The sequence below is a fragment of the Heterocephalus glaber genome, unplaced genomic scaffold (assembly GCF_053883595.1).
Source record: "Heterocephalus glaber isolate CG9 unplaced genomic scaffold, H.glaber_assembly_v1.0 deba00001593, whole genome shotgun sequence".
Classification (NCBI taxonomy): domain Eukaryota; kingdom Metazoa; phylum Chordata; class Mammalia; order Rodentia; family Bathyergidae; genus Heterocephalus; species Heterocephalus glaber.
The window spans coordinates 6,391,650-6,463,738 of record NW_028258368.1 but is presented as its reverse complement, the minus strand read 5'-3'; the positions used below and the strand labels follow the sequence as shown (position 1 = coordinate 6,463,738).

At 37.3% G+C, this 72,089-nt stretch overlaps 1 protein-coding gene and 2 pseudogenes across 4 annotated transcripts; 1 reads left to right on the top strand and 2 right to left on the bottom strand.

The window, feature by feature from the left end:
* Positions 1–17,759: 17,759 nt before the first annotated feature.
* On the bottom strand, positions 17,760–64,859 carry Ppil4 (peptidylprolyl isomerase like 4). 3 transcript variants are annotated; one of them, XM_087193578.1, is made up of 14 exons: positions 64,678–64,859; positions 59,878–59,945; positions 59,726–59,790; positions 59,386–59,503; positions 58,325–58,467; positions 57,485–57,581; positions 56,597–56,713; positions 49,861–49,985; positions 48,690–48,756; positions 32,184–32,295; positions 30,212–30,308; positions 24,033–24,180; positions 18,386–18,621; positions 17,760–18,108 (listed from the first exon to the last, which is right to left on the bottom strand). In XM_087193578.1, exons 1-14 carry the CDS (start codon positions 64,745–64,747, stop codon positions 18,054–18,056), a joined length of 1,518 nt encoding a protein of 505 aa, XP_087049704.1. In that variant the 5' UTR covers positions 64,748–64,859; the 3' UTR covers positions 17,760–18,053. The 3 variants fall into 3 exon arrangements, with proteins under 3 accessions (XP_087049704.1, XP_004856957.1, XP_087049705.1); XM_004856900.3 differs by having other exon boundaries at positions 17,760–18,621; XM_087193579.1 differs by lacking the exons at positions 48,690–48,756; positions 49,861–49,985.
* On the bottom strand, positions 32,322–48,681 carry LOC147823335 (receptor expression-enhancing protein 3 pseudogene; annotated as a pseudogene). Its single transcript, XR_015444080.1, has one exon. The product of XR_015444080.1 is annotated as a receptor expression-enhancing protein 3 pseudogene (transcript).
* Positions 51,706–51,787, top strand: LOC147823334 (U4 spliceosomal RNA; annotated as a pseudogene).
* Positions 64,860–72,089: the final 7,230 nt, after the last annotated feature.

Below are 72,089 nucleotides of genomic sequence, written 5' to 3'. Positions count from 1 at the left end.
ATTGATATTTGGAGCTGGATGTGTATCCATATGGACCCTCCATATCCACAGATTCTATATCGACTGATACAACCGTGGATGGAAAATATCTCTCCACCCCCCAAAAAAGTTCCTGTACTGTGTCTTGTCGTTCTTCCTTAAACAATACAGTGTAACAATTATTTACACAGCATTTACAATGTATTAGGTGTCATTACATCTTAGGTATTATAAGCAGTCTAGAAATGATTTAACTTGAACCACTGGTGGTATATGCATGACTGTCCCATCAGGCAGCTTGCACCACTGGTGGTACAAACAGTCTTTTTACTAATAAAATAAAAAGTGGCCCTGTGGGACAGGCATGCACATACTAACGGTGGTTCAAGCTGCCTAGCAGCGAGGCATACAAATTACAGCCCTGCCTTGAACGTGTTAAAGCACACGGAAGGATGTGCACAGGTTATATGCAAACGTTATGCCAATTTATACCACAGACTTGGGCATCCTCTGACTTTGTATCCTCAGGAGGGTCCCAGAGCCCATCCTCTATGGAGATGGAAGGGCCACTGTAATTTCATGCTGGGGGCCTTCTCTGTGTCCACAGGATGCCTAGCAGCTTCCCTGGCCTACCCTGACCATCACATGTTCTTCTCCACTGTGAAACTAAAAATGCTCCCGAACATTATCAAGCGCCCTTCTTGGAAGAGAATCAGCCCTGGTTGAGAATTGCTGCACTAAAGTGCTGGTCAAGTGCCAAAGCCCTGTCAAAGAAGAACCTGTGTGAAGAGGCAGAGGCAGCCTTGGGGAGGAAATGAGGGCTGGGCTGCCCTTGAAGAATGGGTTAGAATAATCTAATGCCAGCTGAGAAAGTCTGGTGCTCTGGGACACTCCAGGTGGAAGGGAAATCTAAGCACAGACTCAAAGGCACTAGAGAACATAATAGGATCCAGATGGCTAGGACTAAGGCTTGGGTAAAATGACTCAGCTTAGGAGAAACTTCAAAAGATTTTTTTTTTGGGTACCGGGGATCGAACTCAGGACCTTGCGCTTTCAAGGCAGGAGATGGAACCGCTGAGCTAAATCCCCAGCCCTTAAAAAGATTTTTTAAAGAAGCATTTTCAAACCAAAAATGGTGGTACATGTTTGTAAATCCCGCTACTCAGGTGGCTGAGGCAGAATTGAAAGTTCAAGGCCAGCCTGGGCAATTGAGCTAGACCCTGTCTCCAAAAAAAGCATTTGTACTTAAATAAAATTAATCATATCATTACCTGATGAGTGTTTACATACATAGGCTGTTTTTTAAAGTTTTGAAACAAAATGTTTGTCATTCCTAGTCACTGTGAAGCTAGGGAAACTGTTTCCCAGTGCTGTATGCTGCTAAACAGGTCCTAGTGCGGGGAAGCGTGTGGCCATCCAAAGACTGGCTAACCTCAAAGACTCTCAGACCTTCTTATCAACCAATGATAAGGAAGCAGCGATCTCCTAGGGCACTCTCTTAAACTCTATTCTTTATCCAATCTTGGCTACTGAATGCACTGCCCTACTGTGTGGTGTCTGATTCACCTCAGGCTTAAATGTCTGCCTTGTGTTTGGTCCTGGAGACATTCTCTACTTAGTAAGATTGTGGCTACAGAACCCAAGTAAGCTGGCATTTTGGGAAATCTCCCCCATAGCTGCTATTAATGCATAGTTCTTATGGAGAGAAGTTGACTCTGAGGGACCCACCTTTTCTAGAGTCTATTGGTTTCTCTCAGAAAGCCCCAGGGGAGATATGAGATGGTCTGTGCTAACACTGTATCAATTGCTAGGAAGAGGGATTATGAGCAAAAAGACCCGGAGGCTGTAAGAAACAGGCAGAGCAATCTGGATAAGGCCAAAGAATAATGAGTAATAACCCACAATGAGATAAGATGCATGGACTCTAAGACTCTCACCCAGGGTTCTGCTCAGTGCCTTTGCTAAGCCCTGGCCACAGTGCTATGGAAGCCTTTCTTGAGCTATGCAAACACCTCCCCTGTGTAGTGGGTTGAATTGTGCCCCAAAAGATATGCTCCAGTCCTAACCTCCTATACTGGTGAATGTGACTTTATTTAGAAATAAAGTCTTTGCAGACGTAATCAAGATGTGGTCATATTGGCTTAGTGTGTTCTAAATCAGATGACTGGTACCTTTACAAAACAGAGAAAAAAGAGAGATTTGCTACAGAGACACAGGAAAGAAGGTCACATGAAGACAGAAGCAGAGGTCAGAGAGAAGCAGATGTAAGGCACAGAACACATCAAAGTGAGGAAGCAGCAAGGAAGGATTTGTCCCTGGTGCCTTTTCAGGAACCATGGCCCTCACCTTGATTTCTGACTTAGCCTGAAGAGCTGTGAGAATAAACTTCTTGTTTCAAGTCACCTGGTTTGTGTGGTTTGTAATGGCAGCTGTAGGAAGTGAATTCACCCCTCAATTTGAAACACCTTCCCCAGAGTTCTGTTATGGTGACATTTGCTCACAGCTGAGCCCACCCCTACTGTATAACTGGAAGAGCAACTGAGGAGTGACCCCATGCCTGCAGCCTCGGCCTGAAGCCCGAGGCGCTCCTGTGCCTGCACATGCCGGGCTCTGTGGCCAGTAGGACATCTGGGACAGGGGGTTGGGAACAAAGCAATTTCATAGCAAAGCCCATCACAGTATTTCCTATAAGCACATGTAAGGGGAAAAGGCCATAAAAATGTATTAAGGCCACAAAAATGTATTTTTGGTTTGTTCTCCGAGTGAGTGGTAGATAATTATCAATGAAAACAACACTTACAGTGAAGTAAAAATATGTACTGCTGTCTGCTGAGATTGGAGTGAGGCCATTTTCTACTATGAGGGCCTTTGCTGCATGCCAGGTGTGCAGAGACAGCTGTGACAAGGTGACTGTCCCCGAGATGCTTCCAGACTATCCCTCTGCTAATGGCCTACTAATGAGGCACAGACCACCTCAATCCAGGGGCTCCACTGACCCCATATATACAATATCAAAGACATTTTACTAAAAATATGTCCAGGCCGGGGCTTTAGCTCAGTGGTGCCGCCACCTGCCTTGCAAATGCAAGGTCCTGAGTTCGATCCCCAGTACCAAAAAAAACCACACACAAAAAAAACCCAAAACACAAAATAATATCCAATCCACAGCCATTCCAAAGACATTTGAGCTGGTTTCTATAATGACAAAGGAGTGATTATATATACCCAGATTCCATAACTTTTCAGTTTTTATTGTTAATGTCCATTCTATGTTCTAGCCCTGCATCAGTGTGGATATAAAATGCAGATCTTAACTTATATACCATCTCCACTGGGAAGTCTACTTTGATGTAAATTGGGATGGGAGGTTATATGTGGTACAGATACTGAATAAATCACATTCAATGCCAACTAAGGAATTTGGTGATGACCTGATATACAACCCTGAGTTGCTTTTCTCAATTATCCAGTGCCACTTCCTTTCTTAGGAATATGCTCAAATTTTCTGCTGCCTGACAAATCAAACTCAAACTTCAGTTTTGTATTCAGTGCTCCCTGCACTGATTTCCATCACACTTTTGGCTCTCATTTGTCTTCACTGTCACACTGCTCTCCCTTGACATTCTTCTGCTCTTCATTACCTTCAAATGTTTTTGCTCTTGACTCAAGTTTTCTGTCTTGAATCCCAACCTCTCTCCACCAGACCAAGGAAACAAAACTACACTTCACCTTTTATGTCAGGAATCAGAAGTCATTGTCTTATTCTACACTAACAGCAACACAGCAGCACTTTTCTTTTTTTTTTTTTTGGTACTGGGGATCGAACTTAGGACCTTGTGATTGCGAGGCAGGCGGCAGCACCACTGAGCTAGATCCCCAGCCCAGCAGCACTTTTCTAACTTCACTTTTTACACAAACTCTCTTGCTAAAACAGTATCATATACAATCTTTTTGTGTGTGTGTGGTTCTGGGTATGGAACACAGGATTACTGTACCACTGAGCTATATCCCCAGTCCTTTATTTTGAGACAAGGTCTCACTAGTTACCCAGATTGGCCTCAAACTCGAAATCCTTCTCCCTCAGCCTTCTGACTAGCTGAGATTACAGGCGTGGGCTACCATGCCTAGCTCCTTATATGCAATCTTTTATGTGTCACCTTTCTAATATTCTAGGCAAAGTAAATGAGAACAATACAACTTTTTAGCTGTACACAAAACATTATTCAAAAACCCATTTAAGGAACAAGGAATAGAAGAAGTAAAACATTATATTGTTAACTCTTGGTGCTGCCCCTCCCTAACACCAGCCCTGTATGGGTTAAATAGGTAAGAATAAAGACTATCTCATTGGCAAGAATAATAACTGACATTACTTGCTTTAAAAAGAGATAATTTTGAAAATGAAGGGGATCTCCACTTTCTATCATTTAGCAACAGGAAGCACAAGCTTTTCTCAAATTTCCCATCAAAACATGGTTTCATAACAACAGCCACAGAGAGACAGGCTTCCGTGATTTCGATTTTACTATATGTTATGCACTCTTTGTGACTCAGTCTAATGGTAAGAAATGTCAAACCTGAGATTAAATTTTTTTATGATGAGTGGGAAACAAAGATGAAATATATCTTCCAGTAACTTAAAACCAGCAAATTAAAAGAATTTGTGAAAAGATGATTGCTGAACCTATATAGTTTCTCTCTTAGGCTATAATAGTTTTGACTAAAATCTCTCAAAATTCTACTGGTACAAAGGATTAAGCCAAACATTACAGTAAAGCTATTTTAATACTCACAGTTCAATTTTTTCAGTTTTAGCAGCTAGTAGGAAATGTCACTGAAGCCTGGTTTTAAAAGCTCACCAGGGGTCAGTAGTGTAGCTCAGAAATAAAGCACATACTTGGCATGTGCAAGGCCCTGGATTCAAGCCCCTGCACCTTGGTGGTGGTGGTAGTGGGGAGGAAGGGGGAAACTTATCTCAAACCTAGAGAAAGGCAAAACCAAAGAAACAAGAAACACTGTCACTTTACCCTAGATATTAGCAGTAATTAAGAGCCAAAATAGCCTTGTATCTAATCAAGGTTACTTGATAAACAGTATTAGAGGTCATTACCATTAAAATCACTTTCTACTTAAAGTAACTGTTTTTATACACATCTTGTTAAAAACTAGTTTCTCATAATTTGCAATTAAAGATCGTTTTTTCCTTGAAATGATACGCTCAGAAATTTTTACTACTTTGCTTTTCCCACTCAATCTATTAAAGTTTCCATTTTCAGTAGGTTATTTCTTCTCAATGGTCCTAAGAGGTGCAACCATTTCCTACTCATTCATTCTTTCAGACTGCATTTTAGAATCTTTTGAATGGGCAACATTCAAATTTCTATATTTAAGGTGATGGCAACCTATAAAGGTTTTTCAACCAATGGCCAAGAATTATGTGCAGTAATAAAGATATATCTGCTCTGAACAGTATGGTGGACTAGATATTCTCAATTGTAACCGCCCCCTATACAACATCCACATGCCAGATAAATTACAGTGATCACACTTTTTTTTTCCTTAAATTCTTTCATTGGTACATTTTAGGTATACAACACATTTACATTTCTCATTGGGAACTTGTACCTTTACATGATGTATCTTGATTATTTTTTCAACATTCCTAGCCCTCCCTTCACACCCTCCACCCTTCCCTATTTACAAAGACTTTATTTCCATTTTTTCCATTTCTCATCATTTTTCCTTTCCCTACTTTCCTTTCCCCTGCCCCTCCCACTACCCGTACCCCTTTGGACCTCTTCTTCCTATTTTGCATTACCTATTATACATTTTAGTCCTTATTTACACTTTCAGTTTCTCACACCAGAGAAACTATTCGGTATTTATACGTGTGTCCTATTTATTTCACTTAAGAGTATCGCCTCAATGTGCATCCACTTAGCTATAAATGTTTCTGATTTCTCATTTTTTATGGCTGAGTAGTACCCAATTTTATAAAAACAAACACATTTGCTTTATCCAGTCTCCAGTTGATGGGCATTTGGGCTGTTTTCAAGTTTTAGCTATTACAAACTGTGCTGCTATGAACATGGGTGCACATATATCGCTATGGTATGATTCTTTTAATTCTTTGGGGAAGATCCCAAGCAGTGGAATAGAAGGGTCAAATGGGACTTCCAGTCCTAGTTCTCTGAGGTATCTCCATACTGATTTCCACTGTGGTTGCACCAGTCTACACTCCCACCAGCAGTGGAGCAGCGTTCCTCTTTCCCCACAGCCCTGCCAGCATTTGCTATTGGTTGATTTCTTGATAGCAGCCATTCTTTCTGGAGTGAGGTGGAATCTCAGCATTGTTTTCATTTGCATCTCTCGAATGATCAGTGATGTTGAACATTTTTTCATGAATTTATTTGGTATTTCTGCTTCTTTGTCTGAGAAATGTCTGTTCATTACAGATGCCCATTTTTGGATTGGGTCTTTAAATTTGGGAGGTCTGATCTTTTTAAGTTCTTTATAGATTCGAGATAGTAGACCTTTGAGGAAAAGCAGGTGAAGATTTTTTCCCACATTGTGGGTTGTCTCTTCACACTGTTGGTGGTTTCTCTTGCTGTGCGGAAGCCTTTTAATAAGACGAGATCCCACTTGTTGATTGTTTGTGCTAGTTCATGGGCAACTGAGGTTTTGTTCATAAAATCTTTTCCTACACCAATCTCTTCAAGAGTTCTACCTAACCTCTGTTCCAGCCGGTTCAGCATTTCTATTATAATATTTAGATCTTCAATCCATTTTGATTTTAGTTTAGTGCATGGTGAGAGATACAGGTCTACTTTTAATCTTTGGCAAGTTGAAGCCCAATTTTTCCATCTCCATTTATTAAAGAGGCTATCTTTCCTCCAGGGAGGGTGTTTGGCTCCTTTATCGAAGATGAGATGGCTGAATGTGTCTTGCATCATTTCTGCATCTTCTAATCTGTTCCACTGGTCCTCAGGTCTGTTTCTTTGCCAGTACCAGGCTGTTTTTATCATAGTAGCTTTGTAGCAGAGTTGCAGGTTGGGGATTGTGATATCCCCTGCCATGTCTCTGTTACCTAGAATTGCTTTTGCTATTCTAGGCCTCTTCTTGTTCCAAATGAATTTTTGGATTGTTTTCTCAAGGTCCATGAAGTATGCTGCTGGGATCTCAATTGGAATTGCATTAAATCTATATAGCAGTTTTGGAAGTATGGCCATTTTCACTGTATTAATCCTTTCTACCCAGGAGCAGGGGATGTCTGTCCATTTTCTGACATCATCTTCAATTTCTCTTTTCAGAGTGCTATACTTTTCAGAGAAGAGGTCTTTTGATTTCTTTCATTAGGTTGATACCTAGGTATTTCAGTTTTTTGGGTGCTATTGTGAAAGGAATTATTTGCCCTATTTCTCTCTCAGTGAGTCTATCATTGGTGTAGAGGAAAGCTATTGATTTTTGTGTGTTGACCTTGTAACCAGCTACTTGACTGAATTTGGTTATTAAGTCTAGAAGACTTTTGGTGGAGTTCTTGGGGTCTACTATATACAGTATCATGTCATCTGCAAATAATGACAATTTGACTTCATTTCCTATCTTTATTCCTTTTATTTCTTTCTCTTGTCTAATTGTTGTGGCTAATGTTTCCAAAACTATATTGAACAAGAGTGGTGATCGTAGACATCCTTGTCTTGTTCCTGATTTTAGTGTGAAGGATTTCAGTTTTTGACCATTTAGTATGATATTGGCTGTTGGTTTTTCATAGATGGCTTTTATCAGTTTGAGGTAGAGACCATCTATTCCAATTTTTTGTAGGGTTTTTATCATAAATGCGTGTTGGATTTTGTCAAATGCTTTTTTGGCATCTATGGAGATAATCATACGGTTTTTGTCCTTGGCTCTATTGACATAGTGTATTACATTAATTGATTTGCATATGTTGAACCATCCCTGCATCCCTGGGATGAATCCCACTTGATCAGGGTGTATGATCTTCTTGATAATCTTCTGCATTCTATTTGCCAGTATCTTATGAAGAATTTTTGCATCTATGTTCATTATTGAGATTGGCCTATAGTTCTTTTTGGTTGGGTCTTTCTCTGCTTTATGGATCAAGGTGATACTTGCTTCCAGGAATGAATTTGGGAGTATTGCTTCCCTTTCATTACATTGAAGAGTTTAAAGAGTAGTGGCAATAGTTCCTCTCTAAATGTCTTGTAGAATTCAGCAGTGAAGCCGGCAGGCTTTTCTTAGTTGTTAAGTTTTTAATTACATTTTCAATTTCATTGATTGATATTGGGTTGTTCAGAATTTTTAGGTCTTCTTCGTTCAACTTTGGAAATTCATATGTATCTAGGAATCTGTCCATTTCTTCTGTGTTTTCCATCTTATTGGCATATAGGTTCTGGAAGTAGGTAATGATGATCCTTTGGATTTCTGCTGGGTCTGTTGTAATTTCACTCCTAATTGCATGGATTCGGGCCTTTTCTTTCCTTTTTGCATTGATTTCTCCTCTGATCTTTATAATTTCCTCCCTTGTATGAGCTTGGGGGTTGTCCTGCTCGTCTTTTTCTAGAAGCTTGAGGTTCAGCATCAGGTTGTTTAATTGGACTCGTTCTGTTTTCCTAATATGTGTATTCACCGCAATGAATTTCCCTCATGAGACTGCTTTCATTGTGTCCCATAGATTCCAATATGTTGTATTGTCATTGTCATTTAATTGAAGGAACTGTCTGATTTCCTCTTTAATTTCCTCTGTGACCCATTGGTTATTCAGAAGTGTTGTTCAATTTCCACCTGTTTATGAAAATTTTCCAGTTGCTTTTGCTATGGATCTCCAATTTCATCGCACTATGGTCTGATAATATACAGGGGATAACTTCAGTTCCTTTGCATTTACTTAAACATGTTCTATGTGTGAGTATGTGGTCTATTTTGAAGAATGACAAATGTGCAGCTGAGAAGAATCTGTATTCTGATTTTGTGGGGTGGAACACTCTGTAAACATCTGTTAAGTTCATTTGTTCAAGAGTTTGATTGAGTTCTAGTATTTCATTACTTGTTTTTTGTCTAGCTGATCCATCTATTTGTGACAGTGGGGTGTTGAGGTCCCCCACTACAATTGTATTGGTGCATATATGACTTTTTATGTCCGTATTTGTTTTATATAGTGGGGCACAGTAGTGTTTGGTGCATAGATATTTATGATTGTCATCTCTTCCTCTTGGATTGTTCCCTTTACAAAGGATGTATTGTCCTTCTTCGTCTCTCTTAATCAGTGTTGGTTTGAAATCTACTTGATCTGCAAACAGCATAGCTACTCCTGATTTTTTTAGGGTTCCTGTCACATGGAGTATTGTTTTCCACCTTTTAACTTTCAGTCTATGAGTTTCATTTTGAATTAAGCGTGTTTCTTGTATGCAGTATATTGTTGGATTTTTGCCTCTTGACCCATTCTGCCAGTCTATTTCTTTTGATTGGTGAATTGAGACCATTAACATTGATGGTTATAACCAAAACGTAATGACTTGTCATTGCCATGACTTTTTCTTTTTGTTGGGTTCTCCCCCTTTACATTTAATTTCTTGTTGTGCCAGATGGGTTCAGTCTGCTTTGCTTCCTGGGGTTGTGATCTTTAATGTGTGTTCCTAGGATATTGTGTAAAATTCTTTGGAGTGCTGGTTTGGTATTCACGAAGTTCCTAAGGTGCTCTTTGTCATGAAAGTATCTTATTTCTCCATCCATTTTGAAAGATAGTTTTGCAGGGTACATCAATCTGGGTTGGAGGCTGTTTTCTTTTAGGGCTTGGAATATGTCACTCCAAGCTCTTGATGGTTTGTGTTGAGAAGTCTGCTGTGATTCTGATGGCTTTCCTTTGTATGTGATTTATTTCTTTTCTCTAACTGCTTGTAGAACTTTGTTCTTCTGTTGAGTTTCTGGAATCTTAAGAATTATATGCCTACATGTAGATTTTTTTTTGATAAAGGCTATTTGGAGTCCTATATGTCTCACTTATCTGTATCTCAAGTTCTTTTCCCCTGGCTTGGGAAGTTTTCTGCCATGACTTCTGTGAAGTTTTTTTATGTCATCTGCACTCTCTCCTGTTTCTTCATTGACTCCAGTCAGTCTTATGTTATTCTTCTTTGCATTGTCTAGCAGCTGCTGGATTGATTTCTCGTGTTCCTTTATAATTTTGAAGCAATTTTTCTTTTCCTGGTCATTAATTGTAATCTTATCATCTCTATCTGAAATTCTGTCCTCACATTGGCTCATTCTGCTGTGTAGACTTTCAGTGGAGTTTTTGATCTCCTGGAAATCTATTTGCATCTGTTTTATGGATTCCACTTGTTTCCTATGTTGGGATTCCATCATGTTCCTCAGCTCCTCTCTAGATTTATTAATCATGTCTTGCACTAGGAGCACAATTTCTCCTGTTATCTGGGAAATTATTTCTGATTTCATTTTTTCCAGATCCCCTTTTGTCGCCAGTTCAGTGGGTCCAGGTGGTTGAGTATCAGAGTGTTCCATCTCATTTCCCTTTGGGGTTGCTGTAGGTGATCTGGAAGTCTGGTTTTGAGACTTGTGCTTTCTCATTTTGACTAGGGGGCAAGGGGGGTGCTGTTGGCGCCAGCACGGCTCACCTCCTCTGAGCTGGGAGAGGTGGGACAGTGGCCAGGAGCTGCAGTAGGGATGGTGGCCAGGAAGCCCCTTCCTCTGGGCTGGGAGCGGCAGGAGGGATGGTGGCCAGGAAGTCCCTTCCTCTAGACCAGGAGCAGTGGGAGGGTGGCTCAGAAGCTCCTACCTCTGGGCCAGGAGTGGCGGGACAGAAGGCAGCCCAAAAGCCCTTTCCTCTGGGCTGGGAGTGGTGGGAGGGATGGTGGCCGGGAAGCCCCTTCCTCTGGACCAGGAGCAGTGGGACGTGGGCTCAGAAGCTCCTACCTCTGGGCCAGGAGTGGCAGGACAGAAGGCGGCCCAAAAGCCCTTTCTTCTGGGCTGGGAATGGCGGGATAGAAGGCGGCCCAAAAGCCCTTTCCTCTGGGTTGGGAGCGGCGGGAGGGATGGTGGCCAGGAAGCCCCTTCCTCTGGATCAGGAGCAGTGGGACGGTGGCTCAGAAGCTCCTACCTCTGGGCCAAGAGCAGTGGGATGGATGGCGGCCCAGAAGCCCCTGCCTCTGGGCCAGGAGCGGCGGGACAGAAGGTGGCCCAAAAGCCCTGTCCTCTGGGCCGGGAATGGCAGGAGGGATCAGTGATCACACTTTTAAACGCATTGGAGAGACTGTGAGACAATCTCAAAACTCAAAATGGTAAACAAGCCAGCCAGGGTGGCCTTGCAGGTTGAGCTGGGGACTAAGGGCCTCAGGTCATGCTGAGGAGGGATGCTGATAAAGACAAGGGTTTGGGCCTAAGTAAGCTGGGAAACAAATCTAAGATCTTCACATAAAGCTAGACGACTAAAAAGGCTCAGCATAATGAAAAAATTAGGCTAGGAAAAAAAAAATCTGCAGGCATCTTCCCTAGCTCAACAATGACAGAAGATGGGAGACCTTAATAATAGACATGTTTCACATCAAAAAAAAAAAAAATTTACCTTTCACTCAAATGAGAGCAGCCCCTGGACCCTGAAAACACATATAAATTCGTCTGGAGAAAAGCAACCTCAAAGTGGGTACTTTCAGAGTTCCAAAGTACTCTCATTTTAAGGCAATGAAAATTAAAATATACAAGGAGGGGCTGGGGTGTGGTTCACTAGTCACATAGTACTTGTTTAGCATGCACAAGGCCCTAGGTTTGATCCCTAGCAACAGGATGAGGGCAGCATGTGTGCATGCACGCGCACACACACACACACACACACACACACACAGAAAGAAGCCACTATGGATAAATTAGCAGCTTAAAAGGAAAGATTTTAATTTTCAAGAAATGAAGATACTGGAAGCACCAAAATCAATATAAAATAACAGTAAAAATAAGTAAAGAACATAAAAATAAGTAGAAAGATTTGAAAAAGAATCAAACAACTTCTGAAAATGAACCACTGAATATATATATATTTTTTAACCACTGAATATGAAAATTCAGTAGACATGTTAAACAGCACATTAGGTTTACATGGAAAGGATGGGTGACCTGGAATACAGACCTGAAAAAAGTACTCAGAATTCACCATACAGAAAGTATGAGAGGGCCGGGGACAGAGCTCAGTGGTGCCATGCTTGCCTGGAAAGCACAAGGTCCTGAGTTCAATCCCCAGTACCAGAAAAAAAAAAAAGAGGAAGAGAGAGAAGAAAATATGAGTTAAAATACAAAGAAAAGAACAAAGAAGTCTAACACAACAGCAACTGGTACTATGAAAAGAAGAAACAGAATTGAAGAGAGGCAGTATTTCAAAAGAAAATGGCACAGATGGTTCCATAATAATTAAAAACATAAAGCTATCTGACACAGAAAACAAAGTCCTATAATGAAGAAAATCCATACGTGGACACATTACAGAAACATTCTAGAATACCAAAGAAAAACCTTAAAAGCAGCCAGAGTCTTGCAACAAATGATGCAAGTGGATGTCCATAAACAAAAATAAAAACAAAACCCACATACACTTAAAATGAACCACAGACTTAATTAAAATATTTTGTTCTGCAAAAAGACTGTTAGGAAGATGCAAAAACAGCTGAAAATACAAACTGCACACTGGGAAAAATATGCAAACAATATATCTGACAAAGAACTAGTGTCTAGAATAAATTCTCAAAACTCAGAAATAAAAAATAAAAAAATAAATTAACATTAAGTGACACTAATGTTAATTTCACCTAATAGGATATGCAGATGACAAAGAGTTCATGAAATGTTTAAGATCATTAGCAATTAGGGAATTGGAAATTAAAACCCAAATTAGATGACACTACATACTTATCAGAATGGCTAAGATAAAATATAGTGACCATACCAAATGTTGGTGAGAACATGGAGAAACTGGATCACTTGTATAATGCCCATGGGAATGTAAAGTGGTATAACCTACTCTGGAAAAAAGAGTTCAGCAGTTTCTTAAAAATCTAAATACGCAGCTAGGTGCAGTGGTACATGACTGTAATTCCAGCTAAGGCAGAAGGATGGCAAATTGTGATACATTATCTCAAAATAAAATATAAATAAAAAAGGCTGGAGATGTAGCTCAATGCAAAGGCTCTGGATTCAAACCCTAATACTGCAAACAAATATGTAAGTATGCAGCCAGGTCTGTAAGCCCAGTTACTTGGGAAGCTTATATGGGACAATCACTTGAGCCCAGGAGTTCAAGACCAACCTGGGTAACACAGCAAGAGCACATCTCAAAAAATAAATAACATGTGACCTAGTAACTGTACTTCTTCTAGGCAGTTATCCAAGAAAAATGAGGATTCTGCTCATTCAAAACCAACAGCAGCTTTATTATAGTTTCAAATTATAAACAATCCAGATATCCTTCAATGGGTGAATAGCTAAACAATCTGTGGTATATTCATACCATGCAATCCTGCTAAGCCATAGAAATAAGTCAACACATGCAACAATCTGGAAGAATCTCCATGGAATTTGACTGAATGGTGTGGGGAAATCCCAAAAGACTATATATGTTATATAATTCCATTTATATAAAATTATTGAGATGACAAACTTATTGGAATGGAAAACAAGTAAGTGGTGCCAGGGTTGGGGAGGAAAGCGAAAAGGCAGGGAAGAAGCTGTGGTTACAAAAGGGCAACATGAGGGGTCCTTGTGGTGATGGGAATGTTTGGTATCCTCACTGTGTCAATGCCAACATCCTGACTATGATACAGTACCAGAGTTTGCAACATGTCACTCTGACAGAAATTTGGTAAGGGGTACATGAGATCTCTCTGTATTTTTTCTTAAAACTGTATGCGAATCTACAATTACGTTCAAAATTTAAAATTTAATTAACAAAAAAGCAGTCACAGAAAGTCACATTACATCCAAAAGAATGACATTCACATTGAGAACAGATTTCTCCACAATAAAGAAAGTCAAGACAGGAAAAAGATATATTCAAAGTTCTGAGAAAAAAATGTGTCAAATTAGAAATGTGTATATAGAAAATCAACTTTAAAGAACATGGGTAAATCAAAACCATTGGTGACAAACAAAAACTACCATAAGTGTTTACCATCAGCAGATTATCACAAAAGGTACATCAAACGGCACGCTTTAGAACAAAGGAAAATTATCCTAGGCAAGAGGCCTGAGATGCAAGAAGAATAGTGAATAAATCTGAAAATTTATAAAAACAGTAATATCCAGATTAAAAATCACAAGCTAAGACTAAAATGTTGGGTGATTCTAGCACAAAAATTGAAAGATAGATAAAAAAGTGAAAACATTAAGAGGATACGTTAAGTATAGATATGAAAATTCCACAAAATGAAAAACATGGGTGGAATTTAAACTTCTTAAATTAATCCAAAGGAAAACGGAGGGGAGAGAGGACCACAGAAAGAACACAAAATAAGATGACAAAAATAAATTCAAGTACTTCAATAATCATTAAAATGCACTGAACTCATCAGTTAAATTTAAAAACTAATCTAGTTAAATGTTTATAAGGCACACTAACACGTAAGAACATTCATAAGGTGAAATAAAAGACAGTAAAAAAAAAAAACTACTGAGGCTGGGGATTTAGCTCAGTGGCGCCACACCTGCCTCACAAGCACAAGATCCTGAGTTCGATCCCCAGCACTGAACAAAAAAATATATATATATATGGAACTATATGAGCAACTCTTGTCAATAAATTAAAAGCTACAATGAAAATGACAAATTCCCAGAAAAATGAAATAATCAAAATGACTAAGAAATAAAAATGCTAAGAGCTGGGGATTTAGCTCAGTGGTTCCTGCACCTGCCTTACAAGCACAAGTCCGGAGTTCGATCCCCGGTACCACAAAAAAAAAAAAAGAAAAGGAAAGAAACATTCAGCCAATTTTATAGGCAAGCTCTATCCAACTTTCAAAGAACAGATAATTTAATTTTTTTTATTTTCTGGGGGGGGGGCCTATTCCCTAATTTACTGTATAACCTAGACATCAAAAGCAATACCAAAAAGAAAAATTACATGTCAGTTTTATCACTGTGCTAGATATTATAACCAGCTAAAATCACTAGAAATTACTATTCGACACTTAGAAATTTCAGCCAGCAAACACTATATGTACATATTTTAATTAAAAGATAACTAGAAAAGAAAAAAAAAGACTGCCGTTATTGATAGATATTATTGACCACATAAAATACCTAAAACCCTACAGACAAATTTCAAATATACATAAAAGATTAGCAAAGTGAATGGGCACAACCCAAGCCTATAACCCCCGCTACTCAAGATGCTGTGTCAGGATCATGAACTGAAGGTCAGCCAGGCACCCTAAACAAGGAAAAAGGGCTGGGGGTGCTGCTCAGTGCTAGAGTACTTGCCTAACATGCATGAGGTTCTTGAGTTTAATTCCTAGCACCCCCCTCAACTTAGCAAAATGGTGGAATTTAACAAAAGCAATCAAAAACTCTAACTTCTGGGGCAACCCACTTTTCAGCTCCCCTTCTGTCTCTCTTAGAGAGCAGCTTTCTTTCTCTCAATAAATTTTTCCTACTCTTACAAAAAAAAAAATTATATATATATATATATGCTTCTAAAACTTCTGAGGTTAGTAATTATATTTTTAAAAGACACCACTGACAACAGAACAGAAACTAAAAATGAATCCAACCAAAATTATTCAAAAGCCTTATTAGAAAAATCAGAACTAAATAGAGAAATATGCTAGCTTAACGAATAGTAAGATTCAATATTATGAAATTCTTTTCTTCCTCAAAGTGATGTTTCAATACTAATGCAATTAAAGTCCCAAGAAAATCCTTTGGCAGATGACAAGTTGGTTCCAAAGTTGCAAAGAACAAAGAGCCAAGTCATTCCTAGCAATGGAATAGGTGGAGGAACTTGTTTAAAGATGAAGACTTCCTCTAAAGTCACAGAAATATATGTGTTTGGTATTGGCACTGGGTCAGACAATAAACCAACAGAATAGAAAGCACATGAAATAAAACACACACACATACAGAAACATATATAACAAGGGTAACTATAGATCAATAGAGAATGGACTAACCTTTCGATAATGGGCTTTGGACAACTGGTTATGTGCATTTAAACAATGCTTAAAATGGGAATTTGGATCCCTTTACTATACTATATACATTTATCAGTCAATATGGATTAAAGATTTAAATGTAAAAATACAAAGCTTTATAATTTTTAGAATATTAACTGCCTTTATTACCTCAGAATAGGTAGATTTCTTTTACTTTTTTTTTTTTTTTTGGTGGCGCTGAGGAGCAAATCCAGAAACTCGTGTATTCTAGGCAAACACATTATCACTGAGCTATACCCGCAACCCCAGTATGTTTCTTAAACAGAATGTAAAACAGAAGGAAAGGCTAATTAGTTTCTAAATTAAAATTTCCAACCTAAAATGTATAATCTACCTCTAGCCAAACATCTAGATCCAATTTCTTCTTAGAGGAAATAAAGAGCAGAGGATACCATTAAATTATTCCAGAATAACAGCCAAAATTGGGGTGGCAGTGAGGGTTGGGTAGGAATCAATCAACAGAAACAGGCCATAAATGATACAGATGATAGAATGAATGAGACATTAAAGCCACTACTAGAAATATTCTACAGGATGTATCCCCCAAAATAGAGGACAGAATAAATAAGTACATTAAGGAGTACACATGGAAGACAGAAAAAGACCCAAATGGAACTTCTAAAATATAATGTCTGAGGTAGGATAAAAATGAGATTAGGTACTTCAGAAGAAAAGATTAAGGAACATGAGGACACAGCAATGGGAAGTACCTAACATGAAAAACAGAGGGAAAAAAGACAGAAAGAAAAGAGCAGCACATAGTGTCCTGTGAGACAACTGTGACTATGACTTAGCAATCACATTAGGTCTATTTTCACACATTGTAAATTATGCTATGATCTAACATATAAGCAACTGGAGCCCCCAGAGAGGAGGGAGAAGAGTACAGCAACAAACATAAATGAACAAATAATGCCTCAAATTTCCAAATTTGATGAATACCATAAACCACAGGTAAACAGCTGTATCAGGAAAAAACTACACTGAGCACATCATAATCAAATTGTAACAAAAAAGAACACCTAAAGAGTAGCCAAAAGAAAATGGTAACTTACATATAAATAAGAACAACAGTAGTTTTCTTGCTGGAAATCACAATAAAATATCACTTAACATTCACTAGGTTGGTAAAAATTTTATAAAGTCTGAAATTAATGAGTGTTAGAAATGTGAAACAATGGTAAATAACATAGTGAAAGTCAGTGCTGATAGAGGTATAAACTGGCACAGCCACTTGAGATATAATTTGGTGACATCTTGTAAAGATAAAGATACTCAGACCACGTGACCAAGCAGTATCACTCTTACACAGAGGATGTTCATATAGCAGCACTGTTTGCAATAGCAAATACAAAAACATACAAAACCCAAATGTCCATCAGTAAAAGAATGGATAAATTACAGAAATAAAAATGAATGAGTCTTGGGACAGGGATTTAGCTCAGAGGCACCACATCTGCCTCATAAGCGCAAGGTCATGAGTTTGATCCCCGGTACCGAAACAAAACAAAAAAAATGAATGAGTCTTAAAAATGTTAAATTGAAAAAAGAAAGCCACAGAAGTAAACATACATTATGCCATTTATATAAAATTCAAAAACATACAAAATTAACATTCCATTTAGGGGTACATACAAAAACTGTAAAACCACAAGCAAGAGAATGACAAAACAGTAATAATTACTTGGGAGAAAAGGAACATACAGGACTCCTGAAATATAGGAAATGTTCTGGTTCTTAAGCTGGCCGATAAATACACACATTCATATTATTATTCTTTAAACCTTATATATACATATTTATGCATTCTTGCAATATGAAATACTTCATTTAAAAAACAAGAGCTGGGCCAAGGATTTAGCTCAGTGGTTCTGGCGCCTGCCTCACAAGCGCAAGGTCCTGAAATCGATCCCTGGTACAAAAAAAAAAAAAGAGTCAAAATGTGAAAGACACTAAAAATGAATATTACCACTTATGTAAATAATAATAGTATAAAAAAAGTATACACAGAAAATGTTCAATTCTTTTTCATTCAGGGCCCTATATTATCAGTATTAATCTAAATGGGCCAAAATTCTAGTATGAAAAAAAAAAAACCAACTAGAGTCTTTAACTTCTCTGACACAAAAATCTATTAGGCAGTAGTAAATATGTTAACCACTCATTTCTGATTCAACTTTTATCTGTACTTAGATTTGTCTTTGGACTTCTTTGGACTTCTGCTTCGGTCTCTCTTTTTACTCCTTTCTCTTTCATAACCATCTGTTTGGTATCTGGATTTGTGACTATTACTGTAGTGCCCATCTCTTTCTCGAGATCGGCTACGACTTCGGTCTTGGGGTCGGTCTCTCTTTTCACTCTTTTGTTTCTCCCAAGAGCTTTCTTCTTCTTCATAGTGACCAAACCCCATTTCCCTGTAGATATCCTGTCAAAGAAATGCAGAAAGAGTTAAGAATCAAAATCTATAAAACAAATACTTTGTGAGCACTGTCAATTACATAAAACCTAGAAAAAGTCCACCATTAGCAAGCTGTTCTAACAGCTCAAATTTGAATAATACCATTAATGTGAAGAATCTCATATATTAAAAAGCAAAGTAATTAACAAAGATTTAACTATTTTTCTTATCTCACTGTTTTGCATCTATTATTTTAGTTGAACTGAGGGATCAGTACCTCATAGAACTGAAACAGCCCAACCAAAAATAGAACAAGTCTATAATGTTATGACATCAGAAGTTCTGATTAGTTTTGGTCACATTTCCACTTTCCCTTGCTCCACTTCCCCAAAAATGTGATCCCATACTGATTTACAATAAAATGGCTAAAATCACCATAACAATCCTTAAAGAAGACATCATTTAAATAGCACAGTAGGCAGAGGTCTTAGATAAGACAGTCTAAAATGAAAAGAAAACAGATTCTGCATAATTTGATATGGGTAAATAATTTTTTTAAAAATTTTATTTTGGGGATTGAACCCAGTGCTTTGCATATGTTAATAAGCATGCTCTCTATCACTGAGCTATACCCCAAGCCCAGTTTAATTTTTAAAGGGCTTTATTTCATAACTGTTCCTGTCTAAATCTTCAAATATATTTTGTATGTTTAGATTAGGCTGATATGTTTTTGTTAATATTATTCCTTACTATTAAGAAACACTGGAATAGGGCTGGGGATTTAGCTCAGTGGTTTCATCGCCGGCTGCAAAAGGGTCCGAGTTCAATCCCCGGTACCAAAAAAAAAAAAAAATCCCATTGAAGAAACACTGGAATAATCCATTGCCCTTAGACAATACAATGGTTGTATTTAAGTCTATTTTAAGTAATTAAGAATAATTTTCCCATAGAAGAGGGCTCTGTTTGTGTCCTACTCTTAATTAAAACAAGCATCTCAGTGAATGGCTAAAATCTAAAGTAACCAGTGCTAATCTTCTTTCAAGAGATAGTTTGCAAAATTTAACTTCCTTTAAAAATTGCTCAAAGGAAAGGCAATATTCTAAGGACTGTACTCTCAAATACCTCTATTCTATCACCACAGACATTATTATGGTAGGCATTAAGTGTCAAAGGGTTAAAATACAGTGATACTCATAATTAAGGCTCTGGTTTTATCCAAATGATTATTTCATAAAATCCTCAATGTATTACACAAATAGGCACTTAAGCACTATGCATGTTTAAAATAAAAAAGGAAAACAGCTATGGGGTTGGGAATGTAGTGCAGTGGTGGAGTGCTTGCCTAGCATATGTGAGGCCCTGGGTTGGATTCCCTAGCCCCCAAGGGAAAAAGAAGGTATAAAATACTTAATTCGTTGAAACACTGAGGAAGCTGAAGATCTGAAAGGGACTGAAATTTTCAAATTTTGGAGTAGTTTTCAAACCTAAACAAGCTTTGACATCAGGCAGATCTGTATTCAAATGGTCTTTGCCATTTAGGAGATATGTGAAAAGTAGTCTTGAAGTTACATTTATTAGTATTAAGAAACAGTTAGAATTTGAGGTGGGCCCAAATGGTGAGTGGGTTTGGGTTTGAATTGGCTACAAAAAGGCTGATGTAGGGCCGGGGATTTAGCTCAGTGGTTCTGGAGCCTGCTTTACAAGCACAAGGTCCCGCGTTCAATCCCCGGTACCATAAAAAACAAACAAACAAACAAAAGGCTATTGTAGAAATGGAAAGCAAGGAGGAATCAGCACTGTGTGTATGTAGGAGAAAACTTTAGGTGGTTGAATGAAGTCACATCAGGGCAGATCCTCTATGTGCCACTAGAGTGTGAAGCACTTCAGGAGTACAATATGACCTTCATATTAGAAGCAAAGAGATTGAGACTCATGAGATCTACACAGATTGGAGATAATTATTTAAATCAATCAGTAACCTTATATAAAACTGAGAAAGGATGGTAAAGAATAAAAGGAAAAGAAAACAAAACCTGGCTGAACTAAAACAAAGTTCAAGGTCCCCCTAACTATAAAGGCTTAAAGTATGTAGGATTAGTATCTTCATATCTAAAGTGAAGAAAATCAATAAGGTGAGCATTAAGTCCTTTCTACTACAGATTTTTAAAAGTTCCATTATTTTATACATTTAAGACACGAAATAAGATGGCCAGAAAGGGAAATGAAACACACACACAGGCCAATTTAAAGCAATCAACATAACACAGCAAAAAAAAGTAGTCAAAATATCCCTAATCAAACTAAAAGCTAGCCTTGCTCAGCTCTCTGGGATTAAATCAAATATTCAATTACATTTAAATCACTGAAATGTTAAATCTTTTAAATCACAACAAAAATAGAGTGCCAAATTACAAGCATACACACACTACAAAAATATCAATGGAGAACTGACACCCAATATGGATATTTCTCAGCCAGGCAACCTCATTTCCTGTAACCTCAGTAAAACCCAAACTTCAACAACACAAAAACCATTTTTGGAATTAAGGCATGAAATGGAAAAAAATTAAACGAAAATTTTCAAATTGAATAATAACACTGTTCAATAAAAAACAATTTGAAAAAATAAGTTAGAACATCCTTGGGAAACTGTACTCACTCAGCAAAATACCAACAAATAGGAAAATTTGAAGTACACCTGGAATTTAACTAGTGGTACAAATTTTCTTTAATTATTATGTCTTTCAGACTGAAATAAAAAATAGTGATGCTCAGTTTTATTAGAAAGAAAATGAGAAAACTAATGTAGCTATATTATTAAATCAAAGTATAATAGCAAAAAATGTTTTAATACCCTGACAGAAAAGAAATGGGTTAGGAGATTGTTATTCAGAATTGAGCAATTTTATAATTACTAACTCCCTTAAAATTCTTTGTAAAATGCCAATAGCAAGTTGAGCATGATGGTACACTCTTATAATCCCAACTACTCAGGCTGACAGGTGGGTTACAAACCCTCGGCAACTGAGTAAGACTTTGTCTCAAAATACAAAATATAAAAGAGCCAGGGGGCTCAATGGTAGAGCACTTGCTTAGCCAGGATCTGGGTTCAACTCCCAGTACTGCCAAAAAATAAAAAATAAATAAAAATAAAGAAGAAGCTGCTAACAGCATTCCTCAAAAAAAAAAAAAAGTGATGCTAAAAGAGGGTATCTGCCACTATAAGGCCTTCAGTAATCATTAACAGCAGAATCAAAAGATTCATAAAACTGAGGAGACAGATATAGAATGTAGTCAGTCTTCCCATTTTTAGACCTCTGATCATCTCACATACACCAATGTTTATCTCAGGCCTCAATTCATTGAAGATTCCATGTACAATTTCAGGATGAAAAGCTGCAGCTAAAAGCAGCACATATTTGGGTGGGGGGAAGATTACGGTTTTTAGTTTAAAGAGCGCTAAAAATTCCTAAGAATGTGATATTTTAAAAGTCTGGGGTGATTTGGGGCGGGTGTCTGGGGTGATATTGGGGTAAGTACAGAAATTAAGAGGGAGGAGACGTTTCTGTTATATCACACTGAAACAGCACTATGGGCAAGTTATTCCTGGTAGAATAACAGGATTGAGGAAAGAAAACTGAGAGGAATATGTTCTGGGAAGAACAACAGTACTGTAATTAGGAGTACGGATTTGATCTAAACTCTGGTTCCATTATTTACTACTTGCATAAAACCATGGGCCAGTAACAATCTTTCATTTTCACTGTCCTCTTTGTTGTGCAATGAGGATAAAAAAAATTACCTCACATTACAAAGACAATAAAGATGTTAGTTACTACTGCTCATATGATTACTGATTCATGTGAGGAATACTGAAAGGAACAAAGGCGCATCTTACACCTGGAACAGGGCATGAATGATGGCAATCTTGAAATAGCTAATGGGCTATGGAAAGAAAAGAGACTATGCTCCTGCTAGGCAACAGCAAAATGTAGGGATGAATGCTACCCAGGACACAGGAAACGAAGAATATTCACCAAATATATATTTGCGGGAAAAATTTTAAATGAAGATAAACCACAAAATACGAAAAATAGTTACCTACAGGGGAAAGAAGAAGAAGGAGAAGAAACAGGAGTATAAGATAGGTTTTTTTGTATGTACCACCATGTGTGTTGTATATTTTATTTCTGAGCCATAGAGTTTTTAAAACTACAAACCAAAAAAAAAAAGTTTTAACCAGTTTTTAACTTCAAAAATAAAATGAAAAAAAAGACCAAAAAAAGATAAAATGAGACAAATTAATTAAAATATGACCCCAGTTAGTGGCATAACCACAGGGAGAAACTAACTATAAAATATAATTTGACTGTAATAGTACAAGCAGTGGTAGTAAGAATAGTCAGTGATGAGAATGTTTACACACACAATTTTTTTCATTTAATCTTAACACATACCTGTTAAGTATTGCCTCGGTTTCACAGAGAAAGAAACTGTGGCTCAGAAAGTTAAATAACTTGTTAGGGTCACATCAATAACTAGCAGTGTAGAAATGTAAACCTAATTTTTCAGACAGCAAGTTCTTAACTTTGCCTACCATACCACACTCCATCTGTCTTAGTAGCACTCACTCACTCTAATAACCTCAGCCTGCTGAAATCCTCACCACTAGGGCCTAGTTCACATGTCTTCCATGTGCTAAAACAAAAACAAGGGGCTGAGATGTACTCTGCTTTTCATTTAACCAAGAGACAGAAAACAGGTTAAAAATGATTTCTTCTCTTTATAATCAATTTTCTCCAGTGAACTTTCATTTTCATTATTTTAGAAAATAATTCATTCAGGATAGCTTTGGGATGATCAAGTTAATTATTAGTGCAGTTTTATTTCATATGCACAATATGGAAGGACATGTTTCACAGGCTATAAAATCTCCAGGGCTGCAAGTGCAGTGTATAAAACATTTTTGGACAAATTAACAACTGAGGAGCATTTTTCTACCATAGCCATACTTGTTTATATTAAGTCACTGTGAAAACAATCTTTTATAACTTGTGATACATATTCTTGAAAATTAAAGCCCATTACCACATACAACCATTCTATATTTTAGAGCTAGGCACTACATACCTATCACTATTCAGAACTATCTATTACCTCCTACATTATACCACCAAGATGCAATTTACAAAGGAACAACATACAGTGGAACCTCAGTTCATGAACGCTTTTGTTTATAAACAATTTGATTCGCAAACAGAAGCATTTGAAGAAATTTTGTTTTTGTTTGCCAACTATGCACTGGATGACAAACATGACCGTGGCCATCTTTCCCAAACAAACACAAACGTGGTCATCTTTTCCAAAATCATAGAACAAGTTAAGCTCATGAACATTGTATTTGCTTCTCCACATCTAAGTCTGGACATTAGAAATACCTGGTTAGTATTTTTGATTGGCATGTAGTCTTCATCTTCTTTTTCTTCAGAGCAGTGTCGTGTTTTTTTCTTGTGTTTTTTACTTGTGTGTGAGTGACTTGATTTTGAGTCTTCTGCCTGCTCATCTAGTATAAGATCGTACTTTGCACTACAGCATTTAGTTAAGGGTAAATATGAGAAATGGTAGATAAGATATCAAAACATAATCTGGTAAACAAAGGAAGTCACAAGGCTAAGTATAACTTTTTAAAGCAAATACCATGTCAAAAGCATAGAATACATTTCTAAAAGAAAACTAACATTTTCATTATGTAGTCAAGACAAGTGGAAAGAACACTGATCTTAAACAGCTAACTAGTGGAAAAATATATGAAAAATAAAAGAGTACTCACAAACGAAAAGTCAAGTAGCATAAGAAACAAGGAAATGTATTTGTGAGCAATGAAAAAATCTACACTTAGAAAACAAAGCAGCCACGCTTTCCTTGCAAGTGCAAGGTCCTGAATTCGATCTTCAGTACCAGAAAAAAGAAAAGAAAAGAAAACAAAGTACATCTTTAACCAGAAAAAAATTAAGATACTATAAACACTAATACCCAAGAAACTATGTAAGATGAAAAGTACTTTCACATGACTCTTCTTTTAGATCAATCCCTACAGGAAGAAATTTAGCATTGACATCAATAGTAATCATGTTTAAATTCTAGTAAGAACTTTAAAAAATTAAAATAGTAAGTTACATTAACAAAGACATACATGTTAGAATTACTTTTAATACCACAAAGGGTAATGATAAAATAGTAATAAAGATATACTTAAACACATTATAGTACTTCAACATAATGTAATGTTATAAAGGAATTTTGGGGCTGGGGATGTAGTTGAGTGGTAGAGCTCTCACTAGCATGCATAGGGCACTGGGTTCAATTCCCAGCACCACCAAAGTAATAATGATAATGATGACATTTTAGTTCAGAAAAAACTAATTTTTCTTATATTATAAGGCAGCTAAATAATAAGTGAAAACATAAAACAATTATAATTTTGCTGAAAATAATCTAAACTTCTAAAACAGATTTTGAGGAAGGCTGACATGGAATGCAATAGTGGTTTTCAAAAGAAAGCTTATGAGGAAGCTTAACAGAGGCTATTTTAATCCCAAGTGAGACTAGTCTCACTTCAGCTTTCACAAAGCCACAGCTTAAGATTTTCCTCAAGGATCTATCTACATAAGATCAAACAGGAAAACAGTCTCTTCTAGCTTTTCACAAGATGGTTTGTCAGCCTGTACCATTCTGTTATTACTCCATTATCTCCAACTTCTTTTCTCCTTTATATGATACCACACTGTCTCCAGGGTACCTCTGGATCTGCTTCTCTGAGATACAAATCCAACAACTACTGGCTATAATTTTATTCAACTTGTGCTCGACACATGCTGTTCCCTGTCCAAAATGCTTTACAGTAGTGTTCTTCAAACTGAAGATCATAATCCAATGATAGCCTGTAAAACCCATGGGTCACAACGAGCATTTCTGAAATAATATAGATAGGAAATAGTATGGCACCTAATAAAAATATTATTTTATGAAATTTTTGTTTCAGTTGTGTGAACGATTGTACCACTGCTGTACTAGGTTAACATATACTTTTTTTTTTTTTTTGAGATGGAGTCTTGCTACAACATATTGTCCAGGCTGACCTCAAACTCCTAAACTCAAGTGGTCCTCCAGCCTCAACCTCCCAAACAGTCGAAACTTCAGGTCTCTGGCCACTGTGCCTACCTCCTAAACTTTCTTAAGTGATGGATCACAGTTAAAGAAAACAGTATCCTGCACTCAGTGCTCTTCTCCCCTATATTCAAGGTGCAGCTTTAATGTCACTTCTTTAGTGGTCCTTGAGGATATTACCTAGCCCTTCAATCCTATTGTAAGTCTCATGTCTTATAAATGTACTTCCTTGCAATACTCTACATAATCAATGGTTAATTATTTTATATTAGTTCTTACACTCATATACCCTCCAACAATAAAATGTAAGCCCCATGTGGTCAGGGACAGTATCTTTCATTCTAAAACTGGGTATAAAAGAGATGCTAGGGAGAATCAAGATGGTGAAGTGGTGAGTGGCACCAAAATTCAGCCTCTCTGAGAGCTGGAATACAGATCCTGGAAAATAACTTGAAGAAAAAATCAGAAGTAGAGTGCTGGGAACTGGGAAGGAACTGGCAGAAAAATTAAAAGCTACAGATAAGTTTTCAAGGCAGACCACAATGCAGAGAAGGAAATCAAACAGTCTGGACTCTCCCTCCAGCTCCCAGCTCCTGGCTCAAGGGAAAAGGAGACTGGCTCTGAAGAAGCAAGGTGAGCACTGGAGGCTCCAGGGAAAGCAGGATGGACCAGCAAGGTGGGCTCCAGGGGGAATCCGCTCTTGTTGGGATCTGCAGGGAGTGTGGGGTTTTACTCTGAGACTTCCTTCACATGCCAGACAACAACCAAATAGGGATCCTGGCACAAGCACCTACCATAATGCTAGAGAGCATTATTATTAAAGCCATTCTAGGAAGGGATGACTGAATCTGGGACTCAGAACAGCTTGGGGATGGCCTCACTTCACAGTTCCCAGTGTTCCCCTCTAAAAGTGACTGGGTGAGAGACAGCCACAGGAGACAGTCAGGGAGTGGGCTGGAAAGAGGCCCCCAGAGGGGTTTGAGCTCCTGCTGGAAATCATGACCCCCAACCTCTACCCCTACGATGGAAGGTTAAGGCCCAGCTTGAGTTACACTGGGTCTGAAAGTGCCAAATTGAGTACTTCAGCTCTCACCCTACTGTTTGCATCTACCATGGGACCTGGTTTCTGACTGCCTTATTTACCAGTACTAGCGGGAACATGTATCGGGCTTAGGCATTGCCACAGTCTGGGGTAAACAGAGGTGCCTCTGGAATAGAGGCAAACCCACAGGTTGTAAGGCTTGGTGGTGAAAACCATGAACTGCTGGACTCCAAAACTCTAGATCCAAGAAACAAACAAACAAACAAACAAACAAAAACAAGCATTCAAAAATACAGAGAAAATATTTTTTTTGTTTTTGGACTTTCTTTTCTGTTTTCTCTTTCATCTTTAATAGTTTATTGGGACTCAGGGAATTTTTCTTTGTCCTTCTTCCTTGTTTCTTTCCTTTTAATTTTTTTCTTTAAATTGCCTCATTTTTGCTTTCCTCCCTTTTTACCTATTTCTCATTTGTTTTATTCTGTTATTTTATCTAATTCTAAATATCCTTCTACTCCTTAATAGGATTCTTTATCTCACTTCTCTCTCCTTACCTCTTATTGTTTAATTTTTCACATTTTTTCTATTGGAGTCCCCCATTCTCCACCCCCTATGTCTTTACTAGTATAACCACTATGTTTTATTAATTTTCTCCTTGAGGTCTAAATTTCCCTCTTCTACTATGATTCATTAATAATCTACGTTTATAGTAATTTCTCAAGATCTATAAAGTAAATCACCATCAATCTTTTTTTAACTGATTAAAGACTTTTCTGCATTATTTTCTGAATTCCTTTCCCTTATCATAACATAGTAACACACAGTGTGAATTACAAGACCCTGTGTATCTTATACATTATAAACAAGTGTTCTGTCCCTCTGTTATCCTACCTGAAATTATAAATGCCTCCCTGAAAAGAAACCTATCAACTACCAACAACATAGACTGTCTTACTACTGGATCAGATTTATGAATTTCCTCTTTTTTGTGTAATATTCTGTCAATTATTTGTGAATGATTAACAGTGTCTGTCTTTTACATCAACTTCAGAAGGCTAGGAGGAATTATACCACTCAACAGAAGGACTGTATAGGTCTTTAAAATTAATAGGGAGGGAGGAAGAGGAAGGGAAGGGGAAGAAAAAGAATTAGAGAATTAAAGATACGTTATATACATGTACCAACTCCCTATGATGAATGTAATCAGTATGTACTACAAAAATATACTAATTAAAAAAAGGGAAAGAAAAAGATTTGCCTCATGAGAAACAAGACATAAAGTGTAATAACAGTACACCGATAGCTGGACACAAGACAGGCCTGTGAAATTTGATGAAATTTCCCATTGCATCTTCGTAAAAAATTGGGTAGCTGGGCGTGGTGGCACATGCCTGTAATCCCAGCACTCAGGAGGCCGAGGCAGGAGGATCACCATGAGTTCAAGGCCAGCCTGGAATATATAGTGAGTTCAGGGCCACCCTGAACTACATAGCAAGACCTTGTCTCAAAACAAACAAACAACAATAAAAAAAAATTGGGTAAAATATCTCAATTTATAACAGCAAAAATCTGCAGACTAAACCTGTTTGTGATTTGCCAGAGTATACTAGATTGTTTATAATGTACTTTTAAAAAATTAACTTAAAAATCTATTAGTTGATTTAAATTGTGAATAAAATAAAAAACTAAAATTAACAAAATTAGGGCTGAGGCTATAGCTCAGTTGTAAAGTGCTTATCTAGCATGCTCAAAGCCTTGGATTCAACCACCAGTACTGGAGGGAGGGAGGGAGAGCGAGAGAAAGAGAGAAAGAGAGAAAGAGAGAAAGAGAGAAAGAGAGAAAGAGAGAGAGAGAGAGAATGAATTAATATTAAATAAAATTTAAAAGTCAGTTTCTGGTATGGGGATGTAGCTCAGTGATACACAGCTTGCCTAGTATGTATGAGGACCTGGTTTTGATCCTCAGAAGCAACAAAAAAAATTTCAATTCCTCAGTCGATCTTCCATGTTCACTAGCCACATGTGGTTAGTATCCTGGACAATGCAAATATAGTACATTTTCATCATTGAAGAAAGTTCTATTCAATAGTACTAGAGATTTGTTCACAAATATGCCTAGTTTTCTTTCTTAAATCTTAGCAATCTATCCTCTTGAATTTAAAGCATTTTAAGGCTACAAATTTAAAACATTTTACACTGTGCATTCCTTTATTTCAGGCTGAACTGTTCCATGGGGGAAAAGACACCTCCTTCTTCTTAATACTCTACAACTACACTTCCTTTTATTTGTCCTACATGCTCTCCTTCCAGCTGCAATTATTAGTTGTTAACCTAAATTTAACTTCAAAGATTTGTAAATCTCAAGTGTATATTCCTACTTTTTATGATTTTGAGCTTTCAATCTCAAACCTTTTAGTGTTGCTTTTTTCAGACCAAATAGTGGCTTGTTGATCCATCTGCCTGTGAAAGCTTCTTCTAATGCTGATCCTGTTAGCATCCTTCAGATTTTATGTAGCTCTAATCCCTCACAATGCTTTATGCATTGCAGATAATGGACACATTTTAAAACATGAAAATATAAAGGTCAACCAGATATTCATCTCTCCTTGATGAGTACTTGGAAAAGAAATGTGTACATAGCAGAGGAAAAAAGAAACCTGAAGTATCAACAGAATCTAGGAAACAAAGACATCATTTACCTGAAACAACCACAAAAGACATAACCTTTGCAATGTGTGGAGTGATAAGATTTATAATGGGGAAAAAAAAAATCAGTGAACAAATTAAAATGATATCATATGAACAGTATGTTTCATTGTTTTTTACTTGTCTCAACCTAAAATTTGAAAAAACCTGAATTACGTGGTCAACAAATTTCTTTGTAATCCTCTAAAAGTCAACTCTTGCAATTCACCAGGAGCTAAATAAATATTTCTTCCAAAATGACAATGTACTATGCAGAAAGAAGCAACCGAATCTTATAACAAATAATTTCAGGAGTCTGTTATCTAGATAAGGGAGTTAAACGTAAGAGAATGGTTAGTACAAAGAAATTTCTGATAATGAGGAATTTAAAACATTATAATTATATACACAGAAAATAAAAACCTTACCTGAAAATCTGGGAATATGGTAGTTAGGAAGGCACTTTATCTAAGAGTAGGAAGGTAAAAGATTTAGGCTAAAGATTTCTTTCAAACCTAACTTTCTCCATAATATAGGATATAATGAAAAAGCAAAGAATATGTACAACACTGAAAAGCAATAACAATAAATTACTTCTACACAAATGATCTGCATTCAAGAGCTTTGTTTTCAAGAGCCTTCATGACTTTTTATAACACAGCACACAGTATTCTACACATCACAGCAGATGGTCAATACACATCAGTGAACTCTTGTTAAGGATACTCCTGTTTGGGCTTTACTTTATCTTTCAGAACTAAATTAGATGATTTGTCTTGTTCCTTTTCATACTCCTTGAAATCACTCTTGGTGTATTTCCCACCTATTCATTAAGAAAAAGTGTTTAGTAAGAAAAATCATCTAATCAGGAACAATAACTATTTTATAGAAGATATGATCTGTTTTTAAAAATGGCATAGTGTGAGATAGAAAAAGGGCAAGAGAACAAAAGAACACAATAAACAGGTAGTTACATGCTGCCACCTAACGATATATGTTAATATTACAACATCAAATTTTCAAATAAATTAAATGTCAATACTACAGTGTATAAGTACAGCCAGTCCATGAGAAAATTAAATCCAGTGGAAAACTGAAAATTTTGGACCCAAATTTGGAAGAAGTGAGGCTTTGAAGACCCCTGACCTGTTTCTCAACAGAGGACTGGGCTGACAGAAGACAACAGAATGTATGGAGTTCACTAAAGATAATGAGAGGAGAGGGTTAGTGACAACACCAAAGAAAAATGTCCCTGCTTTAAAATGCTGGCTGATAGCCACCTTTATTCCTCCCAAGTGCCAAAAAGGAACAATCTCTTCAAGAAGCTAAGGCTACTACTGTTACATCCTGGCTATGGAACAAGGCCATAAAGGATGAGCATTCATGCAGCCTCTCTATTCTTCAGCACAGTCTCCTTACCAGAGGAGGAGTCCGTTTTCACACACATTCAGTACTTTCTGCCTGGCCTGCCTTTCCTATCTCCTCAACTACCACTTCCCAGTGCTTATTGTGAGAAGGGTTCCTATGGAAAGGTCTAAGAGTCTGTGTATAAGCAAAGCAAACTGGAGGTACAAGGAAAGAGACGTGGAATATGAATCCTATATTTTTTTATTGTCAGGAATTTAAGGAAGGGGGAGAACAAGAATGAAAAAATGAGGATAAGCATCAAAGACAAGATGAACCTACTTGGCAATTCTAGAGACTCTGAAAATAAAAATGGCAGACAATATCTCACGTAATATGAAAGACTATTGCAAAAGTTGAGATAACTAGCAACAGTAAAAAATAGGCATCATTTTATCACTGAAAAATGATTTGCCATGTGCCTGCCATTAGAAGTCTCACTACAGATGAAGCAGTTGTGTTATAAAAGAAAGAGTAATGGGTAGGGCTGGGGACTTAGCTCAGTGGCACTGTGCCTGCCTCGCAAGCACAAGGTCCTGAGTTCAATGCCCAGTACCAAAAAAAAAAAAGAGTAATGGATTAAAGTGAGAGGTTCTGAATTCAAATCTTGACTCAAGTGAGGGGGCGCCAAGAGGCAAGGGGTGGGATGGGCAAGCAGCAGACCGCCTGCCCGCTCCCAAGATCCAACTATGAGCTTTTTAACTGTAGCAACTTTAATATATGCTATTGGAGCTGGAATTATTGCGGCTGCTGGCACCAGACTTGCCCTTCAATGGATCCTCGTGAAAGGATTTAAAGTGGTCTCATTCCAATTACAGGGCCTCGAAAGAATCCTGTATTGTTATTTTTCGTCACTACCTCCCTGGGTCGGGAGTGGGTAATTTGCATGCCTGCTGCTTTCCTTGGATGTGGTAGCCATTTCTTAGGCTCCTAAGTAAGATACTTCACTTTTCTGCAACCCATGCACTTTATAAACTGAAAATAGCACCAACATTTCACAGAGCTGAAAGTTCTGAGCACTGTGAATGATACATAGTATATCCATTGTTTCCAATGTGAAACAATTATATACATTAAATGGACATAATTTTATATCCAGATTAACTAAGATTAAAAATAAATGAAGTTTATGATGACATACGTGAAATCAAAGGATCACTCTCATCTAGGTGATATTTTATTTCAAAAAAACATGAACAAATTCACTAAAAAGTTATCTTGTAAGGGCCAGAGATGTAACCTCATGGTAGAGCACATGCACAGAACAGAAATAAAGGAAGATAAACCAACATACCTTTTCCTTTCCACTTAACTTTTGCAACAGACTGGCTAAAATCCACATGTATTCTCCTGTCATCTATAAGTACATTATCCATTTTGAAGAATGCTTTCTCACAATCTTCTTCCTGATAATAATGATAAAAACTTAAAGATAAATATTTATGGAAAAGATTTCTATAGACAGGACAAATACAGAACATATAGTCTGTTGTTACTAAAATTGATAATTGAGTACTACTTACTACACATCGGATAGTTAAATGCTTTGTGTTATCTCAATTAACTCTAGTAACAATCTAATGAGGTAGTCTATTATTATCCTCACTCTCTCAATGAGAAAACAGAAGTTTATTGAGGTATAGAAGTTGCCATACATCACACAATTAGCACAGGTTAAAGCCATGATTTTTTTTTTTTTTTTGGTACTGGGGATCAAACTTGGGTCCTTGCGCTTGCGCAGCAGGCGGTGAAACCACTGAGCTATAAAGCTATGATTTTGAACTGAGGCACTTTGACTACAGTGGAAATACATACACTTAAACAACTGTGTTATACAGTACAAGTCTATGATCTTTTTTACTCGTGACCCAAAAATACTATATCCTAAAAAGTAAAAGCTGTTTTCATAAATTTGGTATTAAAAGTTATCTGGCAGATCCCCGCATCCATCCCCCAGCGACCAGCCAGCAGACAGTGAGGATCTTGGCCACGTGGACCAGCTTAGCCACACAGGAGTCTGCAGCACCGCACCCCCCAACACACCCCCATACCCCCACCCCACCTCCTGGCTGTGGCGCTACCTGGTTCCACACTACAGAGGCACAGGAAGTCATAAAGGCCATTGTCCTGAGCTCCAGAAGATAGAGCAGAAGTGAACAACAGAGAGAGGGCCTCTTTCAGGCTCTTTGATGAAAACTGAAGCCCAGTGGAAAAGTGAAGAGAATCTCTGCAATAAAGGCACACCAGACCACTGTACTTGGTAAGTTGGAGGGATCGTCACCTCCCACTGGAACCTGGACTATCTTCAAGGGAAGGGCAGCTGGAATCTGCAATAGAACCTTGTCGAGAGCAATGCTACATAATTTTAGGGAAAAATCATTTGATTAGGTCTAGTTCTCCTGCCTACAGGCCAGCTATGGCATTTCCAGACATGATTTCACCTTGGCCTCCAGTCACAACTGAGACCTCAATGACCCTGTGATGCTATGATGCTCCAGGGCAAGACCATGCCTGTGGGAGACATCCTGGGAGGAACCAAATTTTCATCTGTATAGTTCCTCATTGATCTAGGGATTCTACCACTCCCTAGTTATCTGTTACATCTGTTTCTCCCTATGTACTGAATAAAAGGTGCCCCAAGCTCCTGGGCTTTTGTCTTTGCTGCCCAGAGCAGCACTAATCAGGGCCAAAGCTCAGCTTCTCCAAGTCTCATTTTTTTCTACCTTTCCTGTATAAGTTAATTTGCCTTGTGCTGCCATGGCCCTCAGGAGACTAGGACTTACTGCAGAGGTCCTAGTAACGTCCCCTTTCCTTGTTCCCTACAGAAACTTGCAGAGTTCAACCCTGCAGGAGGACAGGGAGCTCAACTTGAGACTTGCAGCCAGAAATCTGCCTGAATTGCACATGTCTGCTACTGCCCTGCTGAGACTCATTGACTTATATCTACAAACTGCTCCCACATTGTCTATTGTGACAGCAGAGACATACCCTGAAGGAGGCCCTTCATTTTTATTTTTTGTGATTTTTCAAAAAAAAATATTTTGCTCTTATTTTTAATTTTTTTCTATTCTTTTCAAATTTTTATTTTTCTCTTCTTGTTTTTCTTTCTGTTCTCTTTTCTTACTCTCTCCCTCACTCGTTCTCTCCCTGCACATTGTTCTTCATCTTCCTTTTTGTTCCTGTTCTGGCTGTAATTCGGATTTCGTCTTTATTTTTCTTTTCTTCTCTTTTTCCTTCTCTTGACTGTCATTAGTTTTAAAGGAAAGTAAATATAGTTTCTAGCATCGCTATTGCTGTTAGGTTATTCTATTCTCGTCTTTGTTCTTTCAATCTGTCTTCTCCTCTTGTCTTCAACAGTTTCTTAGAGTTTGCATAATCTTCCTGTGTCCTCTGGCCTCACTACTAACCTTTCCCTATCCTTCTACCTATCTATCACTCCCTCCCCAACTCCTTCTAACTCCCCATCCTGAAGGGTAAAGTTGCTATATTGAAGAGTTTATTCACTATAAACAAGTGTTGGGCTGGTCCTTGATTTTGATTTAATGATAGATTAATAACTACCACAAATTGTCATTTTCTAAACTGTGCTTGATCTATGCTGTTGCTGATTGTATCACTTGGGCTAAGGTGTTGTGATTGATCTGATCAGTCATCCATCCTGGTATAATGAAAATGAGATAGTCTCAGCCATTACAGACTCAAAACCTAGAGACCAGCTATATCTGGAAGGCACCTCTGAGAAGCAATTATTCCATAAGGGTTGTAAATACAAGCAACAAAGATATTTACAGTAAGCAATTTGGAAGTATCAACCCAGGAATTAAACCAAGGAAATACCAAAACCAAAAAGAAGACATTTAAGCAAGGCACAAACTCAGACTTCCACCCCACCAAAGGCAAATTCTGGGGGAAATGAGGTTGAAAAGTCTGATAATCAACCTGGACACCCTGAACTGATAGCACAGGAAGAAACAAAACAGATGAATGAGGCTCTAGAAAAATTCAAAACAGAAATGATTTCCCAGATAACTACAGAGATGGTGAGCAGAGTGAAAGACATGATTAGAGGCTCTAGAACAGAAACAGATAAAAAAATAGATGAGCTCAGAAACATGCTGGAAGCCATGAATGCCCAGCATAAGAAAGAAATGTAAACCATGCCCACCCAACATAAAAAAGAAAAGGAATCCATGAAACAGATTCAAACAGATATCCAGGAGATTAAAAACTCCATTGAAAGTATTCACAGCAGATTAAGGGAATATTAAGACAGAATATCAGATACAGAAGACAGGATTGCAGTTAGTGACCATGAAAAGAGAGATGTCATAAAAATAGTTAAGGGACCATGAGAAATCAATCTAGCAGCTGCTAGATGATGCAAAGAAGAATAACATAAGACTAATAGGAGTCCACAGAAAAGCAGGAGAAAGTACCAATGACATAAAAAAAAAAACTGTTCACAGAAGTAATGGTAGAAAAATTCCCAGACACAGGTAGAGAACTGGACATACAGATAAGTGAGGTATACAGAACTCCAACTAGCCATGATAAAAAAATCTACACCTAGACATATAATAGTCAAGATCCCAGAAATCCAATCCTACAAGCAGTTAGAGAAAAGAAATAAATCACCTACAAAGGAAAGCCCATCAGAATCACAGCAGACTTTTCAACACAAACCCTCAAGTCAAGGAGAGCCTGGAGTGAAGTATTTCAAGCCCTAAAAGAAAATAGCTTCCAACCTAGACTGTTGTATCCTGCAAAATTATCTTTCAAAATTGATAGGGAAATTAGATACTTCCATGACAAAGAACACCTGAGAAATTTCATAAATGCCAAACAAGCACTCCAAACAATTCTAAGCAATATCCTAGAAAAAGACAATGAAGGTCACAACTCCATGAGGCCCAACAGAGGAAAGCCACCAGGCAAAGCAAGAAACTAAAGGGATGAGGGGAAAATAAAAAATAAAAGAGCCAACAACAGTAAAACATCATGACAAGGATGAGTCGATATCTATCAATTATAACCATCAACGTTAATGGCTTCAATTCAACAATCAAAAGAAATAGACTGGCAGAATGGATTCAGAAGCAAAATCTAGCAATATACTGTATATAAGAAACACAACTAACTCAAAAAGAAATTCATAGACTGAAAGTAAAAGGATGGAAAACAGTTCTCCATGTGATAGGAACCCAGAAAAAAGCAGGGGTAGCAATCTTATTTATTTATTTATTTTTCCACTAATAAAATGAGTTTATTTTATTAAGTTTTCAAAAAATACACTTGTAAAATTACCCACATTCTGGGCTAAAAGGTAGCTTTTACAAAGAGTAAAATTTAGTTGGTCCAAAGGTTGTGGGTTATTGTTAAACTGATTGACAAAGAGTAAAATTTTCTAAAATTCTAAAATTTCTAAAATTCTCTTAGTTATTACAGTACATAGATTTAAAAGATGTTAGAAGAGAAAATGTTAAGCCATTGGTCAATGTTTAAATATGGTTAATACACATTAAATCTTCAAATACTACTAAAAGACTAAACATTAAAAACATTTAGGGAAAAAATATTCTATTTTCCTTTCAGAAAACTTTAATCTTAGATATTTTTCTTTTTTTTTTTTTGGTACCGGGGATCAAACTCAGGACCTTGTGCTTGCAAGGCAGGCGCTGGAACCACTGAGCTAATTCCCCGGCCCTTAGATGATATTTTCTAAGAAATACATATGGCATATCACAATAGAAATGGTTTCAAAATTTACTTGTTTCACAAATAAATCAACCTACATAGAAGAAAACAGGAAATTTCTTTTAAATATATATTAACTCCTTTTTTCTGAAAAAAGATATTAAATGAGAATTTAGCCCATTCCAATTAAAACATAAAAATTACTTATATCTAATGTAAGATAGTATTATATATTTACTAACATAAAAGTTCAAGCATTTTCCAAAAGTACAAACTATGTGTTATTTCAAAAACACATTTATCTAACCCACGCTTTACAGAAATTTACATACTTTATATTGCAGAAATCTTTGGTGGTGACACATGGAAAAAGATCCCTGAAAACACTTTAATAATTTTGTTCCATCAATCAGTGCAGTCAAGTATTTATAATTAGTAATGGTGGCAGTATCATTTTTTTAGCCAAATGCACATATATACAATGAAATGTGTGGAAGGGATCTTATGTAGAACCTAGGTGGGTTTGCATAATTAATTACTTAGCAATAGACCTATAGCTAGCTCTTTTTTTATACCATAGAAAATGGTATACAGCATAATAGAGTAAGAATAAACTCTTGGGAAATAGTTAAGTACTGGTGAACAAGCTGAATGAATGTACAGTTAAAAAAAATACTAGCTACAATTTCTGGGTAAGTTCCAACAGCTACCAAAATAGTGCCCTGAGTCAAGTGGACTTGTGTATCAAGGCCCAGGCCCCAAGTGGTAGCAGGGCAAGCAAGGCACTCTGGTCTATGGTAAATGTATATCTTTTAAAAGTAGACTTAAATTCAGAGAAACAAAAAGACTATTCCACCTTGAAAGAAACACAAATGTATAAGCTTATTACACAAAGAGAAGGACAGGCTAAAACACAGTTAGGGGACAATACCAAAATTTAAGAAATGTAAAACAAGAGATAGAATGTGAGAGAACACAATGGTATCAATCATGTATAAGGATTTCAATAGCAAAAACATATCAGAAGGATGGATAGGAAGGAGTATGCTAAAGGATCTGCGTTGCTTCTTTGAATGTGGCGTTGTTGGTAATGAAGCATTTTGTTTCTTGAAGATAAATAGTTCTTGGATAGTATGTACGTATGTCTTGGGGACTGAACCCAGGGCCTTGCTCATGCTAAGCACATGCTCTGCCACTGAGTTACACTCCTATCCCAAAGGACAGGTTTAATGCTAAGAGTAATTAGAACTGAAAAAGGTAAAATGGTGCCAACAGACAACATTTTATGACTTATATGACCTGATCAGGCAATCTGAGATAACACTGCCTCTGCATGTCTGTAGGAAAAAGAAGCATGATGTAGCATTTATATCCAAGTCTAGCACCATGCAATATAAATACAATTTGCTTCCAAACATTTCAAATTCATAGGAATTTAGAACAAAACTAGAGAGTCCTTCTAGAAATGAAGAGGCTAAAAATTAGTTAAGTTAAAGTAGATGGAGATATTCACAGATTTAAACTCTGGGAGAAAAAAAATGGAATGAACTTTTACTTGGGATTATGTATCAAGAATGTGAGCCGGGCATGGTGGCGCACGCCTGTAATCCCAACACTCAGGAGGCTTAGGCAGGCTCACTGTGAGTTTGAGGCCAGCCTGAACTGTGTAGCAAGACTCTGTCTCAAAAAACAAAACAAAACAAAACAAAAGAATGTAAGATGTCTAAAAAATATTAAGACTAATATCAAGAGGCAATATATGAATTATACTAATGTGCTTCTGAGTAAACATTCTGTTCTCAACCAATACTCTGAGGCGGTCTTGAATAAACATTACCGGTTGGCTTATTTTTCTTAAAAGGTAGAAGAGTCAAAGATCTCACACATCTCTCTCATTGTGTTCTTTTGGGCAAACAAGTAGACTGATCAAAGTAAATTATCTGAACAAGCATGTTAAGTACAAATTTCATTACTGATCACAAGAATCATCACCCAAAATATACTGATTTAGGGTTCATAAGGCGCAACTATTGGTATAACCAAAAAAAAAGCCTCATGGGTCAAGATCTCCAATTTTTTTGGATTAAAAATGATATTTTTCTCTCAGTGGCACTGCACCTGCCTGGCAAGTGCAAGGTCCTGAGTTCGATCCCCAGTACCGCCAAAAAAAAAAAAAAAAATTTTCTAATAGTTTCTGATATGTAGGATTAATGATGTCTGTAGTTTGCATTGGCACTCATATTCAGGCAATTATCTCAGCCAGAAAGATTCAAATGATTTTAGTCAATGCCAGACTTATAAACCAGCAGCACATATGAATGCTAAGCTTGTGAATGGATTGACTATCAGATAATTTTATGAATTAAAAGAGACATAACTATTATACTGGACTCTTAACTCTATTTCACAAAAGCTACTACCATTTTTACAATTATAATTGGTGTTGATAAAATATGCTAAGTTTACACTATACAGTTACATGTGGAAAACTGGTTAATGTTTAAAATAACTTCTCATTTGTAAAGAAGATTATTTAAAAAGTTAAAAATCGAACAAATAGCTATGTTCTAATATTAGAAATCCAATACATTTAACAAATGAAACCCGCAAGAAAGGAGATGATGTTTTTCAAGGCATAAATTTGACATGTCAGAATATGACAAACAACAATACCGAGTGTCAATAAAATTTAAAGGAAATGTACAGTTGTAAAATAAGTAAACAATTTTTAAGTGTGCAAAACTAGTTAAGAAAGTGCTACATGGATACCTGCTTTTCAAATATTTGTTTCAAAACCTTTCAGTTAAAGGTGAAAAAAGGGGAGAAAGTATAAAAGTAAAAATGTAAAGAACATATAAAACATACTTTATTATCTTACTGTAGATCCTTGTGATGTCACTGCCTGATCAGAGGCCTATTTAGCTACTGTTCTCATGTGACCAGATACAACACAGCTGCTGGAGGTAAACTCGATGTAACACCACAGAGGCTAACATATCCTGAACCACAGTGAGATGCTTCAAGTATACTGTGGGTCTGTGTAACATGATTTCCTATAATTTTAGGTACATAACTTAATAAACCTTGTATGATCACCTTTATTAGTCAATATTTAAAAGTAATTGTTAAAGAAATAAAAAATATTTAGATTCACGAAACAAATCTTATCATTGCCAAAATGTAAGGAATTATTGTAATGTGTAAATCCTGAAGGTAACATGTTAGAAAATGAAGTTGATTTATTAGTATATTTGTCTTGTGATACTTGAAGTTAGATGACTAAAAATACACCTGTGGTATCTTCTTCACCTTATATTTTAGTGAACCATACCGCACCTCCTTTCAGCCTTTGACAGTTTTCACAGACTTCATGCTTTGTGATCTGTGAAGGCCTTTGTGTGTTAACATCTCATCATCTGAATATGGCCCATCCACTTCTTCATCTGTTTTCTCATCTCCATCTTTCAGTGGAATTCCATAAGCTGCTGATTCACTGGGGGCTGGCTTGCTCTTCTTTTTTGCTTCTGGTAAAGGCTGATACAGTCTTTGCCCCACAGGCCCATCACCTTGGATAGCTGTTAAGTCATGCATACTAAAGCTTCTTAAACGTTCAGTTATTGCTCCTTGGCTCTTTATTGCTGCAGTGACAGTAGCAGTAGCTGCTAGGTTTAAACCTTGTCGCCCAAAGTTTACCATAGTCTCACAGCCTCATTCCTTGCTTGTACAATATAATCATCGATTTCCCTTTCCTTTGAAGAAAGAAGTGGATGAAGACATTTTCTATATATTAAATTTGCTCCTTTGGTATAGGAGACAGCAATCATATGACAAAAGCAATCTTCAGCTCATGGTATAAGGGAAACCAAGCAACTGTTTGATCTGCTATTGTTTCAATCACAGTGTACAGAGCAAAAACAATCCAGTACATCATCCGGCGAACATACTCCTTTACGTTTTTTTGTCTTCACAGTTTTGTATGAATAATATGCAGGATAAAGCATCCCAAACAACAGCACGACAGCTGGGGAGATGATCCAAGACACCATCTTCCCGCGGGCTGGGGCCCCGAGGGCAGGCCTGATGGACGCCGAGAGCGCAGAGCAGGCCACCAACGGCCGCACCGAGCCCTCGGGAGCTGGGCCCTGTGTCTGCGTGCCGCGGCCTGAGCTGCGCGGCAGTCGGTCAGCAATCTTACTTATAGACAAAGTAGATTTCAAACAAAAACTAATTAAGAGAGAAAAAGATGGTCACTATATCCTTGTGAAGGGAACAATCCAAGAGGAAGAGATGACAATCCTAAATATATATGCACCAAACACGAATGCCCCCAACTATACAAAACAAATATTACTGGACATGAAAAACCAAATAAGCACTAATACAATTGTAGTGGGGGACCTCAATATCCCACTATCACAAATAGACAGATCATCTAGAAAAAAATCAACAATGAAATTTTAGAACTGAACCAAGCTATTGAACAAGTGAATGAATAGATGTCTACAGAGTGTTCCGCCCCACAAAATCAGAATATACACTCTTTTTGGTTGCACATGGGTCATTCTCCAAAATACACCACATGCTAGCTCATAGGACATGTCTAAGTAAATGTAAAAGAATTGAAGTTATCCCCTGTATATTAACAGACCACGGAGCAATAAAATGGGAGATCAATAGCCTAAGAAACCACAAAATCCCCACAAACACATGGAAATTGAGTAACACTCTCCTGAACAACCAATGGGTCACAGAGGAAATTAAAGAAGAAATTTGACAGTTTCTACAATTCAATGATAAAGCCAGTATAACATACAGGAATCTATGTGACACAATGAAAGCAGTTCTACAAGGGAAATTAATAGCAGTGAATGCCCATATTAGGAAAACAGAGAGAGCTCAAATAAACAACCTAATGCTGAATCTCAAGCTCCTAGAAAAAGAAGACCATGTCAAACCCAAAGCTCTTACGAGAGGCAATTATAAAGATCAGAGCAGAAATCAATGCAATGGAGACTAAGAGAATGATACAAAAGAATCAATGAATCAAAGAGTTGGTTCTTCGAAAGAATAAATAAAATCGATAGACCTTTAGCCAACCTTATTCAAAAAGAAAAGGCTCAAATCCATGTAATTAAGAATGAAAAAAGTGAGGTCACAACAGGTCCAGCAGAAATCCAGAGGATCATCAATACCTACTTCGAGAATCTGTACTCTAATAAAATGGAAAACACAGAAGAAATGGACAGATTCCTAGATACATACAAACTGCCAAAGTTAAGATATGGAAATTCTAAACACCCCAATTACAATGAATGAAATTGAAAATGTAATAAAAAATTTACCAACAAAGAAAAGCCCAGGTCCTGATGGCGTCACTGCGGAATTCTACAAGACATTTAAAGAACTATTGCCATTACTCTTTGAAAGGAAACTGAAAGGGAAGCAAGGCTTCCAAATTCATTCCTGGAAAGAAGTGTTACTTTGATTGCAAAACCAGGGAAAGACCCCATGAAAAAAGAGAACTGCAGGCCAATCTCCCTAATGAACATAGATGCAAAAATCCTCAACAAGATACTGGCAAACAGAATACAGAGAGTCATCAAGAAGATCATACACCCTGACCAAGTTGGATTTACCCCAGGGATGCAAGGATGGTCCAACATATGCAAATCAATAAATGTAATATACTATATATTAACAGAGTCAAGGACAAAAACTATATGATCATCTCAATAGATGCAGAAAAAGCATTCAACAAAATCCAGCACCCATTCATGATAAAAACCCTACAGAAAATTGGAATACGCAGTCTTTATCTTAACTTGATTAAGGCTATCAATGAAAAACCAACAGCCAACATCATACTAAATGGTCAAAAACTGAAATACTCCATGCTAAAATCAGGAAGAAGACAAGGATGCCCACTATCACCACTCCTATTCGATACAGTTTTGGAAACATTATCCACAGCAATTAGAAAACAGAAAGAAATAAAAGGAATAACAACAGGAAAGGAAGAAGTGAAACTGTCATTATTTGCAGATGATATGATACTTTATATACAAGTCCGAAAAAACTCCGCGAAAAGACTTCTAGACTTAACTGACAGATTCAGTAGAGTAGGTGGATACAAGGTCAACACCCAAAAAGAAATAGCCTTCTTGTACATAAATAACAGACTTACTGAGAAAGAAATTAGAGAAACAATTCCTTTTACAATAGGATCCAAAAAAATGAAATATCTAGGAATCAATCTAACAAAGGAAGCAAAAGACCTCTACACTGAAAACTACAGCACTCTGAGAAAAGAGATTGAAGAGGATATAAGAAAATGGAAAGACATCCCTTGTTCCTGGGTAGGAAGAAGCAATATAGTGAAAATGGCCATACTTCCAAAACTGCTATATAGGTCTAATACAATGCCGATTGAAATTTCAACAATATATTTCATAGAACTAGAGAAAACAATCCCAAAATTCATTTGAACAAGAAGAGACCTAGAATAGCAAAAGCAATTCTCGGCAACAGGGACATAGCAGGGGGTATCACAATCCCCAAACTGAAACTATACTACAAAGCTACTGTGATAAAAACAGCATGGTACTGGCAAAGAAATAGACTCGAGGATCAGTGGAATAGATTAGAAGTTGCAGAAACAACTCCAGACATACTCAGCCACCTCACCTTTGACAAAGGAGCCAACCACCCTCACTGGAGGAAAGATAGCCTATTTAATAAATGGTGTTGGAAAAACTGGATTTCAACCTGCCAAAGAGTAAAACTACACCCATATCTATCACCATGCACTAAACTAAGATCGAAGTGGATTAAAGATCTAAATATTAAAACAGAAACACTAAACTTGCTGGAAGATAGATAGAACTCTTGAAGACATTGGCAAAAAAAAGACTTTATGAACAAAACCTCAGTAGCATGAGAACTAGCACAAAGAATCAACAACTGAGATCTCATCTTCTTAAAAAGCTTCTGCACAGCAAGAGAAGCCACCAACAGAGGTAACAGACAACCTACAACGTGGGAAAAAATTTTAGCAGCTGTACCTCAGACAAAGGACTACTATCTAGAATATATAAAGAACCGAAGGGCCAGGGATTTAGGTCAGTGGTTCTGCAGCCTGCCTCACAAGCACAAAGTCCTGAGTTTGATCCCGAGCACCAAAGAAAAAGAACTGAAAAAAATCAGACCCCCCAAATTTAAAGACCCAATTCAAAAATGGGCATCTGAAATGAAGACATTTCTCAAAGAAGTAAAAGCAGCATATAAACATGAAAAAATTTTCAACATCACTGGTCATTTGAGAGATGCAGATGAAAACAACACTGATATTCCACCTCACCCCAGAAAGAATGGCTGCTATCAAGAAATCAACCAATAACAAAAGCTGGCGGGAGTGTGGAGAGAAAGGAACCTTTCTCCATTGTTGATGGGAGTGCAGACTGGTGCAACCACTGTAGAAATCAGTATACAGATACCTCAAAGAACTTGGGCTAGAGGTCCCATCTGACCCAGCTATTCCCCTGCTGGGTATCTTCCCAAAAGAATTAAAAGAATCATACCATAGCAATATATGTGCACCCATGTTTACAGCAGCACAATTTGTAATAGCTAAAGCTCGCAAACAGCCCAAGTACCCATCAACTGGAAACTAGATAAAGAAGATGTTTTTGTTTTATAAAATGGAGTACTACTCAGTCATTAAGAAAGAGAAACTAGAGACATTTATAGCTAAATGGATGCATATTCAGGCCAACTTCTTAAGTGAAATAAATAGGACACACGTGTAAATACCGAATAGTTTCTCTGGTGTGAGAAACTGAAAGTGTAAATAAGAATTAAAATGATTAAAATGAATAATTGATAATTTGAAATAGGAAGCAAAGGTCCAAAGGGGTAGGGGGAAGTGGGAAGGGAAAGGGAAAGGAAAGAAGTGAAAGGAAAAATGATGAGAAAAGGAAAAAATGGAAACAAAGTCATTGTAAATAGGGAAGGGTGGAGGGTGTGAAGGGAGGACAGGGAATGGGGAAAAAATAAGAACCAAGATACATCATGTACATGTACAAGCCAATGATAAATGTAAATGTATTGTATCCCTAAAATGTACCAATAAAAGAATTTAAGGGAAAAAAAAAGTTATCTGGCAGAGGCTAGAGCTGTAGATCAGTGGTACAGCAAGGGCTTACATGCATGAAGTTCTGAAGAAATCTTAGCACCAAAGAAAAACATGAACAAAACATCCCAGAAATTTGGCAGTAATATTTGACCTAATAGGAATCTATGGCCTTTTTAAAATTCATTTGCTATGAATATCCATTTGTTTCACTCTAAAATACTGTGATTCATTACAGAACGCTGGCCCAAAGGGTTACTATGTAACCCACACAGGTAATGTGTATGTGTGTATTCACATACAAGGTGTACTTTTCTTAACTGGGAAAAATTGTAAAATCAGAAGCACAGCAATTCCCCAAAATATTAGATGATGCATTCTGAGCCTGTGATACCTACGACTGTGCTACACAAGAACCATTTTCAGTAACTAAACAAATTCTAAGACTGTTTCTGACATCTGAAGATCAGAGTAACATATTTCAACATGGCACTAATCAAATTTCTTTTATATTCCTGGATATTCTTATGTCTGCTCAAAAGTTACTACAGACAATTCCAAGAGAAGCAGATAAAAGAACTAGTTACAATCATATTTACCCATGTGTGTCAACAATTAACACACACTGGTCAATAAAATGGGTTATGTACTCCATGAAGACAACAAACAAGGCTTTATTCATCTACATCACTGAGAACATCATCTGGCATATGGTAGGCAATCAATGTTACAGCTTATAAATCTGACTGATTACACCTGGATAAGTATAACTCCATCACTATGCTATTTCCCGATAAAGTTCTCAGATCATTTTTTCACTATAGTATTTGCAAACAATGTATCTACATTTAATAGTTTAAAAATCTCTTCAAAATTGACAACTGACTCAAAAATTATATGGAAATGCAAAACCCCAAAATAGCCAAGACAATCTTCAAGAACAACAAAGTTGAAGGACTCACACTACAAGATATGTAAGATATGTCTATTTCTGGCTCCCCGAGATGGCAAACATGAACCAGAAACAGACTCTACACATATATGGACACAAAGGTGGCCTCATAGAGCCTGTGGGTACAGGACAACCGTTTCAATAAATGATACCAGGTCTCTCGGCTATTCAGTACAAGAAAAATGCAACTTAAAGTAATGCACATAGTACACAAAAATCAAATCACAGTTCAAACTGGAAATAATCTAAGAAAGCTTCCAAAAAATAGAGAATATGTTTGTAACTTTAGAGTAGGCAAAGATTCTTTTAAACGGGCCATGAAAAAGGAAGAAAAATACTGACAAACTGAACTACATTAAAATTTGAAATTAATGTTTATTAAAAGTATTAGGAAAGAAAAAAGATAATCCACAGAACAAAAATTCTGCATCACATATAACCAAAAAAAGCTAACACCTCAAAAATACAAGAATTCTCACAAATCAACAAAAAGGCAGATTAGATTACTAAATTGGAAAATGGGCAAGTCTTAAGTAGGTCCTTCATTAAAATAGGACAGCCAGTCAGGTATTGTGCATTCCTGTAATCCCAGCACTCAGGAGGCTGAAGCAGGAGCCTCATGAATTTGAGGCCAGCTTAGGCTACACAGCAAGACACTTGTCTCAAAACACAAACAACAAACTCAAAAATAGCTTTGCAAATGGTAATGAACATAGGGAAAAGGATGCAACCAAGGAAAAGTTAAATAAACCATGATAAGATACTACAACACTTCTACCAGAATGGATCAAATTAAACAGCCTGACTAAAACCAAGAGTTGGTCAAGATATGGAAAAACATAGATGGCCATGATCTGATAAGTGAAAATTAAACTGACCAGTTATCTATTAATGCCCTACCCTGTGACCCAACAATTCACTCCTAGATATATATACCCCACAAAAGTACATATATACACCAAAAGAATATTTATAGAACATTTATTTTAAAAATTAAAAATAACAAAAAACATAGTAGATAAACAGTTTGTAGTTGCAACATTCATAATAGCCAAAAATTAAAGAGGACTCAAGTGTCTATCAACAGCAGAATGAAAATATAAACTTTTATATACACACAATTAAATACTATGTAAATGAAAATTAACAAGTTAACAAAAGCTAGATGCAGTAATACTTATGTTACAAGTGCAACACTACCCAAAGAAGCTAGATACAAAATATTTCTCATTTATATCAAAAATTAAATGAAATTAATGTAATGTTAGAAGCAATAAGGAAATTACTAGAAAGAGATACAGGAGGTCTTCTAGGATGCTGGTAATTTGGGGGTTTTTTTGCTAAGTATTTTATGTCTTAAGTGATAATTTACATGAGCATGTTAGCTTTGTAGTAATTCACCAGGCTGTTCATTTTCCATATGTATTTAATTCAATTTAAAAAACATGTGGATCAGATTATCCAAAGCATACAGAATTGCCTAACATACAAAAAATACAGACTCAGTTATGAACACTTACAAAGAAACTACCAACCACAGAAATGAAGGCAAATAATGTAGTTAAACTTATTTTTAAGTAAAGAAAAAGCTGGAAAAGGTCTATTTCAAAAATTGAAATGCTAAAGGTGGGTGTGGTGCTGCATGCCTGTAATCCCAGCACTTGGGAGGCTGAACTCAGTGAGTTCAAGGCCAGCCTAGTTTACAAAGCAAGACCCTGTCTCAAAAACAACAATAAAAACAAAAGAGTTAAATAAATTGTCAAATACTGTACAATAGCTGGGCGGTACCAACATGTAGATTAATACCTAGATCAGTGATGATGAATCTTTTAGAGACCAAGTGCCCAAACTGCAACCCCAAACCCATTTATTTATCACCAAGTGCCAAACTGTAATTAAACCTGAATAATTAAGTTTTAGTTTAGAAAAAACAACTGAGACACTTGGCTCATGTGTGAACAGAGAGAGCTCTGCTTTCCCGCTGCAGCATGTGTGCCTTGGGTTTGCAACCACTGACCTAGATCATCACAGACACTTGTCTACTCTATTACTCAATTAGTGCGCCCCCTAAGTAACAATGCAAGGCACTCAGGAGGCTGAAGAAGGAGGACTACCATGAGTTCAAGGCTAGCCTGAGCTACACAGTGAGTTCAAGATCAGCTTGGACTACAGAGCAAGACCCTGTCTCAAGAAAAAGGAACAATGAAAGATGATCGTGAAGGACTTTCCCTAAAACTTGCAAAGTTCTAAAGATAGAGCCAGGCAGTCGGCATCTGAACCTACAGTAAAGGTATATATTAAAATCAACAGGTTGGGTGTGCTAGCACAAAGGCCAGCCTGAACTACATAGTGAGACCCTGTCTCAAAAAACAACAACAACAACAACAACAAAAAAGCAATAGAGGCTAAATTTGCTCCCTATGTGAACAAAAGAAAGCCCATTTTCTAAAGAAAATGCAATCCTAAAAACTAGCAAGAGTTCTATAATTTTTTATATTTATCATATATAACAAAATAGCCAGGCACAGTGGCACATGCTTACAATGCTAGCTACTCAGGATGCTAAGGCAGGAAGATCACAAGTTCATAGCCCACCCAGGCAACTAAGACCCTCTCTTCAAAAAAAAAAAAACAAAAAACAGGCATAACTTAGCAACAATAGTAAAACCCTATCTCTAAATTTAAAAAGAGCTGGGGATGTAGCTCAGTGTAAAGGCTCTGAGTTCAATCATCTGCACTGAATGAATTAATTAATTAATTAATGCATAGTGGCACAGACCTGTGATCCCAGATACTTGGAAGGCTGAGGCAGGAAGAGGATAGCCAAGTTCAGGGCTGGCCAGCCTGGGCAACTTAGTGAGAGCAACTCAAAGTAAAAAATAAAAAGAGGCCTGGGGATATAGCTCAGTGGTAGGGCCTAACAGGAGGAGGCCCTAGGTTCAAACCCCAGGGCCACACACACACACAAAATAATAAATTCAAAAACCCCAAAACACCAAACCTAAAATATCTAGATTATGACATACCTTTTCAAATTCAATGAAAGCATAACAGAGTGACTCTCCTGTTTTCCAATCTCGGATAACTTCACAACTAGAAGAAAGTTTTAAAGAGTGATTTAGAATAAAAACCATTCATTCTCACTCTTCAAAACCAAAGAACAAGCTGTCAGTTATTAAATGACCAAGTTAAACTCACAGATCCATATTTCTCCAATTTCTTCAATAACAATTCTTTTTTTAAAATGGTTCATCAATCCAATAACTAAATTATCTAAATTCTACTCTAAATGCCCTACTTACGCCTGTAGTCCTATAGTCCCTAAGCACTAAAGGAAGAATAAAATTATTTAATTTTCCTTTAATAAAAATAAATTGCTGCTAAAATTTTTTCAATCATAATTCTAGTCCAAATATAGATGAATTATAGGACATAGCATATATGAATATATAATATAATATTATAATATATATTATATATATTAGAATAATAAATGTACCCATATTCATACATATGTAAATGATTAGTAAGTCTATGGTTTGGAATTTTAATGTAAACCCAGCTTAAATTTAACACTGTAAGTATATCTATTACATGGAACTTATTTACCCTATAATAACCAAGTGAAAGGGCCGGTAAGCTGGAGTTGAAAGCAACTGGCTTGTCTCTTTCTCCATCCATCATACATTTCACATTAGAAACTTGAAATGAAAGAAAATCCTAAACATAAAACACTTTCATCAATCATGAAACAGTCCCCTTTCTCACAGAAATAGTAACATCATAAAATTTTGCTTTAATTAATAATGCAGAGAAAATTAACCAAAAGAAAAATTTTGGAAAAGCTTAATTTTTACATAGATTGCTGATAATTTTAGGAGTTGATTAAATAAGATAACTATTTTAAATATTAAAGAATACTCTTAAAAATATAATAGAACTAGACTTAAATCATCTCACTCATTTCCTATCTTAGGGTAAAAATGTTTTTGTGAGATTGGGAGAATCATTCAAATATTTAATCCGTGTGTGTGTGTATATATATTTTTCTTCCCTACTATCCACACACTTTCCTGTAAAAATTCAGCAGTATTAAATTCACCTAAACTTCACAGACTCACCAAAAGTGTCATTAGAAAACCACCAACTAATCCCTAGATATTACTAAATTTCTCCTTCACTAACTCTAGTCATTACCTTCTTATTGGGCCAAATCTTGAGAATATTATTTCCAGATCCTCATCTGTAGTCACTGGATTCAATTTACACACAAACAGCACATTTTCTGGTGGTTTAATATCGGCATCAGGTAGGTCTCCCACCTAAATTATAAATAAGCAAGAATACAAATCAAGTCCTCTATTTAGTTTCCATTCTAAACACTGCATCCAAGCCTTCAACACTGATGTCCCTAAAACATCTAAATTTATGCCATAAACCACTACAGGCTCAGGAAAAGAAATTTAAAGATTTGAAAATCTGAAACTATACATTCTTGCTATAACAATATTAATGGCTAATAATTACCTAATCCATGCTTTGTGCAAACATTATATGTGAACACTTCAAATGCATTACTGCTGATTTTTTTTTTTTTTTTTTTTTTGCAGTTTTAGGAACTGAATCCAGGGACTTCCCATTGAGCCACACCCCCGATCCCTTTTTTATTTTTTCACTTTGAGACAGCATCTCACTAAGTCATTAAATTGCCCAAGGTGGGCTTAAAATTGCGATCCTCCTGCCTCAGCTTCCCAGAGTGCTGGCATTAGAGGCATGTGTCATTGTGTTCAGCTCCATTACTGCTAATTCTTAAACCAACCCTGCAAAAAGTACACCAGGAGTGGGATTTAAACCCAGATCTGTCTTCAAAAGACCCACTTTTAATTACTTTTTCTTTTTTTCAAATATTTTATATTTTTTGAAAAAGAATTTATGTAAAGTATATCTAAATTAATGAAGCAATAAAATAAAAACCACCTAACATAAGAATATATTCCTCAATCCTGTTATTTCTCTGCCTCCCTCACCAGAGATTATAAATATCCAGCTCTTTTACCTTCCTTTTAGGCTAATTCTCTTGCATACCTTTTTTTTGGTACCAGGAATAGAACTCAAGGCCTTGCACTTGCCAGGCAGGCGCTGTGCCACTGAGCTACATCCCTGGCGCTCTCTTGCATACCTTTAGAATTTTACCATATATATGCATTCCTAAGTAACTTACTGTGCAGTTTTGCTTATTTTTTGAACTTTTGAAAAACATCATACTGAATCTAGCTTTCTGTGATGTGTAATGTCCGTTCCACATTATTGTTCAGTATGGAACAGCTGCCAGGCATGGTGGCGCACACCTGCAATCCCAGCACTGAGGCAGAAGGATTGCCATGAGTTCAAGGCCAACCTGGGCTATGTAGTGAGACCCTGTCTCAAAAAAAAAAAAAAAAAGGGTGGGAACAGTGACAATTCCTGGACAGTGTTTCTAGAATTTTTTTCTTAAATTCTCAACCTCTGGCCTTCTACTTTAACCAAACTGAAGTCAACTTCACAAGTCAATTACTATACTAAATAAACAGTGCATAAGAGCATACTACTTTCTACTGAAGAACCAGTGAAGGAATAGTGAGAAAAAAAACCAGGATAATAATATTGCTTTCACTGTGGAAAAAAAAAATTTTTCACAAGCCTTTAGATGGAAGCAATAATATTCCTATACACATATTTTCAAAAACTCTCAGAGAAGATTTCTGACAAGATTATCATATAAAGTGTCTCCTCCTGAATAAATGCAGCAGAAAGAAAATCTTGAAAATCAAACAGTAAGAAGCTACAGAGCCAGTAAAGATGTGCTCAGTGTTTCTACAGTCTATCAAAAGAAAACAATAACCTATGTTCAATAAAAAGTATCACATATGGGCAAGGTGGCACATCCCTGAAGTCCCATGTACTTGTAAGGCTGAAGTAGAAGGATCACTTGAGCTCACAAGTTTGAGACTAGCACATACAACATAGTGAGGCTTCATCTCAAGTTCAAAAATAAAAATATATATCTTTGTGCAGTGGCAATATCATACCCAATGAGATTTACCTGAGGTGCAATTATTGCTGATTGAAAAAAAAAAGTATTACAACACAGAAGGGAAAGAGCAAGTCAGTAAAAATCTCCAAAAGTACCATAATGGCAGCAAGGAAGATTACAGAACAAAAAAGTTAATTTGCTAAGAAAGAACTTGCTAATACAATTTAATAACACTTATGAGGTTCAAAACAAATATTACAAAATACTAGTTGAATTATCCTGTCACAAACAAATAGCAGTAAGGTTGTACAGCAAGAGAAACCACCAACAGGGTGAAGAGAAAACCCACAGAGTGGAAAAAAATTTTTACCAGCTACTCAGATAAAAGACTATTACCTAGAATATCTCAAGAACTCAAAAAAATCATACCACCAAATTTAAAGACCCACTGGAAAAATGGGCATCTGAAGTACAGGCACTTCTCAGACAAAGAATTAGAAACAGCAGATAAATATATGAAAAAGTGTTCAACATCACTGGTCATTTGAGAGATGCAAATTAAAACAATGCTGAGATTCCACCTCACCTCAGAAAGAATGGCTGCTATCAAGAAATCAACTAATAACAAATGCTGGAGGGGCTGTGGGGAAAAAGGAACGCTTCTTCAGTGCTGGTGGAAGTATAGACTGGTGCAACCACTGTGGAAATCAGTGCAGAGATTTCTCAAAAAACTAAAACTAGAGGTTCCATTTGACTCAGCTATACCTCTTCTTGGTATATTCCCAAAAGAATTAAAAGCATCATAACACAGCAATATATACACATTCATGTTTATAGCAGCAGTTTGTAATAGCTAAATCTTGAAAACAACCCAAATGCCCATTAACAGATGAGTGGATAAAAAAGATGTGGTTTTTTTAATACAATGGAGTACTACTCTGCCATAAAGAAAGGTGAGCTTCAGACATTCTAGCTAAATGGATGGACCTTGAGACCATACTCGTAAGTGAAATAAATGGGACACACATGTTTAAATACTACATTGTTTCTCTGGTGTGAGAAACCAAAAGTGGAAATAAAGACTTAGATGTATGGGGCCAGGGATTTAGCTCAGTGGTTTCGCCGCCTGCCTCGCAAGCACAACGTCCCAAGTTCGATCCCCAGTACCAAAAATGAAACAAAGACTTAGATGTATAATAGATGGGAAACGGAAGAAAGTGTTCAAATGGGAAGGGGAACAAGGGAGGAGGGAGGGAGAAAGGAAGGAAGGGACAAGAAAAGAAGTGAAAATAGAAGGAAAAAATGGTAAAGCTTTTGTACGTAGGGAGGGGAGAGGGTTGGGGGGGTGGGATAAAATACAAATACAAATAAGGGAAACTGACCTTAAAAAACAGAAGATGAACCTGTTAATAGTGAGAAGCAGGACACAGGCTCACCTATTATAATGGCTAAAATGCAAAGCACTGACATTAAAAGTTAACAAGGATGTGGAGCAACAGGAACTCTCATTCTTTGCTGGTGAAAATGCAAAAGGTACAGCCACTGTGGATAGTTTGGCACTTTCTTACAAAGCTAAATCATACCATATAGCAACTGCGCTCCTAGGTATTTACCCATGTATGTTAAAACTTTCTGACCCCACAAAAATGTACACATTGGGCTAGGGATTTAGCTCAGTGGTTCTGCTGCCTGCCTCGCAAGCGCAAGGACCCGAGTTCGATCCCCGGTACCAAAACAAAAAAAAAAACAAAAAAAATGTACACATAAATATTTATACTTTTATCCATAATCGTCAAAACCTTGAGGCAAACAATATATCTTTTAATAGGAGAATGGATAAACAAACTCTGGTACATTCACACAGCAGAATATTAGCTATCCAAGAAAGGAGCTGTCAAGTTATATCATGAAAAGACACAGCAGAACCTTAAATGCGTACTGCTGAGTAAGACAAGCCACTCTGGGAAGGTTACAAATTATATGACTCCATCTCTATGATATTTTAGGAAAAATGTAACTATGTAGACAGAAAGATCAGTGGTTGGCAGGGACTAAACTGAGGGAGTTGGGGCAGGTGGTATAGGGGATGAACTATGTACTGTGCAGCCCAGCAGATTTTAGAGCAGTGAACTATTCTGTATGATCCTGTTAAGTGGATATGGATACATATTATTACATATTTGTCGAATCCATAGAATTTACAACACAGGAAATTATTTTTACTGTGAACTATGGATTTTAGTTAATTATAACAAAACTAGCTCATTAACTGTAACAAATGTACCACATTTACGTGTCAATGGGGGAAATAGGGGAGGGTGGGAGGGGATTCATAAGAGCTCTATACTTTTTGATCAATTTTTTATATGTCTAAAATTGCTCTAAAAAATTCTACTGAAAATAAAGCAAAAAATAATACATGAGTTCACATCAATAATGGGTAAGTAGATTAAGAAAATAAGAAAAGACAGCTCTTCCTTAGAGTAACACGTGGGCTGGTAATGGTAGAAAGAGTTCTGAAGTTAGGAAGTTATCATTTTGCACCCATCAGAGTCAAGACTAGTTCAGGCAAGAATCATGACTGGCTGAGAAATCTAGGAGAAGAATTTGACTGGGAACAAAGTAGTTGAATATTTTCAAAGTGCCTTGCCCCAGATTATTGATTGCAAAGGGAAAAACAGAAATTGTGCAGTAGAGACTACATGAAGCCCAAGCGACCAAAATTATCATATTCAGTGTTGAGGATATAGCTCAATGGCAGAGTGTTTGCCTAGCTTGCACAAGGCCCTGGGTTTGATCCTCAACACAGAAGATCTGAGGGAGGATCATCTTCCAGTAAGGTGCAGATGTATTTGTATGAGTCCAGATGTGACATCTGAGAACACAATATCACCCATGTATCATTTTGGCTGTGGGTGCATAGTTTGAATTTAATAATGAAGCAAGAGGAGAGAAACCTAAATTGAAAAATATTCTATAAAGTAAGTTATGTAGGGCTGGGGATTTAGCTCAGTGGTTCTGCCACCTGCCTCGCAAGCACAAGGTCCCAAGTTTGATCCCCGGTACCAAAAAGAAGTAAGTTACATGTATTATTAAAAAATGTTGGGCCAGGGATTTAGCTCAGTGGTTTCGCCGCCTGCTGTGCAAGCGCAAGGACCCAAGTTCAATCCCCGGTACAAAAAAAAAGTTAAAAAAAATATGTTAATGTCATGAAAAATAGAAGTTAAGAAACCTTTCCAGATAAACAGACTATAGGAGACATGAAAACGAAATTCTACTAGACTTGAAGGAGGAAAAGCTATAAAGGATATTAATGAAACAACTGGCAAAATTAGAATATTAAACTAATTCAGCCGAGTATGGTGGCACATGCCTATAATTCCAGCACTCAGGAAGCTGAGGGAAGAGAAAGACTGTGAGTTTGAGGTCGGTGAGTTCAAGACTCGCCTGAACTACATAGCCATACCCTGTCTCAAAAAAACCAAAAAAATAAGAAAAATAAACTAATTTGAATTTCCTGATTTTGATAACTGTACCATAAATAGGTAGGATATTGTTGCCCTTAGGATTCACAGTAACTAAAAAATAAAGGAAAATGATAGGCAACTTACTTTTAAATAGTGAAAAAAATAATGTGTTTATGTGCACATGTAACCAGAACAAAAAAGTAGGTGTAGCAAAATATTAAAAATTGGTGCTGAGGATGTAGTTTAGTGGCAGAACACTTGCCCAGCATGCACAAAGCCCTGGGTTCAATACCCAGCACAAACAAAAAAAAAAAATGATGAATCTGGGTAAAAAGACTAGAAATTTCACAATTTTTTTTTTTTTTTTTTTTGAGACAGGTTCTCTCTATGTAGTCCAGGTGGTTCTGAAGTCACTGTGTAGCCCAAGCTGGCCTCAAACTCATGGCAATCTTCCTGCCTCAGCCTCCCAAATGCTGGGGATTATAGGCATGTACCACCAGGCCCACCTAATCCATTTTCTTTTCTGGTAATAAACTTCTTAAATTTCTGCTCTTGAAAAGAACAATAATCTAGTAATACTTCTTTTATTAGTCTCTTGCTCTTTTGCACTACTGCACAAAAAGATCTTTCTTCTAAACCCAGTAATTTTCTCAAAATTTGTCTTGGTATTGGTTTTCTGGGTTAATATTCTTAGATGTACAGTGTGTTCCTTAAAATGCAATTTTCAGTTTTTATTTCACTAAAGTTTTTGAAATTACAGTCTTTGGTATTTATTTATTTATTTAGACCAGTGATGCTAAATTTCAAAATAGATCACATTAATTATTCCCCTAACGACTTCATACTATTAGTAATATAGAGAAAGCATATTTTAGAGGGCTCATTTTCCACCTAGATATATTTTATTCTTCAACTACTATTCTTCTATGTATTTTTTATTTAGTGGAGCTAGGGATTTAACCTAGGTCCTTGCACAAGCTAAGCACTCTACCACTGAGCTACATCTCTAATCCCTATTCTACCATCTAATCTCAGTATTTGAGTGGCACAATAATATACATAAAATTCAGTCTAATAAATACTTTAAAATTATATGACTATTTAACAACTGAAATTAATATTTACGAATCAGATATCCACTCTCCATTTTTAAAAATGGCACCTGGCACCAAATTTACTCTCATGTGTTATTATGCCTATAAAATTTAATCCAGGAACAAACCCTCTTCATTAAATTTTTTTGTTTTTCTTCATTAAATTTTTACTATTTTGGGCCAGGGATTTAGTTCAGTGGTGCCGCTGCCTGCCTTGCAAGGGCAAGGTTCCAAATTCAATCCCTAGCACCAAAAAAAAAAATTTTTTTTTTTTACTATTTTAAGACAAGAGTCAAAAACAGATCAATTATGTAAAATATGCTACAAAACAACTATCTGAACAAAGATAATTGTCTTACCATCTCTAAAAGAATAGCTTGGGTTTTGGCCTCTTTTTCTGCCTTTATTTCTTCGACTTCTTCAGCTGATCGTCCTTTGAAGTCATCAATTTCTTCATCTGCTCCTATTCGACCACTCTGTAAGGCAGAATTTACTGATGATAAATATCTAAAGACAAGTGCAAGGTCCTGAGTTTGATTCTCAGTATCAAAAAAATTTTTTAAATTTTAAATAAATGCCTAAAGAAAAAAATTTAAAAACTTGGAAGACATCATGCTTTATTCTTACTTTCACCAAATACATTTGAATAGCAACTGAAATAATTTAAAAACCACTGAAAATTGATTTAAATTAATTATATACTAGCCAGATTGGGCTTCTGATTTATTATAAAATCAAAATCAACATTTACATAGCTATTATCTGTTATTCAATCAAGTACTGAGAGGAGAAGATAAATGATCTTAAAAGTCCACACTAATCTCAACCATAAACTCATCTTTGAGAAAGTCTTACAGGCAAAAATTATTAAAATATCTGGGGAGGGCCGGGGATTTAGCTCAGTGGGTCCGGTACCTGCCTCAAAAGCGCAAGGTTCCAAGTTCGATCCCAGGTACCAAAAAAAAAAAAAGATATCTGGGAAAACAGTATGTGCTGTTCCACAGAGAAATGTCTGGATTCTAGCCTGACTCCAAAGTATCCCCAGTTGAAAAGTTCTCTCACACGATGATAGTTTAGTTTGGTTTTGAAGCTATTCACTTAACTAGAGTTAGGTGGTAAAACTTGTTCTACTATAATTGATCAAGCAAGATAATCACTATGAAGAAGTAAGTTATAGTAACTACAAGCTAAGTCATTACAAGTTGTTAATATACATGTACATTCAATTAGAAGAAGACTTTACTTACATCTAATTGTTCTCGTGTGGGTTCTGGTGATCGATCAGGAATTAATAAATCAGGAGGGTCATCAAATGGATCATCTAAAATCACTGTATGATTTATCCTTACAAAATAAATCCATGTCAAATATTAAATTTATTTCAGAATCCATATTTTATTTTCCTGTATTATAAAATATAAGTATCCCTAATGCCAAAAAAAAACCTGCAAATGCACATAGATATTACTAATCTACAGTATACTTTTACGAGTATTACCGTTGTTTAATATTATAACTTTCCATTATCTTAAGATATAAATGTCTGAATCTTAGTACTTTTGACAAACTTCTCAATAATCTGCATTTCAAAAACTAAAACATTAATAATTTCTCCCAACATAAGCAATTACAAATAATTAGTACAAGTATAAAATAAAATATTTTTATAGAGATTATCATCTTGTATTAATTCACTTTTCTTTTTTTTTTTTTTTTGAGAGAGAAGGTCTCACTATGTAGTTCAGGCTGGCCTTGAACTCACTATGTTGCCCAGGCTGGCCTCATACTCAAAGCAATTCAACTGCCTCCACTTTCCAAGAGGTGGGATTATAGGTGGGTACCCCCACACTCGGCTTAATTCACATTTTAGAATTCTTCAGAAACTAGTCCTATGCATACCAGTCTCATCCATGACACTACATATCAAAACCACACTATTGCGGCCAGGGAGTTAGCTCAGTGGCAGCACGCCTGCCTCTCAAGTGCAAGGTCCTGAGTTAGATACCCGGTACCGGAAAAAAAAATTTTTTTAAAACCACAGTATTAAGACATTCTAGTACATGCAAGATAGTAAATTGTAATCACACCTGATATCTTGATATGGTACAAAATCCTTGTCAACAAAGGTCTCATTAATTTTCTTAATTATGTCCATGCCTTCTGTCACCTCACCAAACACTGTATGAACACCATCAAGGTAATCTAGATTTTCTCCTGTAGTAATAAGAAACTATACAAAGAGACACATAATACTGTAAATATTAAAAATATATACAACTTTGCCAGGGATTTAGCTCAATAGCACCATGCCTGCCTCTTAAGTGCAAAGTCCTGAGTTCGATCCCTGGTACCACCAAAAAAAAAAATACAACTCTAAAATCACTGATAAACTGGTAAGAAATACACAAAAGCAAGACTCTACATTTATTTGCCAATTCTTACATACTTGTTACTAGGATTAAATAAAATCACAGACTTTATATATAAAAAACCAACACGTACAGATATTCCTGATTGTTTAAAACACTTGGGCAAATCATGGCCCAGGTTCCTCAGACAGAGTGGAAAAAGCACCTACCCTAACAGAGCTGTTGTGAGGATTACACAACACAATGAATTTAAGGTACTCAATATAATGTTTTAAAATAAGTAGTAAATATTTAAAAGTAAACAGTCCACAGATGAGAACAGTATACTCCTAAGTAGTGAGATTGTACTTAGTAATATTTTCTTCTTTGCCTTTTTCTGTATTTTCTAATTTCCTCACAATGGGCTTGGCTTACATTTACAAGAAAATCAAGTGTAGGGCCGGGGATTTAGCTCAGTGGTTCTGCTGCCTGCCTCGAAAGCGCAAGGACCTGAGTTTGATCCCTGGTACCAAAAAAAAAAAAAAGAAAATCATGTGTTTTGTTTCATTGTATAGTGCTGGGGATTGAACCTAGGGCCTTGCACACAGTAAAGCACATATTCTACCTCTGAGCTACACCCCCAGACCTATAATGCTTTTAAATATAGAAAAAAGTACAATTTTTTTCCTCCTAAAAATATCTTTGACTACATTTTCTCATTACTACATAATTAAAAAGAAAACTTTGTAGGTTCCTTCCAGTGCTTCATTTATAAACAAAGCTTACACCCATTTTCTAACCTGAGATCCATGCTGATCACTTCCATTGTTCACCATGGACACCGTGCCTTTCTTCTTGTGCTTAATTCTGGGCACCTTTTCCGCCTCAAAAAAGCTTGCCTGATCTCCATACAGCTGACTGAAATTACAGTAAGGTTATAAAACATAGGTACTCTCAAAATACAGAAGTATTGTAATATACAGTTTAGCAACTATTTATAGAAATATTACTTTGATTCAAAATATCTCATTTTTGATACAAACATTTAGGGAGCTGGGGGAAAACCCCAGTTGAAATGTATTTTAAAATGATAAACCATAGGAGTTCTATTTTTCTTCAATTAAAAATAAAAGAACTTACCCAAAAATAGACTCTCCTCCACGGCCAGTACCCGTAGGATCACCGGTTTGTATGATAAAATCCCTCTATAATATACAGAATTCTTTATTAATTCACAGAATTTGCTAGATGGTTCTAAAAACAAACGACATAACTAATATCTACCAACTCACCTGTACGTTGTGAATAAGGCAGTAATTGTAATATTTTATTTTGCACAACTTCAGGAAATTCAAGCAAGCTGAAAGAAAGTAAACACTAAATTTATTATAGTAATCTACAAATTCAATTTTAAACAAGCAAAAGCAGTTAGTATAATTTAATCTCTAAATTATTAAAAGAGAAGCAAAAAATAGTCAAATGTATAAAGCCATTAAAAATGGAATGACGAGTTCGATCCCCGGCACCAAAAAAAACCCAGGGAATGAGCCTTTAAAAAGGCAACATTTTAAATTATCTGTTTATTTTCTTTATCTTATGACTTTTAGAACATCTGGACTTATGCAGAAAATTGGTTATTTATCTTCATGAGATAAGCAATCATTTGATGGCTTGGCTTTATTAAGTGAAAAAAGGACAATTAAAGAGGGCACTATGATAGGAAAAGACCTAGCAGAATATATGAAAATGGGTACACATTATATAAATTAAATCAAACATCTAGGGACAATTTTTTTACAATGATTAAAAAGTAAATCACAAAAATCCATAATTAGGGGTCAGTGCTGGGGATTGAACCCAAGGCCTTTGCACTGAGTTACATCCTCAGATTTATTTTTATTTTTTATTTTGAGGTCTCACTGAGTTACTAACTTGTCTAGGCTGGAATTTGAAATTTCAATTCTCCTGCCTCAGCCTCCCTGAGTGCTGGGATTACAGGTATGCACCACAATGCCCAGCAAAAATCTGTATTTACTGAAAACAAGCTTTCTCATATAAATTCATTCACTTAATTCACAAACATTTACTGTGTACATTCCAGATGCTTGGCAGTGCCATCACAAATCCCATAAGCCATGGTCTTTGGCCTCTACTGATTCACACACTGACTTAAGGCATGAAGTTAGGAGCCAGACAGTAAGATAGATGAGGCAGTCATCTATCTATCTTAGTTCCTCATCTTAGTCCCCTCAAGGAACTTTTATTAAACTAGGTTACTTACAACTGAACATAAACAGTTACAATAGGTATATCTAATGATACCATTTGTGCCACTTAAGTAGTAAAATGGTAAAAAGTAGTTTTTGAAGTGCCACAAGAGTTCAAAAGAATGCTTCCAGCTGAGGGAAATTAGGAGACCTCATGGAAGCCTACAGTAAACATCAGAAGAATTGGACTGTATCAAATTATCACAAAGTTCACCATAAATATGTTCAGTTTTATGTCATTTAAAAATAAATAAATATATATATATATATATTTTTAAAAGGCGACATTATACATATATATTGTCCAGGGATTTAGCTCAGTGGCATTGCGCCTGCCTCACAAGCGCAAGGTCCTGAGTTCAATCCCTGGTATGGGTGGGATATATATATATATATATATATATATATATATATATATATAAACAATTGGATAGAGAGGAAGCAAAAAGTGATTTCATGTTGGAAATTTATTATGAAAAAAACTGGAAGTAAAAATTTAAGTGTTTTTTGAGGGAGGGGATGTCCAAAAGACCAGTCTTTCTGTAATACTCTAGCATTACAGAGTAATAATGAAAAGGCTGGAAAGATGAGGGCCAAGCGGTTGTGAAGTCTTGAATATCTAGCTTTTAGTTATGTTTCTTGAGTATATTTCTGGGCTCACTGTTAAACAGGAGTAGTCCTTTTTGGACCTAGGCAGTGTTCATCAATGGCTGCCAAAATGTGTAGATGAAAAACTGATGGAAGCACTTAGAAAGTAGACAAGGCTTGAACTCACTTACCAATTATAACATGACAAACACAGCAACTCAGACATCAAATGCCTCCTAAACATGAAGCATCCACAAGGGTACCTACCTTATATGAAATATTCTTGCCCCAAACACTAAACCTGACTTTGACCAAGGCTCTAAATCTAAGTAGCAATTATTAGGAAATGGAGAGGTTGAAGGAATATATTAAAAGACATAAAAAGGAAATAATTACCCAAATCTGAAACCAGAGAAATTCTAGAAGGCAAAGACCTGGATTCTTTCCCAAAAAAATTTTAAGGAAAAAAAGAGGAGGAGGGTATAGATTAAAAGATAGGCATGGTGGTGCACAACTGTAATCCCAGCACTTGGGAGGCTGAAGCGGGAGGACTGCCACAAGTTCAAGGCCATCTTGGGCTAGTGAGTTCAAGGGCAGCCCAAATTACATAGTGAGATCCTGTCTCAGAAAGACAAAAAAGGAGAGATTTGAGAAATGTCCACTAATATATAGACCTCGATGAGATTATAATTTAAATTACCAACTTTTAAGTGTTTATGTTCCATAACAGGAACTTTTAAATGATACTAAGGAATTATTGTTAATTTTTTTTTGGTACCTGGGATATTGTTAATTTTTTAAGATGTGATAATGACTTGTGTTTTTGTTTCCATTTTTGTTTTTTTGGTATGGGGGATCGAACTCAAGGTCTTGTGTTTGCCAGGCAGGCACGGCACCACTGAGCTACATCCCTAGCCTTTGTGTTTCTTTTTTTAAAGTCATTATTTTTTATAGAAACATAATGAACTAATCTCAGATTCTAAAAATCCAGTGGTAGTGAAGGTATTATAATTGAAACCAGGAATGAGGGGTGTAACTCAAGTGGTAGAGTGCCTAACTAGCTACCAAGAATGTCTGAGATCCTGGGTTCAATTCCCAGCATAAGTACAGGAATGGAGGGAGAGAAGGAAGAAGGAAGGAAGGGAAGAAGAAAGGAAGAAAGAGATGAAGGTAGGAAGGAGGGAAGGAGGGAGGGAAGGAAGGAGGGAAGGAGGGAAGGAGGGAAGGAGGGAAGGAAGGAGGGAAGGAGGGAAGGAGGGAAGGAAGGAAGGAAAGAAGGAAGGAAGGAAGGAAGGAAGGAAGGAAGGAAGGAAGGAAGGCAGGCAGGCAGGCAGGCAGGCAGGCAAGCAGGCTGGCTGGCTGGCTATGTGTTGGCAACCATAAAATGAAGATGGTCGTGGGTACGTGAAAATTACAGTACATGATTTTCTCTACCTTAGTATATTTTTTATTTTCTATAATAAAATTAAAAAGGAGAGGATAATAAGTCTAGATATGTTATTATTCATTGGTAAGTAGGTAAAAATATAAGGAATTTCCAATCATATGCTTACAAATATGTACACATACAGTAGACATGTTTTTGGTGGTCCATGCTATCTGTAAAGTCACTGTGTATTAGGTGAGACAAATCCTATCTCTCCTTTAGTTTTTCACAACTCTGGGGCAGGAGGCCTACTCACTTTTGAAGGTGCTACTCTACATGGAGAGAGTGTCAAAGGAGCTCAAAGGAAAGCAAAATCAAAAGAAAAAAATACAATTTCCTAAAACATTCTTTAAACCCCAAATTGAGCTACTCATAAAGCCAAGTTTACCTCAATAAATAAGGCAATTATTTTACTTAAGCCAGTTTGAGACTGGTTTCTATCACTTGCACAGAATCCTACTATAACATCTTTCTGTGCATCAGAACCTCTAGAATGTGCCCTCAAAATGGCAGAGGTTGTACTCAATACTCAAGATACAGGGATAATTAAGGTACAGCTCCTGCTCTCAATGAAGTGCATTCTTGTGAGGAGGCAAGACTTGGAAGTAATTCCAGGACAAAAAGTAAATTTTATAATTAAATAAATGTTATGTGATTCACCGAAACAACCTGAGAAAAGAAATAGATCAAACTCTTGAAGGGACCATTGCCCAGGAGAGATCATGCTTGATCTGAGACCAAAATAAGTAGGAAGTTGGTCAGGACAAGAATGGAAAGGAATTGGGGGGGGGGGGGGCGCAGAGAAATAGCCAAGAATGGCAAAGATTATCTGACAGCATGAAGTGCTTTTGGGGAATGGAGACTGGCTGAGTGTGGGAGAAAGTGTATTGTGGGAAAAGGTGCCACTCACTGTACAGTACAGCTTGTTTCATCCTCTCTAATGGACTCCATTCCATGGGGGCAGGATCCTTATCATAACTAATCCTAGTTCTCCAACTGAAACATTCTCTACCTGCTGCCTACTAGCTTCCCAAAGCAGCGCTATTCTTCAATCCTGCTTTTAATCCTTCAAAGGTTGGTCATCTGCAGGGTACAGAAGACTATTCGTCACTTACCACTCCTTCCAGCCACACCACCTAGTGTTTCCAAAAAATTCCAAGTAAACTGCTAATAAAGCCCTCATTCCCATTCATCTTTGAAAGAGCTAGCTCGTGTTCTACAGTCTGGTTGCTTCCCTTCTCCCCACGTCCTCCTCTTGTTTCCATAGCAATTCACACACTCTTCTACTACAATACTTACAAAGCTAAAACGGGCTCCCTCCTTGACCACTCCTACAGTGTAAAACAAGACCTTGAAGGACAAGACGCCTGGAACAGGGCTTAACTTCCTGCTCTGCAGGCTCTGTCCACACCTGCGGACACCTCCTCTTTCAGGCGGGATGAGATGTTCACACTCGCTGAGTAAAGCACACTTTACCAGCTTTCTTCAATATTTAACTGATTGCACACCGAGTAGCTTTTGATGTGGTCACAAGTAAATAAAGCACAGCAAAGCTGCAGAAGCTACTGGTATTGCTTATGCATCCCCCATCAGACACACACCCCTAAAGCAATTAAAGACTGCAGCGCCCTCCATCCGACTGGTCAACGCAAAATAGGGGAGAAGGGCGGCTCAGGAACGAAATCGCACAAAAACTTTCCTAACCACGGCCCATTAAGAGCAGGCCCGTGGTGGGTACCCGAAGCTCCACCCCGTGCCGCCGAGGGCGGCCCAGACAGGAAACGGGCTAGCGAGCCGGGCGCGGGCCTCACCTCGCGGCCGCTCCTCTGTGTACAAGTCGATGACGACATCGCCCAAAGTGGTCTCCAGCAGAACCGCCATGGCGCCTACTCCTCCTCAGCACTGTCCCCGAGAGTGGGAAGGGAAGGAGGTGACGGGCTTAACCCGGCGGCGTCTACGCCGAGCGTCACCTGGGCGCGACCCCTGTTGCGTCATCTCCTGGCGCCGCTGCCCCCGCTTCCGGCCGTTTATGGCAGCTGCTGTCAACGCCTGGACGCCCTGCTGACTAGAGGTGTTGTTGATCCTACCTGGGCGCGGGCCTTTTGAAAATCCTGGTCGGCCTACCGTGACTTGCACGGAAGACTGTCGCTCAGGGCCGCCATATAAGATTTTTATACATTTATACATTTTTTGTGTCCAAATCCAGAGCAGGGCGGCCCACCAGGCGGTCCATTTTTTTTTTAAATCCACCAGAGTGCACCTTCGGCACGTCCTTCCACACCTTCTTTTGGAGAGGAGTCCCGGCGCTTCCTCGTCAGTCTGTAGCTGTAAGTCAGAAACGTCAGGTCCCTGGGTTGCGCGAGGTCCTGGCTTCAGTCCCCAGTACCCCCGCAAAAAGTTCCTCAGGCCTGACACGCGCTATGTGCTTACCGGAAAGGTGATTAACCCAAGAATTTTTTTTCCTGCTGTTCATGGCTAGAGCAGGGGCTACACCTATTGTAGCATCACGTGACGAGTTCTTTGTGTCAGAGGCTTCAGCCCCAAACCTCTACCGGCGTTATAAATACTGTTAACTTACAAGACTTACAAGTTATTTTGCCTTCTATTGGGGTTTTAGGCCCTGATAACATTTTTCTGTGCAAAGTTTATTCCCTGTTGTTCCCTTTTATACCATTTTATACATATGAAAATCTGGTATGTGTACGCTCCTGAGATGGATAGGCAGGAGACAAGGAAAAATCTTAATTTTAAAATTGAATTTAAAACTGCAGCTTCAAGACTCAAAGATTACAATGCCATTTTCCCTTCCGGGAAACTCCTCCAACCAGTTCCTACAAAATCCAAAGGGTCTTAAAGATACAATAAGCCTGTAAATCAGGCCCAAGCCTTTTATCTGTAAATTAAGTCTGCTTTTTTCCCCATATTAGAGATTCAATTAAGTTGGTAGCATATCTGAACTTCAAAAACATTCAAATAGCTTGCACTGAAATCTAGCCCAGGCCCCGAGTGGTGGCGCCCACCTGTGATCCCAGCACTTGGTAGGCTGAGGCAGGAGGATCTCTTAGCATTGGAGGCCAGCCTAAACTACATAGTGAGACACTGTCTCAAAAAAAAAAAAAACCCAGAAAAGAAAAGAAAAAGGAACTTACCCCACTAAAACAGGTAGGCTAAAAGTAGGAATACACCTCCTAGATCACCAGTCTTGAGAACAGCCCCCAAGACCACATAAATAGACCCAATTCCAGACCATAATGCTCACCCCTTCCTCCCTACCTCTCCTTCTCATTCGCTCTTTTTTCTCTGAATTTGTAATTCTGTAACTGCCTGATTAAACCTGTGTATGCCTCTCAGTGACTGTCCTGCAGTTTTTCTCTATGGCTTGAGTAGGCAAACCTACAACCTACCATGTGTATGGAGTGACTTGAAGTCCCCATCTCCTCTTTGAGGGACCTGCTCAGATTCCATCTCATGACACTATGACACATAACCCTATCTAAGACAAAGAAAAATGAGTTGTTTATTTTTTTAAGGTAAAATGAAGAAGGTTAATAAGTCATTTTGAAACATTATCAGAAAGATTAAGGAGGGTGGTGTCAGTGTAACAGAACAAGTAGTTGCTAGAAAGACACTTTCTAGAAGTATTCATTGGGTAAAGCCATGCAAGGGTTAAAATATTCAGAGAGTCCTTGAAATTTTCTTAATATGATGTGTTCCTAAGAACTCTTCCTTTATGATCTTCCAATCCCATTTTGTTAAGGTTTGACATAAATGACTTGTTTTAATTCGAACAGCTTTCACCCTTGTAATCTCCAACAATTTTTTATCTGTTAGCCAAAGTTATAATAGCTGACAGACCTCACATGATCCTCTCCTGCCCCATCTTGTCCTCTCTCCTATTCCCCCGAAGTCACACTAGTTTTGTTGTTGTTGTTTTTATTTTGGGGTTTTATTGTTTTGTTTTTGCAGTTGCCTGAATGCTTCTGACATACTTCTGCCTCAGGACCATTTCATTTGCTGCCTCTAGTTAAGACCCTCTTCCTCCAGTTATTTAGATCGTTTTGTTTTTCCCTCAGGTGCTTTGCTCATAGGTTGTCCACTCAAGGAGAACTTCCCTTATTACCATAATTAAAATTAACCCCATATACATACACATCTATTTTTCTGCATACTCCAGCTTTTTGTCCATAGTACTTTTCACTATCTAGGATGCTAGTTAGGAATTTATTTGTTTTTATTTGTTCATTGTAACTAGAATGTATACTCCAGGATTATTAACTTTATTTGGTTTACTCCTATACCTAGTGCCTCTGAAAGCTTGGCACACAATAAGTAAATAAATATTTATTGAATAAGGGGGTATTGACAATTAAAGGAGTGCATATTCAAATGATTATAGTGGAAATACAAAATGGGATTGCCACATTAGAAAACAGATTGGCAGTTTCTTCCAAAGTAACCATAGCCTTACCATACTGTTATGGTTTGGAAATTGTTTGTCCCCAAAGGTTCATGAACTGGCAGTGTGGCCCGCATTTTAATGGTATTGAGAAGAGGTACCAAGGGAGAGGTATCTAGGTCATGGGGATACTGCCCTTGAAAGGGGTTAATGCCATCTTGTGGGAGAGAGTGAGGTCTCTGGACTGGATAAGGTACTGTGCAATTGGGTTATTATAAAGCGGGTCAGCCTCCCATGTCTCTCTTCCACATGGGTGCTCTCTCTGCGCGCACCACTTCCCTTTCTACTACTTTGCCAAAATATGAACAATATGTGGCCCTAGCAAGAAGCTGACCAGATGCTGGTGCCATCTCTTGAGCCTCCAGAACTGTGAGCTAAATAAATCTCTTTATAAATTACCAGGTCAGCTGGGTGTAGTGGCACCTGCCTCTAGGGCCAACTACTTGGGAGACTGAGGCTGGAATATAGTAAGCTCAAAGTCAAGCTAGGCAAAATAGTAAAAACCCATCAAAAAAAATACCATTCTCAGGTATCCTGTTATAGCAATACAAAACAAACTAAGACACATACTATCAGCAATTAAGCTCCTAGCTATTTATCCAAATGAGTTGAAAATGTATATCCACACAAAAATCTTCACACAAATGTTTACATTCACTTTATTCACAATTGCCAAAATGGAAGCAAGAAAGATGTCCTTCAATAGGCTAATGAATAAACAGTGTGCTACACCCATCCAATGTAATACTATTCAACATTAAATGAAGGAATTCAAGTGTGGTGGTGCATGCATATAAACCCAGCTACTCAAGAGGCTGAGACAGGAGGACCACAAGTTCGAGGTCAGTGTAGACAAATTAACAAGACCTTGTCTCAAAATAAAAAGAGCTGAGGATGTAGTTCAGTAGTAAATTGCCCCACGTTCATTCCCTAGTACCACACGCACATGCACACACAAAGAGGGGGCCAGAAGAGGGTGTGTCGCAATGGTAGAATGTGTGCTAAGCATATGAAGCCCTGGGTTCAATCCCTAACACACACAAAATAAATAAACAAATAAATAAATAAATGAGCTTTCAAGCCACAGATTTGGAGGAAACAAACACATATTGCTAAGTGAAAGAAGCCAATTTGAGGAGAGTACATAGTGTATGATTCCAACTATATGACATTCTGGAAAAGGCAACACTATATACACTTAGTAAAAAGTGATTGGGCTGGGGATGTAGCTCCATAGCCTAACATGCATAATGTCTGGAGTTTGATCACCAGCACTACAAAAAAATGAGTGGTTGTTAAAATTCTAGAAGCAGAGAAGGGACAAATAGATGGAACACATTAAATCTTTAGGGCAGTGAACCTATTCTATATGATATTATAATGGTGACTAAATAACATTACACATTTCCAAAGCCCATGAAACTATAACAGAGCAAATTCTAATGCTAACTATGAACTTTTAGCTCATAATAGTGTATCAGTATTGGTTCATTGATCGTGAAAAAAAAACCAGTCCGACATTAATGGAATATGTTAATAATAGGGATAGGGCCAGGGATTTAGCTCAGTGGTTTTGCCACCTGCTGTGCAAGTGCAAGGACCCGAGTTCGATCCCCAGTACCAAAAAATAATAATAATAATAATAGGGAAAGCTGGAGAGTAGAGAGATTGTATGGCAACTCTCTATACTTTCTAATATTCTCTAGACCTAAAACTGCTTTTAAAAATGGACTGTAGGCCAAGCATGGTGGTACAATACTATAAAACTAGGACTCAGGAGGCTAAGGAAGGATTGCCATAAATTCAAGGCCAGCTTGGGTTACTTAGTGAGTTCAAGGCCAGCCTTAACTGTGAGACGAGAACCTGTCTCCAAAAAAAAAAATGGAGTGTATTTATAAAGAAAAACAAGGATTTGCCATTTTCACTTAAATGAGTCAGAAGATTAGTTCTAAACTTTAAAATTTACATATGTACTACTTAAAATACTTTATAGTTTTATGGTTACAGTAACCTTCCACTCCTATTCTTACCCCCACTCAATAAAATAACCCTACTGTAGCTGACATTTTCATAAATTTCTGATTTTTAAAATACTTATATTTTACTATGTAATACTGAATGATGTTTTACCAAAGATGACCAAATTTTAAAATTATTGGCATTTTTCAATCTCATCTGATCTTTTACAATGATGCTATTTCCAAAATACAATGGTTGATATGTATAAAGTCCGGGCTGGCTTTGAGCTTACTGTGGAACCTAAACTGGCCTTGAACTTGAGATACTCCTGCTCAGCCTCCCAAGTGCTGGAATTACATATATGCGACCACACCCAGCTTTAAGTCTTAATGTCAAAACAGAAAGAGATATTTAATGATGAGAAAATAAGGCAACATGGGAATTCCATTCAGTGAACAATAAAAATTCAGTGTTGAATTGAGCATGGTGGCACACACCTGTAGATCCAGCTGTTCAGGAGGCTGAGGCTGGAGGATCATTTGAGCCCACCAGTTCAAGATTAATCTGGGCAACATAACAAGACCTTGTCTCTAAAACAAGTGTTAATAAGAAATACACAAATAGGATAATTTTTGTAATCTAGGAAGTAATTGTCAAGAACTGTGAAGCGGGCTGGGGATTTAGCTCAGTGGTTGAGTTGTTTTTGATTGTTTGCTTGTTCTGCTGTACTAGGAATTTAATCCAGGACCTATGCACTGAACTACATATACACCCCTTTTTTATTCTTTTCATTCTGAAACAGGGTCTTGCTAAATTGCTCAAACATTTAATCCTCCTGCTTCAGCCTCCCAAAGTTCTGGGATTACACTGTGTACCACTATGCCCAGCTACCACTATGCGCAGTTTGAGATATTATCTTATTTTCAAACTAAAAATAGCCTACTGGAGTCTCATAGATCCTAGTAGAAGATAGGAAACTTCTGAGTCAGAGACAACAGATACATTAATTATTCACAATAAAAGAAGCTACATATTTATATAAGTTCTATTGTACCAAAGATCCATGCAAGCTTTATGAAAGGCCCAGATGACACCTGCATACTCAGTGAGTCAATGAATTGTACTATAGAAGAAACCTGAGCTAAGAAACTGAACCCCCCCCCCCCCCCGGTCGTTTTAGCTAGGGTCTCATTCTGTGCTGGCTGGCCTCAAACTCCTAGGCTTAAGTGATTCTCTCACCCTAGCCTACTCAGACACCATGACTGGGTCTGAATCTTTTATAATGAGAATAAACATGTCTGTTCTTTGCTCCGAAGGAAGATCACTATTTCCTAGCATTGTTTGGTGTGTGTGTATGTGTGTGTGTGTGTGTGTCCTTTGAAAAAATACTCTGAAACAAAGGGCAGCCATTACTTTCCTCATAAGATACTCAGAAACACTAGTGATCCACAGAGAATTATCTTCCTCAACCATTTTTTCCTAGAAATCTTTGAAAACTGAAACAGTTCTATTTGTTCTACTTGATAGCTTGATATTTATTTACGTAACTCAAATCTTTCCCCTATATAATCTTAAACTATAAAACTACAGACAGCATTAAAGAGTAATATTTGGGAAAGAATCTGCCCCCATGGAGAGCAGACTGAACTTTCCCCTGTGGCATTCACTCACTGACCAACTCCACACACCAGGACTCTGTACCCTTGCTGCAGCCACCTGCCAGCTCTGAGTTTTGTTTCCTCATGGCACAGGGTAGCTGAGGCACCAACAGATGAACTGACCTGATCATGGACAAGGCCAATACTTGGATAGAGAAAGAAAGACCTGGAGACTTGGCAGCTCCAGGGAGAAATAACAGACTGGTCCAGTGCTAACCTCAAGTAAAGCCTACAGCTATTGTAAACTACAAAAATAATGTGAGCTTTTACTCTGAAAGTGACTACTTCACACCAGGGTTCAGTTGGAGAAGAAACCCAGTGTAGCACTCACTATATTACCAGATAGTGTTTAATCAGGCACCATTTTGAAAAGGGGTTGTTTATTTGTTTATTGAGCCACAGACAACTACAGAACAGCTCTATTTTACAGTTACAAATTTTACCCTTCCACAGTGATGGGGTGAGAGACAGCCATGAGAGACATTCACAGAGAGGGTATAGAATAAAAATAGATTCCCTGAGAAGTTTAAGCTCAGGCTAAGAATACAGGCTCCAGGGTCTATAGTAAGAAACCACCAAGTGTAGTTTTCGGTGCAGCAAGTATTATTTTCAGAAGTGAGTAAAGTGAAGGTGTTAAGTCTAGTAGTCTGCTTGAACTCCTACACCTGATCTTAGCCAAAAGGCTGAGAAGCAATAGTCTGCTTGAACTCCTACCCTTCTGCCCACATCCAGCAGAGACCAGTGGTCTGATTGCTTTCCCCATCTACCAATGTGAGCAAGGACACGCCTCTACTTGGACAGTTGCCACAGTCTGTGTCTGGACAGAACAGGATCTGTCTGGAGCAGAGAGGGCACCTCAGAAATCCACAGGCCATAAAGCCAAATGGAGAAAATCATGATTTGCTAGATTCCAAGACTGCAGATGCTGGAAATAAATCCTTCACTCAAAAACATAGAGGGATTTTTTTTTTTTACTCAATTTTTTTCTTTCTTTTTCCTTCATTGGTTTTTGGGAGTTTGGAGTTATGACAGTTAACTGTCAATTTGAGTAAGCAATGCTCAACTAAATTGGATCAGCATAGTCTAGGTGTGGCTAAAGGGACTTACTGAAGACAGAAGACCCACCCTAGGTGTGCACTCACTAACCAAT

Bases quoted from the DNA above. Each gene is read 5' to 3' on its own strand.
- Ppil4 (XM_087193578.1), bottom strand. From the start codon at position 64,747: ATGGCGGTTCTGCTGGAGACCACTTTGGGCGATGTCGTCATCGACTTG. The intron at 48,757-49,860 runs GTAATGACTAGA...ACTTTCTTCTAG, and splicing joins AGATTTGGCCCAATAAGAAG to TTGTGAAGTTATCCGAGATT. The intron at 32,296-48,689 runs GTATGTCATAAT...CATTATTATCAG, and splicing joins CTTTCATTGAATTTGAAAAG to GAAGAAGATTGTGAGAAAGC.